Source organism: Leopardus geoffroyi, chromosome A1 (assembly GCF_018350155.1).
Source record: "Leopardus geoffroyi isolate Oge1 chromosome A1, O.geoffroyi_Oge1_pat1.0, whole genome shotgun sequence".
Classification (NCBI taxonomy): domain Eukaryota; kingdom Metazoa; phylum Chordata; class Mammalia; order Carnivora; family Felidae; genus Leopardus; species Leopardus geoffroyi.
The window spans coordinates 12,098,443-12,163,805 of record NC_059326.1 but is presented as its reverse complement, the minus strand read 5'-3'; the positions used below and the strand labels follow the sequence as shown (position 1 = coordinate 12,163,805).

General features: G+C 42.9%; 1 protein-coding gene and 1 long non-coding RNA gene across 3 annotated transcripts; one reads left to right on the top strand and one right to left on the bottom strand.

Moving 5' to 3' along the window:
* Nucleotides 1-5,558: 5,558 nt before the first annotated feature.
* Nucleotides 5,559-51,670, bottom strand: KL (klotho). Its single transcript, XM_045473640.1, has 5 exons — nt 50,846-51,670; nt 14,474-14,984; nt 13,462-13,730; nt 6,863-7,964; nt 5,559-6,286 (listed from the first exon to the last, which is right to left on the bottom strand). The coding sequence occupies exons 1-5, from the start codon at nt 51,668-51,670 to the stop codon at nt 5,949-5,951; spliced, it is 3,045 nt and encodes a 1,014-aa protein (XP_045329596.1). The 3' UTR covers nt 5,559-5,948.
* Nucleotides 44,288-48,930, top strand: LOC123595804. 2 transcript variants are annotated; one of them, XR_006711387.1, is made up of 3 exons: nt 44,288-45,400; nt 45,496-45,619; nt 47,968-48,930. It is a non-coding gene; the product is annotated as an uncharacterized LOC123595804 (long non-coding RNA). The 2 variants fall into 2 exon arrangements; XR_006711388.1 differs by having other exon boundaries at nt 45,496-45,638.
* Nucleotides 51,671-65,363: the final 13,693 nt, after the last annotated feature.

Below are 65,363 nucleotides of genomic sequence, written 5' to 3'. Positions count from 1 at the left end.
GTTATTAGGTCCAGGAGAAGGCACAGATAGAATCAGGATAATTTAGGATGGTACAGTTTGAAATAAAATCATGTTCATGTCTCATCTGTTATCTTTTACTAATGGAATATTTTCACCTGACCCGTCAATCTTTTTCAAATTGTATCTGTTTTGCTGCTCTGTGGCTTACGCTTACCACTCCTGCCCCTGTCTATTGATAATGCTACATTTTGAAGCCTTTGGGCTACTTACTGGAGACTCATAATACCCATAATTTAAAGTGGGGGGGGGGGAGTGATAAAACCTTCATGTCTTAAATGACACGGCCTTGAAACACTATAAAACTTGTAGTCTGATAACCTGGAACTAAATTAGCCAAAGCTTTGATTCGCATGCAGCTGGAGATCAAAACAGGTTGAAATGTCTTAAGCAATGTTTACGCTTAAGGTCATCATTAGACAATAACTACTTTAATAGTGAAAGGAACCCAAAATGTATAAGCTAATCAATTGAGATTTTAAACAGAAAAAAGGAAATCAGCATATTCTAGTGATTTATTAAGGAGCAATGTTTCCATTGCAAACAATTTATAAAAAATAAACAAGCTCATTAAAAGTTAATTCGTTTTTACCATAAAATAAGCATATGGAAAGATTATAAGCAAAATTAGAAACTCTACCAAGGATTTTTGAATCACATAAAAATTTAGCTAATGGGTCTTCAATTATTCAATAACAATATACAAATTTCCGGGTTTCATCTGTGTCATTAGATTGTTTCCAAAGAGCAGATGGCGGAACACACTGATATAGAAGCATCTTCTGCCAAAGTATGTTCAGGATTCTATCAATTCAACATTCGTAAAATTCACAGCCAAGAAAGTAATCTGCTATTATTAAGTAACTGTGGGGATTCGTATTTTTAGTCTGGTTTCACCCATGGGCATCCTAGGAAGATGTGTATTCAAAGTCACAAATGAAATAACGAAGGGACTTCAGGGTGAATTGTATTAACTGTAACAGTCCCTGGTCTTACTTAGGTCTTACTTACTGAGCTCTGAATATCTGATTAACAAAAAATCATACACACATTAAAAATAAGTGGAATCAATCCTGAAAAACATGTCTGGTGGAGGTGCTTTATTTATTGAATTAGTTAGTATGCTCAGCACTTTGCTATTATAGACATTATTCTCATTTCAAAGATGAAGAAATTGAGGCTCAGTGACATTTTGAAGGCAGGTCTACTGACTCTTTTCTGTCTGCCTTTCTGCCTCGATTAATAGGTAGGTTGATTTTTTTCCTTCTCTCATCTGTTTTCTTCTCTAATCTATTTCTCAAACTGAGGCTGGAATATCAGTCACCAAGCCTTTTCTGGTATGTAGCAATTACATCACAAAATAAATTTCATTTGTAGGCGTCCTATCACAGGCAGTAGAGTATTTCCACCATTTACTCAAGGTTCCTTGTGGTTTTTCTTGACCTCTTTCTCCTTGATATCAAACAACAGGTATTTACCACAAATGTATGAAACAAAAATGTCCCAGGAAATGCACTGCCACAAACAAAACTCTAACAATACTTAATGGTTATACAAATGGAAAAATATAACAGATCTGAGAAAAAAGCAACATATTCTTAGAAATTGTATTTCAAGATGACATAAAGGAGTTCCTGCTAGAAGAGGAGTTCCCTGGTACTTATTTGCATATAAAGAACTTAACCTATAACAGTACTTGCAAATAGAATACTGATTGGCTAAGGGACAATGTGAATAAGAAAGAAAACAAGTTATAATCCTCTCACTCTGTGATTGGTCTAGGGGTGATGACTTAGGAAAGCCGTGTTACTGCCTTGTTACCTAGAAAGGCTATCAAAGGTTATCAGATGGAAACTTGTGTTCCTTCCTCTGGATACACAGAACTGATGCTGTGTGGCATCTAACACATGGCAATTTCAGATTCTTGACAGTCTTTATTAAATATGTCTCTGGACAAAGGTGATGTCAGGGAGCTAATTCTGTTAATTCCTGTATTCCGTCATTCATTCATACATTTATTCAACTAATCAACATTTACTGAACAATATTTTATAGGAGGCTCCGGGCTAAATACTAAAAATCAAAACAAAACAAGAAGACATGGCCTCTGATTTCCCTCTAGAACCAAGGCTTTCTGTCAAGGTTGGTCCATGTCATCTAAATTAACATTCTCCTTCCCAGACAGAAATTTTGAGCAGCATTGCTCAATATTAAATATTCATTGGAGATGCTACAAGACAATATAACTGCTCTATTCATTTGGAAAAAGGCAATTTGAATGAGAGAAAAAATGGAGTTGTAGATTTATGTAGAAACAAGAGCAGTTGAATTCCACCACCTGAAATACTGCGAGATTCAGAACTAGTTACAGAATTCTCCCTTCCCTGAAGATGTTTAAAAATATTTGTCTTAATCAATAGTTTAGCTTAATTGTAAACTTACTTGCCAATTTATTTCCATGGACCGTAGAGCTGGAAGACTCTTGAAGAGTTTATTCTTCTAGTTTGTTAAATATTTGGGGTATCTTAATTACGCTAGTAATTGACTTGGCAGAGCAAGCCTTTCTTTCCAGACCCGCACTGTCCAGTGGAGTGGCCATTAGGCCACACGTGGCTATTGAGCACTTACAGTCTGGCTAATCCAAATTGAGCACGGGATGTGCCATCCTTGTAAAACACACACCAGATTTCTAAGACTTAGTAAAAAAAAAAAAAAGTATGTAAAAATCTTAATCATTTTTATATTGATTACCTGTTGAAGTTAATATTTTGATGATGTTGGAAACATAATGTATACCATTAACCTTTATTTTTTTCCACATTTTTAATTTTTTAATGTGACTACTAGAAAATTTAAAATATGCAGCTTGCATTATCTCTGTGTTGGACCGCATTTGGTATAAACAGTATAAAGGAAAAGCTTCCTTTTAATAGATTTAATAGATTTAATAGATTCTAATTCTTGTCTGTGGAAGATGAAAATAAAATGAAAAGTGTCCGTATTGAATCTGAAAAACCGTCCATGCAAACCCAGGCAAAAGGAACTGGGCATAAGTGCAAAGGGCACACCGGGGTCCAAGAGAGGAACTGCGAAGGCAGAGCAAATACAAGTGTGGCAGAAATTAGCCCAAAGGCCTCAGAAAACCACAGTACCACCTAATGCCCTTGCAGAGTTGGCCCCACAACCTAATGAGAGGTGTAGGAGTTCCAGGGGAAGAGTCTCTACCTTCAAGAAAATATGCCAAGTGGTGAAGTACCCAGCCCTAGTGAGTAAAATATTAGAACTGATGCGGAAGGAGGGCAGTGGACAGGAAGTCCTGCCCCTGGCCCCGCCCCCTCCTCCCCTCCCCCTCCCCCTCCTCCCTCCCCCTCCCCCCTCCCGCGGTCTGGGCGGACCCTCGCTCCTTTCCCGCTGTAGGGAGCCACTGACCTCCTCCTGAGGTCAGTGAGGACTCAATGTTAATATGCTGCTCTCACTATGGATGGTTTTGAGATGTCATTTCTCCTTGAGGCTTTGGCATGTCTGTTTGGCCTCTTTCGGCTCTTCCTCTATTTTGCTTTCTCAGTGTCTGAAAGTCGCCGCTGAACCACAGGGATGAGCACGAGGCACCCTCCACCCCCTTCCACCTTCCACCCTGGCTGTCCACCCGTTTCTTCACTGCTCATAGCCTATGTAATTCAGTCAACTCAAAAAACTGTTTTTTAAAGAAATTCATCCAGCAGCCAGTCAAATGATTACGAAAGCAGTAAAGTTGCAGGCAGATTTATTACAATACTTCATCAAGGGACATAATTGCTTCTGTCTACACTCAAGGGAATGAAAATTAATATGGTAGAAAGAAAACTTTTAAACAACATTATTTAACAGTAATTTACAATAAGAAACTAGTTCAACTGATAGGAATGGTTAAATAACTTGTGATAAGTTTGTATAGTGGAATTACTCTACAACTATTAGAAATCATGTTTTTGAAGACTAATGACAAAGGAAACACACAATAAAAATTAATAAAGATACACAACTATTTACAATATGATCTGACTCTAATTATGTAAAATAAAATACACAGGCTACGGTAATAGTGACTACCTGGGTGCGATGACAGGTAATTTTTTCTCTTTACGTATAGTTTCTGTGTTTTTAAAATTTTTTTACAATGAATATATATTACTCTTATAATCAGAAAAATATATATACATAAGAGAAACTATTGTTCTCTAGTTTCTAATTTTAATAATAAGTCCAATTTTTAAAAGAATACCAACAAAAGCTTATCTTTCACGGAAAAAAATCACACCACCTCTAAAGATGATACATAATACAGTACAACATTTTATTATACACTATAACCCTGTGTCGGCAAGATTAGTTATGCCTGATACGATAGTGGTTTACCTTGCCTGATACGATACTGGCTTATCTATAAAACAAACATCATGATCGTCCACAACGCCAGTGTCATAGAAAGACCCCTGTCTGAAAATCAGCAAAACTTGTTTAAGGGGCATTAAAAGATAAGACCTCATTAGCCCTTTCTGGAAATCAGTAGCATGTTTCAGTGTGAAAGTTCAAAGCAAAACTACTTCAAAGCTAGTTCCACAGAAGGTGCAGCAAAAATAGAAAATAAACCTCAGCGATCACAGAAATAAATCTTCCAGTGTCATCAGACCAAATGCGAACCTAGTAAGAATTTTTTTTTTTTAATTTTTATTTAAAATTTTTTTTCAACGTTTATTTATTTTTGGGACAGAGAGAGACAGAGCATGAACGGGGGAAGGGCAGAGAGAGAGGGAGACACAGAATCGGAAACAGTCTCCAGGCTCTGAGCCATCAGCCCAGAGCCCGACGCGGGGCTCGAACTTACGGACAGCGAGATCGTGACCTGGCTGAAGTCGGACGCTTAACCGACTGCGCCACCCAGGCGCCCCTAGTAAGAATTTTTAAAAACTCGATTCAAAGAAATCAGGGCACTTTCTAAAGAACAGCGAGTGAAGTCACTCTTCATAGGATGAGTGATTATTTCGTTCTTATTCACTCAGGAAAGGTCACATCATTCATTGAAAGGAGTGCTCTAAAATCAAAGGGTTTCTAATCAAATTAATCATACTGTTGCTCATAATATGCACTTTTTCCTCCTTTCCTCCTCGCCACGCAGCATAATGCGTTGCACGATCGGTTTATGCTTCCTGAAGAGTCCAACATCTCATGATTCATATTTATTTTTCTGCAAACATTTAAAGCCCTCTGTGTACAGACCCTTGACAAGGCCCCAGTGACACAAAGCCCTCAAGGACCCCAGAGCCTGAAAAGCGCCTTGAAAGTCACATAAAATAAAATTCTACAATTTGCTCTGCTAAGTACATCATTAACCAGATATGTAAATTAATATTAGCAGCATTTGATAGAAACACTGCTTTTAAAAGGAACGTTCTAGCGTAGTGCCCTCTGTCATGTCTCTAATATTCTACCATTTCTTTTTCAAGGGAAACTGGGTCCAACAGAGAGAGACCATTAGGCATATCATGGAAGTTTAGAGATGGTTATTTGGGACTTAACTTTTTATTTCCACATTTGTTTTACTTCAAGATAATTTAGGAACGGGCACTGATCTTGCTATTCAATTTCTATAAAAATGTTCCAGAATGGGTCCCACTTCCCATACATTTGTTACAGAATGTGTTGCAGAGATGATGGCCCCTAACCGTCTTTGATCATCCTCCAAGAAAGAACAAATCCAGGCACTATTCACATTATTCAGTATTTTACAATCACCTATGCTCACTTCCATACCTCTGTCATACGCCACAGATTTTTTTTCTAGAAGTCAGATAAGTGAAATCCAGTCTTACGACACTGAGAAGTGCAAATGGTGAACAGCTGATGTGTGTGCATAATCATTTCAAAGTAAATGAATAGGAAAAAGGTCAGGACTACTTGTAACTTCTTTTGCCTTTCTTAGAGTAGTAAAAAATCAGAGAAAGAGAAATAATAAAAGCAAAAAGTAGGAAAGCTATGAAAGCCAGTAAAGATTTGCGGGTGTGAAAAAAGCCGCATTCGGTGCACAGGGTGAATTCTTCTGGACAAAATCTCCCCAGAGTTTCAGGACCCGAGAAGCCATTGCTGTCAATCATTTTCCGATAATGTTTCATGGACGGTTTGGGCTCAAACTGATTTGCAGCGTAATGATAGAAGCCAAACTTTGGAGCTGTGCGATCATTGAATGAATAAGCAAAGTATCCACAAAGATTGACACCATCCAATATGTAGGCTAGAAAAACAAAAGGACAGAATAGTTATTAAAATTTTTTGCACGCAGCACTTCACTTTTACACAGCCTTGGTGCATCGGAGAAAATTTCAATACTATTTAATAAAACTAAATTAGGTTTGATCACAACAGGCTTCCTTCATGCGAGGACAAACATTGAGCTACAGTTAACGTAGAAGGTTTTACATAATTAAACCTACTATGATGTACTTGGGTTAAATCTTCATGCACAACGAAGGAGGTAAGACTGCTGTGAAGCCGCCTGAAATGGGGGACAAGAAAGTCCATGCTTTTATAGGCCCCAGCAGGTGCTAGGCATTCCCGCCCCCCCCTCCCTTCCCCCCCCCTTCCCCCCCCTCTTCCCCCCCGGCTAGGGTCTTCGACTTTTAGCTAAACTCCATTATCCTGAGGGGAAAATACTAACTCTCTCTTGGACTTTTTCAGTGTGGCAAGGAATGGATAGCAAGCACTTTGCTTCCCAGGAGACAGTGGGTGTATTCGTTTGAGGGTGCCTATGGAGTACCACGCCCTCGCGTGACATACGCTTCGAGGGGCTGCTGTTTCCGGGGCTCCTTACCTTTCAGAGCTTCATTTACATAATTTTGCATGTAATACACCCTCAGCTTGTCTTGGGCTGCCTGCGGATCATCGTCTATGCCGTTGGATATTATATACATGGGGAGGTCTCCATACTTCAACTTCAGCCAGTTGAGAATTTTGCGTAAGCCCCAGGGCACTACTGCCACCTGACTGGGGGAGTTGAGCCACGTGATGTCGGTCATTTCCTGCACCTCCAGGTAATCGTTGTATTTCATTGGATCTTCTTTTTCCCAGTCGACGAGGATGGTGGTGTAATGGCTTACGGCCAGAAAGTCGAAGGAACCCCGGATTAGCTTTTTTTCATCCTCAGTGAAATAAGGTAGAAGGAAATTGTTTCTCTGCGTGAGCCAGTCCCTCATCACACGCGGGTAATCCCCAGAGCCGAAAATGGGCTCGGCCAGCCAGCCAATGTCAAATTCCAAAACTCTCTCTGCCACTTCTTTGTCCTTTTGGGAGAAAGGGCAGGCCGGCTCTATCCAGTCGGCCTGCAGGGCTATGGATATTTTCCCCTTCTGAGAGCCCCGAAAGTTTTCATCGTACACGCGCCAGGCCAACGCGTGAGCCTTCAGAAGATTGTGCCCCGCGCTGTAGGTCATGTTCCGTGTGTACGGCTCGCCCATCGTGATCCAGAACTTGACGTGGTGGCCGAGATCCTTGAAGCACAGCCGGGCGTACTCTGCAAAAGCCGAGGCGGTGTGGGGGTTCTCCCAGGCTCCGTGCTTGGCCAGGGGCCGCGGCAGCCCTTGGTGCGGGGCCGCGGGTCGCCAGAGCGCCACCACCGGGGTGATGTTGGCGCGCACGAGCTCACTGACCACGCAGCGGTAGTAGTCGAGGACCGTGTGGTTCACCTGGGACTGGTTGCCCAGCGGCAGGATCAGGGCCCAGTCCAGGGAGAAGTGAAAGTGGGAAACGTGCATCTCCTGGAGTAAGGCTATCTGGGGCCGGATGGCAGCAAAGTCCACGCAGTAGGACTTCCGCTTCTTGGTCACAACCCCGTCCACCTTAATTAGCCTCTTACTGTGGTGGACGTCCCACAGGTAAACGTTCGGGTCGGTAAACTGAGACAGAGTGGTGTCCACCTGCCAGCAGAGGAGTAAGCGTTAGCTTCACGAAATTCCACGCAACGCCTTCCGCGAAGCTAACAAGCAAGAGGGGCAAAAATAGAGCCTCCCTACCCATTTCAACCATTCCTCCCAAGTCGTTAAGTTCCTGGGGAAAAAAAAAAAACAAAAACATTCCACTCTTTGATGCCTATTTGTTTTACCCCTAGCTCTAACTCTTGATCATTTCAGATGACAATGTTTCTCACACACCTCTGGTCTGTGTTAAGCAAGCATGTTTGAAGGATTGCATTTTAATATAAAAAAATTACTAATATTATGAGACTCCCAAATTTAAAAAAAAAAAAAATAGATGAAAAGAGAAAGCCTAAAACCTGAGTTAGAATCAGAAAATGCAGAATGGTATGTAAAAACTTAAATCATGGGGGCGCCTGGGTGGCTCAGTGGGTTAAGCGTGGGACTCCTGGTTTCGGGTCAGGTCATGATCTCACGTTTCCTGAGTTCGAGCCCCGTGAGAGGCCCTGCGCTGAGAGCGCAGAGCCTGCTTAGGATCCCCTGTCTCTTCCTCTCTCTGCCCCTCCCCCCCTTCTCTCTCTCTCTCTCTCTCTCTCCCTCAAAATAAACTTTAAAAAGTATATTTAAAAAAATTTTTAAAAATTAAACTAAATTGTACTTCTTAAAATCGTGTTCCAAACTGAAGTTTGCTGTAGATAGAGACCATGCTAAAAACCAGTGACTGTTGCTTTTTATTGCCTTTCGTGTCAAAGACCAGATTTAACCAATTCAATCTGATGGTAAAAGTGATAGAGAATGTGGTAATGAGGAACGATGTTGTCATTTCCACATATCGGGCTATTTTAACATAGTTTTTAGATTTTTCTACATTATTTTTCTGTGATGATCATGACAATAATGGTTGTCAATCATCTGATCCATAAGCCTCCAAAATGGAAATAAGTATTTAGGAAGAGCAGACACGTTGTAAAACTGAAATCATAAAATCCTCCCTCCACGTGTAAACCATGGAGGAAAATGCAAGCTGAAAGTTCATCCCAAGGAACCACTTGATGGAACCAGTTTTCTCCTCAGAAACAATCCTGTTCAAACAGGCCCCTTGGTTTGACCCTCTGTATGCAAGCTGGGGTCTAACTCCGTTTAGGGACCTCTAGCAGAAGTTTTGTTGCATTTTGCGGGCCTGAGTTGCTGTTCCTCTGGAGGGGTCAGTGCTGTGTTTATAAAGGAAAAGTAATAAAAACCCAGCGTGTCAGAGGGAAATTGCTTTCTCTGGAGAACCGTCTCTTGTAGATCACCCACGCATGCGTGTCCCCTAGTACGGTGGGAATGCTGTGAGAAGTATTTTTCCACTGTGATGCACCCACAAATCTTGTTTCCTCAGCTTTGCAAGAGAAAATATTTGCATGCTCTTTTGAAGTGAAAGTGTTCATAGCTTGAAGGAATCCTTTGGCTTATTTTTATAGAGCTCTGAGTTGACTAAATTTATACATTTTCTACCACAATTTTTCCAAAACAGCAAGTTTTATTCAGTCCATGTGCAAATAAATATGAGAGGCTAAGGTACAATTTCTGGGGGGAGGGGGGAGGCGGGAATCTGTTTCTTGAAACTACAGGACGCTTCGAAATAAGTACTTAGGCACAATTCTATCTAACCTCTATTAATTTGTCAACTTTTCTTAATAAAAAAATGAAAAAATTAAGGGCAGCCTTTCAGAAATGGATATAAAGTATATATTTAGTTTATCGTGGAAGAAACCTTCTCTTATTAGTGGCCAATGTTAAACAGGCTTTATGTCCCCAGCATGTGGCAGGTTCTGTACCTATATTTAACTATGAGCATTAGTGGTTGTCCAGGGACAGTGACCCTGGGAGTCACTGAAATACCAGCCAGGAGGGAAAAGATAACTTTCAATGGTTTAAAAATTACTTCTCAGGACTTTAATTCAATGTACGAAAAGTATAGAGAACAGCTTGTAAATGTAAACATAGGCACACACTCCTCAGAACTGCCCTAATTTTACTTTGTCGGTTAGGAAGTTCCCTCGGGAAGGGCCCTGCCAAAATGATGCCAAGCTCAAGGTGAAAAGCAGAACAAAACAGCAGTGGCAACCTTTTCCCACTAGAGAGCTTCAGGAGAAGTTCACCCACCGAGGGTCTGAGAGTGAGTTGTTTTGTGTTTGGCTGGTTCGGTGTGGGAGAGACTGGGGAGCTCCAGTGGGTGGAGGAACAGAGACCCCCCCCTCCAACCACCACGACCACCACGACCCCGGAAGTGATGAGGTAAAATGGCAATGCAGCCTCAGGGGAAGGGTCCAGGCCTAATGTCTTGTTGGCATCAGATCAAATTTTAAAACAACGGCCCCGGAGGGGTAGAAAAAGCAATTCTCTCCCCATCTGCCTTCCTCCTCACTGCCATACCTGTTGCATCTGCCTAGAGTTTCTCTGCTCTCTTGAGGAAATAGGTGGTCCTCTTAAAACCTTCGCACTACTTCCCGGTTCCCAAGGCAAACACAGTCCTGGGGTGGGGAGCAGAGCAGGAGGGAAGGAGTTCCCTCCAATGTCCAGTCCCTCCCAAGTTCACACTGCCTGCACAGAGATGCTGGCGGAAAACTGAAGCGGGAACTACCTGCCCTGCTATTAGACATCAGGGTGGAGCATGAGCCCTCAGTGACCAAGGGCACAGAGCCTGGCAGGGAGTGGGGCCTGGCACAAGGTCATGACAGAGAACAAAGACCAGGGACTAACCCGTCCAGAGCACAAATACAGGGGAGGGAGGAAGGATGGGGAGCCCATCTCACCAGCCACTTCTGCACCTCCAGACCCTATTTGAAGCCCACTGTGGTTCCCACTTGCAGGAGAGAAATTAGGAAAAGGAGGTAGGAGCAGAGGCTGAAGGAGGAGAGAGAAGGAGGGCAGAAAACCCCAAACCCAACAGGGCAGAGCTACGCTCAGACATCCTGGCTAATACATGTCCCTCAGTCGCCTTTTAAATGTAAGAAGGGATTTAAGACTGAGACTTAAAACTAAGTTTTTTCTTAAATGTTTGTTTATTTTGGGGGGAGGGGGCATGCACAATCAGGGGAGGGGCAGAGAGAGAGAGGGAGACACAGAAACTGAAGCAGGTTCCAGACTCTGAGCTGTCAGCACAGAGACTGACACGGGGCTCGAACCCATGAGATCATGACCTGAGCCGAAGTTGGAAACTTAACTGACTGAGCCACCCAGGTGCCTTAAACCTAAGTCTTTTAAACGGAGGTCTTCAAAAGACCTAAGAATACAACCCAGCAAAAAATGTATGAAGGAATGTGTTATTTATTTCCTTATAAAGGACTGCCATTTGATGTTTACAAGAAAACAGCAACCCAGCTCAACTAAAAGACCCTCCCTCAGATCCAACCATTCTTCCAAATACTTGTTTTGAACTGAAGGGTAACAGAATATGCCACCCCAAAATATGACCGTAGTTCAGGGCCTGCCACCCCAAAATATGCCCCTCTGGTATACTATTTTGAGCTGTAGGCACTCAAATAATAACATGCAGGGAAAGGCTTTCTCTGAACTCCCCTTACCTGCCTAAAGACAGATGCTCCAGAAGGAACTCTGTTCTCATCAATCCCTCCCAGGAGTTTCATCACCCAGGGAAGATCGAGTCACGTCACAGGAGACCAGAGGCCACCATAAGACCCAGACAGACTTTATCAGAAACTCCTGTGGCTCCCATCTATCCTTCTAAGGGCCCATCCATCTTTCCTAAAAATTGCTTATTCTTCCCTAAGAGACATATATCCTACCTCTGCTTCCAGCTTTTTCTATTAAGCTGGTATTTAAGCCTAAATTCTAAGTAACCTCAAGGACTTAACTCATTTTTGTCTGAGTATCTCTCATGTATATATCAGGTACACATGTTAATATACTCCTGCTTGTGTTTCTCTTTTTAGGCTGTTTTTAATTTTGCCTATAATTAAAGAACTCAGAAGGTAGAGGGAAAGTGATTTTCCTCTCCTACTGCACCAGTGAGTTGGCTAGAAGCATCCGACAGCATGCTAAGTGCCAAATGCCTTTGCTTGTCTATGGATACCACACTTTGCCTCTGTCTCTTATTTTAATATTTATTTATTTTGAGAGAGAAGGAGTGTGTGTGTGTGTGTGTGTGCAAGTGGTGGAAGGGCAGAGAGAGAGAGAGTTCCAAGCAGGCTCGTGCTGTCAGCATGGAGCCCAACACAGGCTTGAACTCACGAACTGTGAGATCATGACCTGAGTGATCATGACCTGAACCAAAATCAAGATTCGGATGCTTAACCAGCTGAGCGGCCCAGGCGCCCATGTCTCTGTCTTGATTTCTATTTTCACACTCAGACTTTTCAACAACACCCCACCAGCACCTGCTCACTTAACACCATGCTCCATGCACTCTATTATATTATTTGTACATCAATCATTTTCCCTCAGTAGACCTCTATGAGGTTTTTTGTTTGTTGGTTGGTTTTTTTTTTTTTTTTTTTTGGTTTTGAGACAGGGTGCAAATAAGCGAGGGCAGAGAGAGAGGGAGAGAGAGAGAATCCCATGAGGTGCAGAGAGAGAGAGAGGAGAGGGGCTCACCCGAAGCAGGGCTTGTGTTCACCTGAAGTGGGGCTCAAGCATACCCTATGTGGGACTCTAAATCACGAGCTGTGAGATCATGACCTGAAGCAAAGTCAGATGCTTAACCAACTGAGCCACCCAGGCGCCCAGCAGTAGACATCTTTGAAATCAGGGGTCAATCTTACCCATGTCAGTGTGCACTCCCCTCAACGGAGCATCCCCGGCAATGAACACAGGGCTTTGTGCATGCTAAGCATCCAATAAGTGCCTCCTAAAATAGTCCATCAAGCTCCAGAAAACAAATTCCTTTAAAATTGGGAAGTTAAAAATATACTGAGGATTAACTAAACAGTAAGTGCTCAATAAATATTGGTTGACCATTTTGAAGAACTTCCTTACCCTTTCAATAGCTAGTTCTAGAAATGAAACTTCAAGCAGTGAACCATTGGAACAAGAGTTTTCACCGCTTGAGATGTTTCTGCAACAGGGTGCAGCTAAGCCCCGGCAGGGCTCTGCCTAATGTTCCTGCCTCAGACTCAGCAGCTCCACTGAGATCTCAGAAAATTTGAAGTTGTTTGTCCTATCTTGTTTATGGAAGAACTCAACTGCTTTAAAAAGCATCCAAAACCACTGTATTAAAAGGGAGTATTTTTATCTTTTTACTATCTTTTCAGGTATTAAATATTCATATATTTTAAATCTGTTCCTCCTTTGGGACTGATTTAAAGTGCAAGATGAAGCTAGGAAGATTTGTGGAGAGAAGGGTGCAATGTTCCAAATTGTGCCCTTAATGTTCTCATTAAGGAATCACGTCTGGCCCAAAGAATGGACAATGTGTCATGACAACCTAATAAGGAAGCACTACTTACTAGCGATAGGGCTTGGTGAGACTGCTGATTGGTTTTGTCAGCTGACTTACTTGAATGTAGTTGTCAACAATTCCCCAAGCAAAGTCACAGGGAAATGTCCCTTCTAGAGGTTGATTTTCAGGTAAAGGAGGGAAGCCATTTTTCTCTATCAGCTTTTGGTAGAACAAGGCTGAAGATTTCGGCAACAGTTTCTTATCCTGGCTTAGAAAGTCAACATAGAAGAGTCCACGCCTGATGCTGTAACCTCTGTGCCATTCGAAGCCATCCATAAGGGACCAGGCCGTGTACCCAATGACGTCCACCCCATCCAGCCTAATGGCTGCAAAGAGAAGAGAGGACAAGAACAATGTGACCCCTAGCCAGGCACTGGCCTCATGTGTCAAGAGCATTTGAGGGGTTTACTACTTACGGAAATAAGTTGCGTATAATGGTCACTGATTGGTAAACCAATGACCTTTCTTACTAATAAAAGGCTGTCACACTTGGGTAATTCTGCAAACAAATGTCTTCACCAACATGCTTATCTCCAGTATGCTTTTACTTGGAATATTTTTATTTCCAGTAGGTGTTCTTTGGGCCTGAGATGATGGTCTTGCTCCATTTTCTATCCTAGCATTGTGCTTGCCACAATAAGTGAACACAATCTTTAAAAGAATAAACTACTTAATATTTTCTTCAGAAAGGGTTGATATTCTTTTTTCTTTAAAAATTGTTTTATTCAGTGCAAATAATAAGAACCCAAAAACATGTACAGAGATCTAGATGTCCTGGGATTCACTTAATCCTTAATATAATCTAAAATTCTAGAGTACTAACTCTGAAAGTCAAGTGTTTTCACACATTATAACCCAGTTTCTCATTTTCAAAATGAGTTTAAAAATGAATTTAAGTTCCTCAAGTCCCCAAATGAGAAAGGTGTTACATAAGTGCATTTCTACTATTGCCAAAATGAATTTCTTCATTACAATTAAAATCTATAAATTCACATAGTTTATTACAGATCATCTGAAAGATTTTCCTGTTGCTTTCGGCAAGAAATTAGAATTTTGTCCCCAATCCTACCTTTTAAGGTTTCCATTACGAATTTTTTGAGGTAATACATATATTTGGCGTCATCTCTCTTGGTGGTCCCTGAGACAAACCAACCATTTTCCACAATAAATATTTGAGGGTGGTTATATTCAAGGTCAATCCAAGAAAGGAGTTGCCTCAGGCTGGGAGATTCTAACTGGCGGAACTTCATGTGGGGGTCCAATAGTTGAAAACTCAAGGTTGGTCCAAAAGAAAGAGCAAAAAAGTCAGCTGTTCCCTTAATGAACTTTTTCTCAGCTTCAGTAAAATCAGGCAGAAGACGTGAAAGATTATTCTTCATGCTCTCAGGATAGTCACCATCAATAAATATGGGTTTGGCAAACCAGCCTAGTACAAAGTCAAGAGACTTTTGACATTCTTTGATGCTGTGGTCGGTCATTCTTCGAGGATTGATCCAGTGGGAGCTTAGGGCGATGGAGACCTGGCCTCCCTGAGTTGGACGGAAAGAAGTATTGTAGAGATGCCAGATTTTGGCATGAGCCTATAAAAGAAAAGCCATGGTGAATTTATCTCTGATAGCGAGAAGAAATATGTAATACATTTCTGAATCCTCAACTCTGTTGGTGTCTGTTTCACATCAAGCCTAACTTAATGAATCACCCCACAATGTAAAAGTCACCTGGAAACAATAAATTATTTCAGGGGTAGGTCAGCCCACAGTGAGCTGCTACCACGACTGGAATTATTTCTATTGTTTTTCAGTAGCCAGTGGAAAATGTGAATTTCTTGTCTTGAAGTCATTATTCATACTTTGAGAAGTTAATGAAATAAGAATTTGTTATAATATCTTACTACTTAATTGACTTTGGATTATGTAATTTTTAATTAATAGGCTTCGTGAAAAGAACCAATCCTGCATTATGATCACACCAGGAATTTCTAAATAGGATTATATATTTTTTATCCTAAGAGACTGGGAGTTTTCGAGGTGACTCAAGTTGTTGGAGTCAATTTGATATTTTGTATTCATCTCTCACGGCTAAAATTCTAACACGTGTCCCTTTATTCTTAATTTTTATTTTTCCCCAAGAAGAATCAGCACAATAAAGTAAAGGGCCAACTCCAATATCTAGCCTCGGCCCACCCTCTGGAACACTGGGACAGTGTTGGTTCGCACAGGACCCAGAAGTGCGAGGGTACGAGCCAAGAGCAAGAATCACCCAAACTTGGCTTTGAGGAGATCAGCTGTCCATAGTTAGTCAGCACTCAGCTGGGAGTTTCCTACAGCAATGAAATGGGCTTTGCTTAAGATTAACTTTATACTCCCATAAAATCTTAACTGACTTCTGATATCTCATTTTCGCTTGTTTTCTTTGTATTTATGAAGACCAGTGAGGATTACAGGGTTTTTCCTCCCTTATTTGAATTTTCTCTTTACTTTTGAATTCCTTGATTTACTCTCCATATTTTTCTACAAACACAAGGGCTGTTTATTGGCCTTTTACTCCCCTAATATATCCTCCTTGAAAACCTCATTCCAGTTCTCTGTTTGACTCATATTCTCCAAAATGATCATGCCAATTTCATCCCGCTCCCTGGGCCTGAAGAAGCTCTTTCAGTATGCCAAATATGCTCTTCATTTTCCCTAAATATTCTTCTCGTGGTTCATTTCAGTGCAGGTGTCCAAGAATGATCTTATCACTGTTCTTATGAGTTCAGCCAAATATTTCAGTGGAATAAAATAGTTTATTGTCTAACTTTCATTTTTAGTTTCTTAGTAAATATCTACTATGTTTCATTCCACTGAATATATTTTTTCATGACCTGAAGCATCTACCCATATGCTAAGAAGAAAAGGGAGAATAAAAGATTGATCAGAAGAATAGTAGCATTCACCCATGTGGTTCAAGGCAGGGGGGGGGGCTCAGTCGTGCTACGCTGCTGGTCTTGTGGTGTCTCCCATCTTTATCTTCCTCCCCTCCACCACCCGATATCTCTCTTCCCCATTGTCAAGACATCTCGTCATGTCGCTTAACAGTTAAATAGAAAAGAAAAGGAACATCTCAGGCTAGTCCTCAGAATGTCAGATCAGGGCACTTTCCTAACTTGGCCCAACTGAGGCCCACAGGCACTCGTGTTCTAAGTCTAACAGACACACCTCGACAGACCAGCTGCTGTGATAAAAATGAGAGGCCAGGCAAGAGTGAGAGCAACCCAAGAACTTCCTAATCTGGGTCAGTTTTGCAGGTAGCAGAAGTAGGAGTCCTACCATAGAATAGCCTACACTAATGGGCCACTCCTCTAACCTTGGATACTTTGACACGGTGCAGAAGAAGTCTGGCTAGGAAACCAATGCCCTGGGCCACACAGAAATGTACACGTGATCTCTAATGTCAGATAAACTTCCTGCCCTGTCACATTTTCGGGTGCCTTTAACCACACTACCTAACCTGGCAGGTGAGACTAACTTCCTTGTGTCTTTCACAGAGATGTTATGACAATTAAATAATTTACATAAAACACCTAACACAGAGTCTGCATTCAATAAGGTCTCCATGAATGCTTACTCCTTCTCTCCTTAAAGGATGAACAGAAAAAAAAAAAAAAGGAAAGCATAGCAGGTCCAGGGAATATCACCTGCTAAGGAATTCAGCCCAAGAGCACCCAAGTGAGGTACTGATGCCACCTGGGGTTTGGATTAGAAGAGGCTTAGGGCTTAGGTTGGGATCCCATCTCCCCCATCCATTACCAGTGTGAGCCTCAGGTACTTCTCTGTATCAATGGGGACAGCATCTATTCTTCTGCAAGGACACGATGGGGATCATGTGATATGATGCAAGTAAAAATGTCTACTAAGTAGTTTATTATTTTACAGAAGTATATATTTGCAGCATTGGGAAGTTGATGGTTAATTTTATATGTCAATTTGACTGGCCTTAGGGCCCCCCAGATAGCTGGTAAAATGCTTGTCAAGGGTTTAGCTAAACTATGCCATGGTAATGCTGCCTCAGCAGCCATTTTGTTTGGCCATGCAGCCTTGAGGGACCTTGACCTGACATCAGCCCCTCCTGCAAGTGCATGCCCTAGACAGCAGCCTGCAGGGTCACAATCAAATTTAAGGTCCTGACATGACCTCCCTAACCGCCCTTGTGATCCAGAATCTCCCCTTGCTCCCAGCCCCTGTATGCCTTATGGGCCCTTTAGATAGACCACCATGGAGCTTACTAAAATCCTCTTTCTGGTTTGAATTGACCAATCTGGTCCTTGCCTAAGAACCCTAATCAAGCCATGTATTTGGGTTCTGCCTCTCTCTTTGTCTGTACTCTGCCTTGACCTCCCCATGTGGCCCCTTAAGGCCGAGTACTTCCTCCAGGACCTGTGAGTAACAGACTTCTCTATTTCAAGTTCTCTTGTGCTCTGTTGTTGAACTGGGGCTCACCATACAGCACTATGCTCCACTTAACAAATGTTAATTTAACAAAACCATAACAACATTATTTCTGGGTGTGTCTATGAGGGTATTTCTGGAAGAGATTAGCATTTGAATCAGAAGGCTGAGTAAAGGAGACCACCCTCCCCAATGTGGACTGGCATCAACCCATGCATTGAGGGGCTGAAGAGAACCAAAAAGGGAAGGAAAGGTGAACTGTTTTTCTGGAGATTGCAAACAAATATAGAAAGCATCTTGGATGTCACTTGTCTTAACCATTCACCCTACTCCCCAAACCCCTACTTGATCTGTTATTTGACTGCTCTCCACCACAGCCCAACTTGGTGGTCATCCCACTCATGGAGGCCCCCCACCCTCACCTCCACCCAACCTGCCACACTGGGCTGCATGTCCCTCCTCTGGGTGCTCTCTGAGTCTCAGGCATACCTCTCTCTTGCATCTACTGCAGGTAATGATGCCTTCCTCCCCAGACTGAGCTCCCTGGCTTTCCTCATCCCGTTCCATTGCCTGTTAAACTGAACTGAACCCTGCTTCATTCACCTTCATTCCATTTTCTGATGGTAGATTTGAGTAGTCGACTACTATAAGGCAAGGTGTGGGACGGTCACTACTTAAGGTGTGGCAACAACTAAGGACAATTAAGAGGGACACATGGTTATGTTTGGTTTTGCATTGCTTTCTAATTATTCCAGGTACGTTAATCTTACAAACTTGTTATTTTAAGATTGACATTTAATAAAGCTATTGACATAGACTCAGGGAAGTAATTAAGGGTGTATGTAAGAATGTTTATCTATGAACTATTTCCAATAGCAAAATATTGAAACAATTGAAATGTCCAATATTCAAATACATTCACACCCACAGGAGCTGGATGGCTGGCCCTGCTGAACTGTCCATGATAGTAATTTGAAAGCCGTGATCTCAATAACCCCTGCCTAATTTTTCTTTGTTGTGCCTTATGGTCTCTGCCTCAAGTCCTGAATCCCGGGTGCATGGAACCCTCCACGAAGGTCTGAAATCGCTAGGCTCCCATGCCTTCATGGGTGCATCTCTCTCAAGTTTTCCTATCCCCAGTCCTCCAGTTCCACCCCGCTTCAAAACTCAGCTCAGACATCACCCTTCTGGGAAGTCTTCCCTGACATCTTCCCTCTCTCTGCCCTGAAGTGTCCACTTCATGAGTCTCCACAGCTGCCCTCTATCAAAGACCTTCACCATATTGGGTTGCAATCATTCAAGTGTCTAGATTGTAGGTGTTTCCAAGTCTTTGACTAGGTCTTTTATGTGTCTATTCCCAGATTCTAGCAAAGTGTCTGGGGCAGAATACGTATAACAAACAGATATGGAGGAATGAAGGCTGGCAGTGAAAACCTGACCAAAGAGTGCCGACACAAGCGAACATTTTTCTGAGCCAGAACAGGAAAACTCTCATCACATACCCTGGTTGTATTTTATTTCTGAGACCTTGAAAGACAGAAAACTTTCAGGTGCACACCATCACAAAAATAAATTAGAATGGATTTGGCATAGTAGGCTCTTAAGAATAATACTGCATAGTCCCAAGATGTGCTAATAATCTAATGTGGGGCATATGACACGGTGTATAATGTCCTCTCCACTTCCTTCTTAGCCTCATTGTTGATTTTGCAATCTACGTTCTGAAAAATCTAAGAAAAAAAATTAATCTTATATTTCTTTCTGCCAATCAGCTAGTATCACCACATTTTAGAAGTCAACTGAAATATTCTGAATTCCATACACATATAAACATTTTCTCTCTGGTTAAATGACTCCTTGTCATTTACCTATTTGTACCCTTCACAGAGCTCAATGAAAACTTTCACACATACTGGGTATTTAAAAAATAGTGAGGGACGGGAAACATGGGAGATGAACCCCACGTCCACTCCAGCATTCTACCGCGGTTCGGTTTCCAGACTTGGATGAGGGAAATGAAGCCCAAGCAACACACAGCAGCACTGCTGAGCTGAGAAGGCAGAGCTCAGTGATACGGGCTGCTGAAGATCCACATGTTGAAGAGAAGGGCACAGAGGGAGGGCCCAGATTTCTGCATGAGGATTTCCCGGCAGTCCTTGGCTAACTATGAAGAAGATGAGATTCTGCAGGGCTTCACAAAGAGCAGACGCCACAGGTCTGAGAGCTGAACACAAAAGGCTGTACCTAGAGAGCCACAATAGAGAAACATGGCTGAATACTTCAGACATTCAACCGAAATTCATAAAGATCATACGTGAGGAATAAGGACAAAACTAAGACACACCAGCTCTAACAAAGACTACATCCAAGCCTAGTGGGCTCAAGAGAATCCTTGGTAAAGTAATTGCCTGGCAGAGCAAAGCCACACCCTTTAAAGGAAGTGGCATAAGCCAGACTTCCTATCATGTGTTATTTATATTGTCCAGGCATAATAAAAAAAATTACTAGACATTGAAAAAGCAAGAAAATAAAAATCTTTTTAAAAAAAAATCAAAAGGACAGAAACCAAAGCCAAGATGACCCAAAAGAATTTTAAGATAGCTATTACAAGTGTGTTCGAAGATTTCAAGAAAAAGATAGATATAAAAAGTGAGCGAATGTGGAATAACAGCATATAACAACAGAGAAATGGAAACTCAAAGAAAGCATGACAATTCTAGAACTGAAAAGTAAAATATATAGAATGAAAATTTTGTCAAAGGGGATTAATAATATTAATTCTACATAGACTATATAATTAGGGTGAATAATCTCTATTTTAAAATTTTTTCATGTTTCTTTATTTTTGAGAGAGAGAGAGAGAGACAGAGCGCGAGCAGAGAGAGAAGGAGACACAGAATCCGAAGCAGACTCCAGGCTCTGAGTGTCAGCACAGAGCTCAGAGCAGGGCTCGAACTCATGAACTGTGAGATCATGACCTGAGCCAAAGTCGGAGGCTTAACCGACTAAGCCACCCAGGTGCCCCAGGATGAATAATCTTTAAAGAAACCACAAAAATATATTAAATGTTTACTTTAAAAGCCAGTAGGATAACAAAAATGAAATACTAGAAAATATTTGATTCACCTAGAAGAATGCTTAAAGAAAGATACAAACAAAAACCAATGAAATAAACAGAAAGCAAACAGCAAAATGGTAAACACAAACCCAATCGTATCAATAATTACTCAAATGAAAATAGACTAAATGCTCCAAGTAAAAGACAGATAGTGTCTGCTGCTGACAGCACAGAGCCTGCTTAGGATTCTCTCTCTCTCTCTCTCTCTCTCTCTCCCTCCCTCTCTCTCTGCCCCTCCCCACTGAAGCTCATGTGCATGTGCCCTCTCTCTTTCTCTCTCTCAAAATAAATAAGTAAACTTAAAAAAAAAAACACAAACTCTAACCCCAGGTAATTTCACTAGTGAGTTCTATCAAAGACTTAAGGAAAAAATATACCAATTCCACAAGAATTCATTTAGAAAATAGAAGAGAGGTCGTTCTCAATTCAACTTGTGAAGTTAGTATAACAGTGATGTAAAAATCTGCCAAAAAATTTAAGAAACGAAAATTAGAAACCAAACATCCCTGGAATAGATATGCAAAAAGTAACTGGAGGTCAAACACAACAATATTTTTTAAAATGTACCAAAAGAGGGGTGCCTGGGTGGCTCAGTTAGTTGAACACCCAGTGTTGGCTCAGGTCATGATCTCACGGCTCATGAGTTCAAGCCTCATGTGGGGATCTGTGCTGACAGCACAGCCTGCTTCAGATTCTGTGTCTCCCTCTCTCTGCCCCTCCCCTGCTCATACTCTGCCTCTCTCTCTGTCCCTCTCTCAAATAAATAAACATTAAAAAAAAGGTTTTTTTTAACGTACCAAAAGAGAAATGGCATGGCATTACTAACATGAGACAAAATATAGTTTAAGTCAAAAATTGTTACAAGAGACTTGGGGCGCCTGGGTTGCTCAGCTGGTTAAGCGTCTGATTTCAGCTCAGGTCATGATCTTGCAGTTTGTGGGTTCGAGCCCCGTGTCAGGCTCTGTGCTGACAGCTCGGACCCTGGAGGCTGCTCCGGATTCTGTCTCCCTTTCTCTCTGCAGCACCCCCCACCCCCCGCTCACACACCCTGTCTCTCTCAAAAATAAATAAACATTTAAAAAATTTAAAATAAATAAATAAATAAATTGTTACAAGAGACAAAAAACATTACATATGGGTAAGAGGGTCAATCCTTCAAGAATATGTAACAGCTACAAACATTTGCACACGAAGAAGAAAAGAAAATTAATGAAACAAAAATTGATAGAATTGAAGAGAGAAATATATCATTTGGTAATACCTGTTGCAGACTTCAATACTCCACCTTCAGTAGTGGACAGAAACTCTAGACGGAAGGTCAACAAGTAAACAGAGGTCTCGGACATTACTAGAAGTCAATCCGAGCTAAGAGACTCACAGAACATCCCACCCAACGAGAACAGATACACATTTTTCTCAAGTGCACATGAGACATTCCCAAGAATTGACCATATGTGAGGACTCAAAGCAATCCTTAATAAATTTTAAAAGATTGAGATCATACAAAGTATCTTCTCTGACCACAGTGAAGTGAAACAAGAAATCAAAAACATTCATAAATATGTGGAAATTAAAGAACACACTCCTAAAAATCAACAGTCAAAGAAGAAATCACAAGGAACATTAGGAAACACTTATGAATAAAAACAAAAGCTGAATAAAAACAAAACCACAATGTACCAAGACTTAGAAGACGCAGCAAAAGCAGTACTCAGAGATAACTTTATACCTGTAAATCACTACATTAAAAAAGAAAGACCTCAAAGCAAGAACTTAACCTTCCACCTTAAGGAAAAAGAAAAAGAAGAGCAAACTAAACCCACAGCTGGCAGAATAAAAGGAATAATGAAGATTAGAGTAGATAGAAACAAGACAGAGAAGAGTGTCTAGACAATTATCTGATAAATTATCTAGACTGACTAAGAAAAACAGAGAGAAGACTCAAATTACTAAAATCAGAAACAAAAGTGGGGACACTATTACTGATCATTTCTGTATATCTATTTCCATAATAAAAGGATTATAAGGGAAGATGGTAAAAATTGTATGCCAACAAATGAGATAACCTAGATGAAATGAACAAATTCCTAGAAATACACAAAGTACTAACAACGGCTCAAGAAGATATAGAAAAAGGAGAAGGATATCACTTTCTTTAAATTTTATTTTATTTTTTTAGTTCTGCCTTTCGGTGTATGATTTCCTTATTGTTTAGGCTCAGACCTCTGGTACAAGGTTGGATGGGGGAGATACCATGTTTACTCACTGGAAGACTCAACACTGAAACTTATCCATCCTCCCCAAACTGCTCTCTAGATTCTGCACAATCCCATACAAAATTCCAATACATTTTTTTGTAGACATTAATGAGTTGTTTCTAAAATGTATGTGATTATTCAAAGGACATAGATAAATTAAAATAAATTGCAAGAGGGAGAACAAAGTTGAAGCATTCACAGGACCTGATTTCAAAACTTACTATAAAGCTATAATATTCAATATGGTGTGATATTGGCATAAGAATAGACAAATAGATCAAAGGAGAAGAATAAAGAATTCAAAAATAGACCTAATGCAAATTGATTTTGAACAAACCCTTAGATGGTAAAAAAAAAAAAAGCCTTTTCAACAAACTCTCTTGCAACAATTGGGAAACCATTATGGGGAAAAATGAACCCAACCTTACACCTTGCATAAAAATTCATCAAGATAGACCACAGGCCCAAGTGTAAAATATAAAACTATAAACTCACAGAATAAAACATAGCCTCTGGATCTCACAGTAAGGATTTCTTAGAATTCAGAAAGCACTAATCATAAAAGAAAAAACAGATGAAGTGGACTACATCAAAATTAAAATCTTCTCATCAAAAAAGTTAACAAAAAAGACAAAGCACTGAGGAGAAATATGTATATGTATAAAATATATATATATATATATATATATATATATATATATATATATACATCTGACAAAAGAGTTGTATTCAAAATAAATACAAGAATCCTATCAATTCATAACAAAAAAGAAATCAACCATATCGCCACCATGAACAACAGATCTGAGCAGACATTTTCACAACAGCATCTACACCAATGATCAATCAGCACATGGAAAGGTACTCAACACCAACATTATCAGGGAAATCAGGGAAATTATCAGCATATCAGGGAAATGCATTTAATGCATATTAAAACCACAGTGAGCTATCATATGCACAGGAATGCCACAGCTGAAGACTGACAGCAAATTCTGACAAGGATGAAAAGCAGCTGGAACTTTCATACATTGCTGCTTGCCAGCTGCTTGGAGTGTAATTAGTACCACCACTCTGGAAAATAATTCGTCAGTTTCTTATAAAGTTAAACATGGGCTTTCTCTATAACCCAGAAATTCCACATCTAGGTATTTACCCAAAAGAAATGACAAAATAGGTCCACAAAAAGACACAATGTCAAGATAAAAACAAGAGTGAACGGTTCAAGGATGCTTACAATAGCATTATTCACAATAGCAAAAAACTGAAAATAACACAGATGTCCATCAACAGGAGTATGTATAAATCCTGTCTGTTTTTACAATGCAATGCTACTCAGCAATAAAAAGAATGAACTGCTGTTAAATGCAACAATAGGGATTGGCCTCAAAAATATTATATTTAGCAAAAGAACCAAGACACAAAGAATACAAGCCTATGGTTGCGTGATTCCATTCACATAAAATTCAAAAATTAGCCTGCTGTGATAGAAATCAGAACAGTGGTTGCCTATGGTGGGTGAAAAATGATTAGAGAGAGTCACAAAGGGGGCTCCTGGGTCGCTCAGTAGGGTAAGCGTCTGACTTCAGCTCAGGTCATGATCTCACAGTTCGTGGGTTCAAGCCCTGCATCGGGCTCTGTGCTGACAGCTCAGAGCCTGGAGCCTGCTTTGGACTTTGTGTCTCCCTCTCTCTCTGCCCCTCCCTTGCTCACACTCCGTCTGTCAATCTCTCTCTCTCAAAAATAAATAAACATTAACAAATGAAAGAAGAAAAAAAGAGTCACAAGGAAACTCTGGGGTGATGGGAATGTTCTGATCTTCATTGGAATGTTGGTTACACAAGTGTATGCAGTTGCCAAAATTTAGCAAAGTATACATTAAAATATGTGCGTCAATTTTAAAGATCTATAGAGAAAGAAAGAAAACCTTAGTCACAGGCGAAGCTATTTTGGGGACAGAAATAGAGTTATCTAAGATTTACATGGCAAGAGAAAACTGATTTTCTCTGAAACACTAATTTATTTCTGAAACTATAGTAGTAATTTGTTGCTTAAAAAAATTTTGCAGTTGGGGTGCCTGGGTGGCTCAGTTGGTTAAGCGTCCGACTGCAGCTCAGGTCATGATCTCATGGCTTGTGAGTTCGAGTCCTGTGTCAGGCCCTGTGCTGACAGTTCACAGCCTGGAGCCCGCTTCAGATTCTGTGTCTCCCTCTTTCTCTCTGCCCCTCCCCTGCTCATACTCTGTCTCTCAAAAATAAACATTAAAAAAATTTTTTTAAATTTGTATTTAGCTTTTAATTAAGGGGATCAATACTCATTTATTCACTCACTCATTTATTCATTCAACAAATGTCCTAGGCACTTGTCTATGTTTCTAGAAATCAATAGGATTCAAAATAAGATTCTGATCTCATGCAGCTTACATTCTAGGGAGGAAGAGAGGTCCTTGAAATAAAGCTGAGTAAGAGAATCGGAGGTGGCAGGGGTCAGGATGGGGGAGTACAGTATGAAAGCCTTCTTTGAGCAGGGATGTTTGAGGAGAGGTCTATCAATAACATGACAAATGAAGGCTGCTAAAGGAGCCCTGGAGGGGAAAAGCATTCTGGGTAGAGGATGGGGCCAGTGTAGAGATCTGTGGGTCCTGCGGGCATGTGGCAGGTTGGAGGTAAACCGTACAGAAGGCAAAGGGAGAATCTCCTCAAAGAGAACATCAGACAAGACACTGAGCCCCCACTCCTCCTACCTCCAAGCCGAGTGGCTGTTGGAAATGACAGACAGGTGTGGGAGTTCAAAAGTCCACCTGAAAGGCAACTGTGGGATACAACTTACAGTCCAGAGGTCCCGCAAGGGATCAAGCTGAGATGGCAACATAGCTTGTCTTTTCCCTTTCCCTGTTCTGCTCTCATGCCCTCACTGACTTCTCTTGCAAGCACTTCTTGACTCAAGATCTGCTTCTTGGGGAGCCAGACCTGCGTCAGGCTGGGACACGGTTGGCTCAGCCTCATAGGGCGCAGTGAAGAGTTTGATTTTACTCCATTTTTTTTCTTTTCAAGTTTTTATTTAAATTCTAGCTAGGTAACATATATGGTAAAATTGGTTTCAGGTGTAGAATTTAGTGATTCATCCTTTACATAAAACACCCAGTGCTCATCACAAATGTCCATTGCCCATGTAGCCCATCTCCCACCCACCTCCCCTCCAGAAACCCTCAGTTTATTCTCTATAGTTAAGAGTCTCTTATAGTTGACTTCCTTCTCTTTTTTTTTTCCTTCCCCCATGTTCATCTGTTTTGTTTCTTAAATTCCACATATGAGTGAAATCATATGGTATTTGTCTTTCTCTGACAGGCTTATTTTACTTAGCATAATACACTTGAGCTCCATCCATGTCATTGCAAATGGCAAGATTTCCTTCTTTTTTTTTTTTTTTTTTTGATGGCTGAGTTGTATTCCATTACACACACACACACACACACACACACACACACACTCATACCACATCTTCTTTATCCATCCATCAGTTGGACATTTGGGCTGTTTCCATTGTTTGGCTATTGTTGATAACATGCTGCTATAAACATCAGGATGCATGTGCCCCTTTGAATCTATATTTTTGTATCGTTTGGGTAAATACCTATTAGTACAGTGAAATTGCTGTTACATAGGGTAGATTTCATTCTAAGTTAGGTGAAATTCACTAGATAGTTAAGCTTAGTGATTAAGAACATGGGCTAGGTCAGACTGTTCTAAATCTGTACCCTTATTAGCTGTGTGACCTTAGACATATAATCTAACCCTCTGTGCCTCTGTTTCCTCATCTGTAAAGTAAGAACAAGTATAGCACCTTACGTTCATATCCTTACGGGGATTAAATAAGTCAATATATGAAAAAACTTATGATTGTGACCCATCGGGTAAGTTTACGATTCAGTGTGGCAGTAATGGAATTTAATTTATGATTTTTAAGAGATCACTGACTGCTATGTGGCAAACAGACTCCAGGAGGGCAACATAGGAACAAGGAAAGCAGTTAGGCAGCTATTGCTGTGGTCCCAGTAAAAGATGATGTTGGTTTGGACCAAAGGAGGTAGATAGAAGTGGCCAGATTTCAGCTATCACTGAAGGTGGAATCAATCAGTAGAACTAGCCGATGAATTACACGTGACTTGTGAGGCAGGGAAAGAATCAAGGACAACAGAGAAAGCAACAAGTAAGGGACTTGGGAAGGAAAGTGATCAAGTTCTGTTTGGACCATGGGTCTGATATTTGGGTGAAGATGCCTGGTTGATGGCTGGGTGTATGCGTCAAAAGTTGGAGAAGACATGGGTGGTATTAACAATCATTCAAATACATTTCAGAGGTAACACTGACAGGGTCACTTTTGGCTATCATTCCTCAGATATATTTTTTAAAAAATGAAATGGAATAATTCTTAACAGATTAACTTAATCCTACAAATAATCATAATTAAATTGACTGAGACCAGTGGCTAAAGAACTGAAATGCAGCCCATAAGCAAAAAATAATTCAAGCAGCTAATTTCTGTCTACTTTCCACCCAAGAAGAGACCTCGAGGTGTTGTGTAGTTCTAAATTAGAGGTACATTCTTTTAAGAAAGGTCAAAGGACTAGACAAATTTTGGAGAGCCCCAGAGATTTGCTATTTTCTCCTTTTGGCATCCTTTTACTACAAGAACAATATCACGATCACATGTCTAAGGACTTTCCTAAAAGTCACTGCCACCCTGTGCTGTTACACAAGTATGCCAGCTATCCAGTGTTCGTGTTTGTAGACCAAATTAACCCTTTTGTTTCTATGAGCACAGTTCTGTGGATTATAAACTGTTGTTACTACAGATGGAATTTCAAGCAGCCTCCACAAAACAACAATTTAAGAGAGCACAAAAATAATTTCCAAACATAACCTGCTAAAATGTTTAGCCACAAAAATATCAGGACCGGTAGTCTCTGTGTGTGGTTCCTCAAATGTTGCCCAGGACCTGACTCTACCATCCGAGTCCCAACCTGTGCCCAGGGCCTCAGCTCCACCTTCCCTGACACCCCGTGAGATACATGTATGGTAATAAGCAGCCGCTGGCCTTTCTTGCCTTCACTTTGGACTTCCGAGGAAGTAGAATTTCTAGCTTGAGCACCAAGCCTCATGGCCTCTCACAAGTTAAGAAGTAGGACTAGTACAGTTTCATTTCCATACAAGTTTCATATCTCATCCCTTCCCGACCAGCTCTTTTACGACAGACAAGTCAATTTCTCGATACGCCTCACCCAGGGCTCTACCTTGGATGACAGCCTATCAATCCTGAAATGGCATTCTACTTTTCCTCTGTTATCTGTGGCCCTCCCTGCCTCCTGTTTTGAATTTGTTTCTTCTAAGAAGAGTTCATAATTAACCCTGCTTACTCTTAGTGACATTTTCCCCAGTTACTCTCTGTAAAAGTCCACTCCTTCCAAATTCAGCTCAATTCTCCTCTCCTCTGTGAAGACTTGTTTGGCGTCCTGGATGCATTTAGACGTTCCTTTCCCACCGCACCCTGAACATATGTAGCTGGAGTAGAACCATGCTTCTTCATAGTTCTTCATAAATTAGTGGCTCTTCAGCAAGGCTCTACACTCCTCATCAACAGGAGTTGAATTGAAACAGCCTGAACATCTAACAATATGAGATTATTTATTTATCCTTTTAGTCAAATATTTATTGAGTAGCTACTATGTGCCAGACATAGTTCTTAGATTAGGTGAAACAATCTAAAGGGAAAACAATAAGGATTAGTTGAAATAATCCAGGACTGAGGGATTAAATGGAACAAATTATTTGTTAGCAAATAATCAAATGATCATCAAAAAACAAATGATCATCGTAATTTTCATAAATTATAGTTAGCTACAGATAAAGCAGGTGTAGTATTACCTAGTTTATGGACTCATCTGTACTTATATGAAATAAATAGACATAAGAGAGGATTTAGTTTCAACTTCAAGGTGAATGACCCAAGGCAGACCAATGAGAGATTCTCCCTGAGATTTTTCTGCTGTAGTGGAGACAAGGCTCTCCCCTCCTTCTGGAGTAAATCTGGGGTTGTTGGTATCGGAAAAGACCCTCTGCAGTGAGATGTAAAGAAGCCAAGCAAACCCAAGTGCAAGACAGAGAGAGGGAGGGAGGGAGAGAGAGATTGCCACCCTCAGCACCCCCCCAACATGGTAATAATTACCTGAAAGTCCAATTCCTAAAGTCCCTGGAGCTTTTCTCCAATTCTGTGAATTATCCCAGTGTCTTTCTATTAAAATCTCTTTTCTTCCTTAATCTAGTTTTAGTTGGGGTTGGTCATTTGCAAATATAGAATCCCTAAATACACATGTAACCAAATTTGAGATTCTATAAGACCTCACTCAGGTAAAGGTGTGCTTTTAAACTAGTCAAGACAAAAGCCGAGGTAGATTTTTTAAATCATGGCATGATTTTGGAGTTTTGTTACCTATAAGCATTTTGTCTGGATTTTTCCAAAGCAGGTTACATAAAAGGCCTTATTCATTTGTTTTTAAGCATAAACTTCCTTCAAATGAAGTAAAAGGCATTTCATAATTCATTTTGAATAAACACATCAATAAATCAGAGATCAAGTTTCTTGCCTCATTTATCTGTACAGAACTAATCAACATCAGTTAATTCATTCTACTTAATACTAAATCATGCTGCTATAAAAATCCTTCCAAATCACTGATGCCAGGTTGTTAACAAAATATCTGGCTTGTGACCAAAACCCACCTAGTCCACTAATCACCATGTTAGCGGAGACATAGAGGAGTTCCAATCCCTGGATTTTGTATCTCTGTTTTCCTAATAGCAACAAAATGAGAAGGGTGAAGGAACAGGTAGGGAGACATAAGGCTAGATGAGAAAAAGGGACAAGAAGATAAAGAACTCATATAAGGGATGTTTATCACACAGTCAGCAAAAGCATCCTGTGGTTCATCCATCAGCCAGAATCTTTTCAGTAAACATCCATTACTAAAATCACCAACGTAAATCTATAATACCCTCATGACACAGCTGCTCTCCAATTTCCACAAAACCGAGAAAAGTATTTTCCTCGTAATAGTCAGCTTTACTTTCTAAATGGTTTACCTCTGCCTCTTCTCCTAATTCTCCTGCTCTGAATTATCAACAGCAGATGCCAACTAAGTGACTCTCTCTGAGACTTTAAGATCATTTATCAGTTCACAGACTCATTTACGGCTCTTTGCTTTCAAAATAACTCAATTCCCCTCGCAGGTAGAGAACACTTTCCACCCAAAGAAAAAGTGACATGTAAGCGTGTGAGGGTTTCTGTGTTGTCAGATGGGGTAAGATTATGGAAATATAAAATATGATTTGTGGAGTAGCCAGTAGAAGGTAACTACCCCCCCATTTCCGCCCTCTTTCCCATTTACCTCATGTGGTGGCAATTTCTACCACAGTTCCTTGTCGTTTTTTCACGGCAGAGTCCAGTCGTGACATCCAGTTATGAGGAGCTACAGCAATTTGGAAAACCTAGACTAGGACTCATTAGAAATTATCAGAGTGTGCCGTGTATAGTAAGGGTAGGTAAGTGCTGCTTCGTGAAAGTTCCGTTTCAGTTGTGAATATGTCAATTTTTTACCATGGGTCAAGTTCCAAGCACTTGAAAATCACTGGTCTAAGTTAAGGGATGTTCTCATTGTGCAAGTAATTTTGAGCTGCCTGTATATTTATTTATTATATAATATGTATTATATACTAAGCATTTATTTACCTGCCTGGTTCAGTTCTAGCATTTGGGGAGGCAACAGCAAACAAATTGGGCAAAAATTTCTGCCCTTATGGAGCTTCTATTTTAGCAGAAGAGATAACAAAGGGCAAACATAATAAACATGACTATAAAGAATGTTAGAAGGTGGTAAGTGGTACAGAAAATTCGGAACAAAATAAGGGTGGTCTGGGCGCCAAGGAGAGGAGATGCATTTTCTTGGTGGTGCGTGCAACAATCTTTCATTTTTTTTCCCCCATTAAATATGTTGTGGTGTTAGTCTCCTTTGACATCTCTATAGGGCAAAATCCATATGTGTTCTTATTGGGTAAGAATCATCTTCATTAACATTTACCCTCACAGAACTTAAAGTACCCCTAATCCATAGTGAATAACAAATCAAGCAAAGGCACACCAGGAAATAAGGATCAGAGAATGGGATTGACCCGGGGAAGGCCAGCTCCAGGCCTCAACTCAGGAGATGCCCAGTCATTCGGCCCCATTCCCATATCTAGGAAAATTTTTCTGTGATCTTAAATAATCCTCAAAGATTATTCTTTAAAAAAATTTTTAATGTGTTTTATTTATTTTTGAGAGGTAGTGGGGGGGAGGGGCAGAGAGAGAGGGAGACACAGAATCCAAAGCAGGCTCCAGGCTCCGAGCTGTCAGCACAGAGCCCGATGCGAGGCTCGAACTTGTGAACCATGAGATCATGACCTGAGCCAAAGTCAGACGTTTAACCGACTGAGCCACAGGCGCACCCCTCAAAAAGTATTCTTTATCCGCCACTGCCCCTCCCCAAACTGCTCTCCTTGGGCTTTGGTAGGATTCATTTATGATCTAGAGACCTTCCAATAATCTTCAAGGGGTATTAATTAGTATGTATATGACACTTGAGCAACTATTAGACCTGGAGCTTCTGAGGATTGCATAAGAAATGGAAGATTGCATTTTCAATAGCCGCTATTATGCCAGAGGGATTTTGTTGGTTTGCTTGCTTTGTTTTTTAATAGCTCTTATAGGGTCTTCTATTCTGAAGCTACAAGCCAAGCCCCCCAAATTCTTCTTCACACATTTCATTTGCAGTACCTACACATTTGGCGGACGCCCCTCTACACAAGCCTCCCGGGATGTCCTTCTTGAGCCAGGAAGTCGGTCTCTCTAGTTCCTTCACCGGCCAGGCCTCTCTGGGAGAAGCAGTTTTGGACGGGGCGGTCAGGCTGTGCCTCACTCGAGAACGTGGCTTCTGAGCATAGGCTTAAAACAGGTGAGGAAGCTGATTCTGTGGCTTTGGGGGTCAGGTGGGATGGGAGAAACATTCCCAAGGCATAATAGCAAGACCTTCGGCAGGACTGGAGGGCAGTGAGTGAGGGGCAGGAGTTAGAGTTGAGGCCAAATGTGTCAGTGCCTGCAAGAGTGTTTCCAGAATGGGGAAATGCCTGATCTAGCCCCGCTCTGTGACGAAAGGGAAAATTTAAAGGGGATTAAACATGAGACGAAAAGAAGCTTTTTAATCAAATTGTAAATGGCATGGTTTTTACCCCCACCCCGCCACCCCTTGTTTCTCACAGATTAGCAATAAACACAGGGAGGCAGCCTTAGGCAGTTTCTGCTGTAACTCCTGAGAGATTGCTTCCTTCCAATGTTTCTGAAATTAGAATTGCAAAGGAAAATCAAACAAGACCTCTGAATTGAAACACACTTTTTTCACAACTATTATATGTGTTATCGTGTAATCATTATTTCACCAAGCAAACATTTAAGCAACAGGCAATTTGTGCAGGGCAGATAGTGTGGGATCAAAGCCCACGTACACAAAATGATTGTGACATAAGATGGAAAATTAAAGGGCCCGGGTCCCCGGGTGGCTCAGTCAGTTAGGTTAAACATCCGACTCTTGATTTCGGCTCAGGTCATGATCTCACAGTCGTGGGATCGAGCCCCAGGTGGGGCTCCACACTGGGTATGGAGTCTGCTTAAGATTCTCTTTCTCCCTCTCCCTCTGTACTGCCCCCACTTGCGCTCGCTCTCTCTCGCTCTCTCTCTCTCAGATAAATAAGGTCTTCAAAAAAAAAAAAAGAAAATGAAAGGGCCATAAGAAGGATTGAAAAAAAAATACAATGGAGCTTCAGAGAAAAGGAAGACTCCTTCCTGTGGAGAGGTCTTCATGTAGGAGGTAATTTCCAAACCATATATTGAAAGATGTGTAGGTCCTGGGGAGATGGAAAAAGACATTTCAGACAGATCACTGGGAGCTGGAAAGCCTGTGATGTGTGGCAACTCATATTTTTCAAAGACAGAACATCCCCCACGATCCAGTACACCGTGACCTTGCCACTCCTCCCCCTGAGGGGTCTGTGTTCCCCCTCCCCCTGACTCCGGGGGTTGTGACTGATCTGACAGAAGTGAAGCTACATGACACCACTTCCTTCTAGTTGGTTCTCTTGGGGTGCTTGCTAAGCTGAAGCTAGCTTCCACATAAGAAATGTGACTGACTTGAGGCTCACAAACTGTGCACTAACTGCCCATCATGCGAGAGAGCCCAGCCCGGTCGAAGTGACATGACTGCAGAGAAAACTTCCCTAATCCCAACCCACCATGTGGAATCCAGTAAGTCCTGGGGAATGACGTAGCAATAATTAGTGGAACTGATGTATATGGTTTAGAGTTTTTTTAAATATTAGTAATGGTGAGTCTCTAGATATTTAATGAAGGTAAAAAACACTGGTGGCAAGTTAGGGCTCACATTCGCCTCCATTTCAGAGTGCTAATATGTGGACAAGAAGGGAACTTTCTCTCAGTCTAGACATTCACTAGCACACCCCCAAATGAAACTGTGCTCAGGCAGCCTGGATTAATGGAATGCGTGCTGGGAACCGGTTCAGGAAAGCTGGGTTCTGATCCCAGTTGGCAGCCACGGGAAAGTCAGCTAGACTCTGAGCCTCTCAACTAATTTACCTGCCCCCCCCAATATACACAAAAACACTTCAAGTTCTATAAAGCATTATTCAGTGGTACAGGTTTTTAAAAATTATTCTAATTACATAAATCCATTCATGTAGCTTGAAATCAAATAGTACCAAAGGCCAACCATGAAAAACGGTGTTTTCCACACCCCCTTGAACTCCCTCTCCTGCTCCCTGTAGGCAGCCACATTTACCTTGTAGCCGGTTTCCTCCAGCAATTACCATCATGGTCCTAAATGACCTGCTTATTCCAAAATTTAATACAGCACCATGGTAAGGAAGAGATGGCACTTTTACATTCCCCAACTTTCTTCCTTTATTCTCCCAAATGTCTGTTGTCATTTAAATCATTAATCGGTTCAAGGTTTCTATATAAATATTGGTCATTGCAAAGCCAAATAGGACACTAACAATATCCCCCTGCCCCCCACCGCCTTTTTAGGACAGTTTTTTATTTTCCCCTGAAAAAAACAATCACCTCATTATTAAACCTGCAAAATATTCCGTGCGCTGAAATGCTTTCGTGATTCTCCATCCTAGTCACTGCCATACCACGTGTTCCACTGAGTACATTTCCACCTGCTCTGCTAGACCTTTCCATCTTCCTGGTTTTATCTGGACTAGATGCTGCCTAGAGCTGTGCTTGTCCTAGGACTTTTCTCTGTTTCTCATGGATTGGAGCCATACTCTTCTGGATCCAGTTTCTTCTTCTTATTTGCTCTGTAATTTTGCTGGTGCATACCTTCCATTAGAGTCTTAGAACAGATTACATTGAAGATAAGCTTTCGAAATCCCTCTACAACTGTGCATTCATTGTTCTAGGATCTCAGTTTAAAGCAGAAGGCTCACATTCAGTTTTGGGGCATTTTCTTATGTTATTTCTCTAGTAATTTCCTGCCCTCTATTCCATATTCTCTTTTTTGAAACTCCCGTTAGTCTGATGTTGGACTTTTGTACTTGATCTTTTCAATCTTTTCCCCTTGTCTCTAACATTTCCATTTCGTCGTTTTGCACTACTCTGGGGGCATTTCTTTTACTTTACTCTCCAAACTTTTTACTAAACAATCACGTTGTGGAGGTCCAAGAATTTTTTTTAATATTCTCTGTTCGTTTTTCAGTTTGTGTGTATTTAATTTCCTGCACAATTTGCTTCTCTTGGTTTGCTTTTCTGTTTATTTATTTTATTCTGTTTCATGTTGAGCACTTTCTTCAAATACTTTTTGATGCTTGGCTGTCCATTCATATTTGAGAGAAAAGTACTTAAAAACTAGTCAGAAATGAATTTATATGATAGTATTGTTGCTTCTTGAATAATTGATGCTTGAAAGCTATATTTTAAGACTATTCATTGATGAAGCAAAAATTTACTGGTTGCTTACTGTCTAACACTGACAGGTGTTTGCAACACTAATTAATAGGAGCTGTCCCACTGAGGCAAGGTCACTAACAACAAGTAAACAGAGTTTACTCACAGTCCTATTTCTTTTCAACATTTTTATCATCAAAAGGATGAAAATTCACAAAGCATTAATCTGGAAATTTGGAAATTCTGCAAAGCTCAATTCAAAAAGTGTTCTACAGACCAAAATGTGACAAATAAGCACTATAACTAACAAAATTAAGGTTTTTAAAAATTTATTTTTTAGAGACAGTGGGGAAGACAGGTAGGGGGAGAGAGAGAGAGAGAGAGAGAGAGAGAGAGAATCTTAAACAGGCTCTGCTTAAGAGTCTGAGCACGGAGCCCAGTGCAAGGCTTGACCTGGGGCTCAATGTGGGGCTCAATCTCACAACCATGAGATCATGACCTCAGCCAAACTCAAGAGTTGGACCCTAAACTGAGTGAGCCACCCAGGCACCCCACAAAATTAAGTTTTAAAGTGATGATAAAAATTTCGGGGCGCCTGGGTGGCTCAGTTGGTTAAGCGACCGACTTCGGATCAGGTCATGATTTCACAGTTTGTGGGCTCGAGCCTTGTGTCAGGCTCTGTACCGACAGCTCAGAGCTTGGAGCCTATTTCAGATTCTGTGTCTCCCTCTCTCTCTGTCCCTCTCCTGCTCACAATCTGACTGCCTCTCAAAAACAAACATTTAAAAAAAATTTTTTTAAGTGATGATAATTTTTTTTTTAATTTTTATGCAACTTGTAACAATAATTGCAGTTCTGCCTACTCTCCACCCCCCTACAATCTCCCCAGGTCCCCTTGGCAGAAGTTAATACCTTTGACTCTTACATCTTTTGAAATTTACACACTTTGATACTTCCACACTTCAGGCAGTATCCACGGACTTCCTGTTACGGTAGGCGAGGACTTAGCTATACAGCAGAGTCTGGTTTAAAAAACTAATGTTCCATAACTGACATTACTCTGCTAATGTGACTATTACTCACAGCTGGGCTTTATAACATGGTAATTAAGACTGTTTTCTTTCTTATTTTTGTGTTCCTTAAAGTTACTAATTGCATTGCTTTTTCATTTCCTTGGTTTTCTTTGTGCTCGTGTCTAATTCTTCCCACACTTTCCAACAGCCCGTCAGCATAAGTTTCTACAAGTTCACATCAGCCTCCAATATTTTTCTTGGAGACACACTTCTAGAATCTTCTCCCCTTCTGGACTGGTTGCTCTTCGTTCTGCTGCACAGTTGACTTCCTGGGTCTACAATTCACCGTCATGTTCCTGGATCAGATTTACTGTTCTGTCTTCTTCCTTCTTCCTTCTTGTCTCCATCGTGCTCCTGATGGAGGGTGCATGGAAGATTCAGTGTTTGAGACTTTGAGGAGTTTGAAATCTCATTATTTTACCTTCATAAATGATTGATCGTTTAAATAAATATCAAAATCTGGTTGGAAATATATATTAGAAAAATTCTGGTTGGAAATTCCCCTCTTGGGAGTGGCATTCCTCACTGGTGTTTGGAGTGTTTGTAGTAGCCATGAAAATGCACTGCTCAGTTTCCTGTTCTGAGAAGCATAACTGACCCATAGCACCAGTTGCTACCCCTTGGGACCCACTGCTTCATGGGCCCTGAGGTCATGCTTCTCACAGGCTACTCCCTTGTGACTGAACATAGCAGGGGTACTAATGTAGACCCATTCTTGCAGGATGGGGACCCTTCTAATAGGCAATGTTGACTGGCCTGGCTGTATCTTTCTTAGATCTGTATTGCCATCTGAGACTCTTCCCACCTAAACCTGCTTCTTGCCCACTCTCTTTCACAGATGTTAGACAAGTCATGGTCTAAAGGCTCTGCCTTCTGTGCTCCTTCCTCTTTGTCCTTCATAGTTGTTTACTCCAATAAATGTTTTACATATCTAATCCTGTTCTGACATTTGCATCTCAGAAGACCTAAACAAACACAAGTCAGGTTTCACTTCCTAGAGGGGAAAGAAAGTGCCATTCTGGGTAATATTAAGGGGGCAGATAGTTTCCTGGCACAAGACGGTGTTCCAATTGCCAAATATTTCACCAGTGGAACCTGGGGGAATGTCATGGTGAAGGGGAATGCATCGTAGGTGCAATGATCCAGGCATTCCAATGCCCACAAGGAGGGGCGAACTGACTGGTTCTTATCATACTGTACTGAGTCTCCGCAGAGAGATCATGAGAAACCAAGGGCCTTTAAGAAGCAAAGACTCAATATAAGAGCCAGAGGGTTTCACTAGTAGCTTATCTCCTGAAGTGGAAGTATACACACAGCTTAGCCTCAGTCCTAGGACCTGGTAGAGATACAGAGCTGCAGAGATGTTTAAATGCTCAGTTAAGGTGGGTCTGTCATGCCAAGGTCAGAGCCCTGGTTGGGAAAACCTAGGACTCTGGAACATGGGCCATAGTTGCTGGGATCTTCAGAACCCTTAGAACCCTTGGGGATTACAGAGGTGGCCGGCCCTTGCCTAATTAGAGATAGCACTTCCCTATGCTGAAGAGGCCTCACCCTTAAAAGACAGCAGGTGCCTCCCTCAGAAGTTGACAGGCCACTAAGTAGGGTTAAATCCCAGGTTTAAAACCTGGAGGCAGCTGGGCCTACAGAGGAGGCAAGACATTATATGCCAAAGTAGCTTCAAGATTTAGAATGTAGTGGGGCACCTAGGTGGCTCAGTCGGTTAAGCGTCCGACTTCGGTTCAGGTCATGATCTCACGGTTCAGGAGTCCAAGCCCCGCGTCAGGGCTCCGTGCTGACAGAGCAGAACCTGCTTGGGGTTCTCTCTCTCCGCCCCCCTCTCTGCCCACTCCTCCACTTGTGCTTTCTCTGTCAAATAAATAAACTTAAAAAAAAAAAAAAAAAAAAAAAGATTTAGAATGTAGTGGCAAGAACCCAAGGAGTACTACCGGGATTGAATTTGGAGGGCCCTGGATTCCAGAACTGGAATGTAAGACAAGACAACACAGAATTTGTTGACTAGGGAGCACTCTCTTCAGAAATGTGTGTTAATGCTCTGGCCAGGACCTCGGGACACAGGGCAAACTTGCTGCTTGAATGGCTCTGAGAAGCCTAGAAAAAGTGATGGCCAACGCTGAGTGGGCAGAAATGCTTGAGTTTCCCTGACAGCTGAGAAAGGAAGGAATACAAGAAGCCGAGAGACGTAGGCGTACTGGAATGAGGATATTATGTAAGGCCAAACAACCCACTAGCGTTTGGCGTTTCATTTGAGCGCCAGAGGGAGAGACACCATGCACCAAGTCCATTGGGAATATGCCAGTGAGGGCGCACAAGCATCACTGGTGTGGTGGCAGTTCTCTGCAGGTCAAGGCTGATGGTTGGAGAGGCCATCACAGAGCTGGACTTGTTATCATCCATGGAGGCCATGACACCCTGAAGTAACAGAGACCAGGCAGTGGGTGGTGCTTAAAGCCAGAAGCCAGGAGGCCACAACTGCCATAACATGGTATTGGCATGGCTGGGCAGACTGCCACGCTTCACAGGGAGCTGTGAAGATGTTTAATAGAACATGGCAAAATAAAAAGCCATGATCCCTTGCTCATGGACCCATTGGCCCTGCTGTACCACAGCAGCTTTGTTCTATAATGACTCCCCAAGTACCTCACGTTCAGTATGGGAATTCACACCTTCCAGTTCTAGGAAATATCTTGGAATTACTTCATCATTTGCCTTCTTTTTCTATCAGTTATCTATTGCTATAAAACAAACCACCCCGGTCAGGGGATTGAAATAACAAGGATTTATGATTTCTCTGGTCTCTGCGGGTTAACGGGGCTTACCTGGACAGTTCTTCTGCTCCATGTGATGTAGCAGAGGTCACGCATATAGCTGCACTCATCTGGGATCTCACCGGTGGCGAGAACATCCAGGGTGATCTTTGATCTTCCAAAGTCTGTCTTCACCTTTCAGCAAACCAGCCCACGTGCTGACACCGGTTCTCATGACGGAGCAATCCAGAAAGACTTCCAATGTGAATGCACTTTAATGAAACTTTTGGTTGCTTCACATTCACTATGTTCCATGGAACAAAACACATCTGCTGTCAAGCCCACAATCCGGGAAGGGGGAGGCACAGATCATGGATACTGGCCAGCATGGTTCATTGAGGGCCACAGCCTAACACCCTACTGCACCCCTGCTTTCTCCTTCTGGAACTCTCATTATTTGAATGTTATACATTTATCTCCCACCTCTTTGACTTTTTTTCCATTCATCTCTCTGTCTTCTTGCTACATTATTAGGTTTCATGCCTCACCTTTATGTTCCAACTTTTCTATTAAAGTTTTCATTTCTGTTATAACGTATTTCATTTCCAAGTGTTCCCCCCCCCCCATCTTGTTATATTGTCCTTTTTCTTATATCCTGTATTCAGTATCTTCTCTTATCTCAGACTCCCATTGGGGGTTTTAACATTTGTTTTTCTTTATTGAGCTATAACCAACATATAACATTATGTTAGTTTCAGGTATACAACACTGTGACTTAATATGTGTATATACTATAAGTGATCACCACAATAAGTCTCATTAACATCCGTCACCACACAGAGTTGCAGTTTTCTTCTGTTAAGAACTTTTAAGATCTGTTCTCTTAGCAATTTTCAAATATACAATAATATGTTATGAGCTATAGTCACCATGCTGAATATTACATTCCATGACTTATTTGATAACTGGAAGTTTGTATGTTTTGACTGAGGGTTTGGTAGGGGGGTTTGAGCATTTTCTCCCTGCATATTCTTGGTTTCTCCAAGTTTCCTTCAAAATTAGTTGATCGTTCTGTTGTTGTTTCTTTATTTGTGTGGGTCTCAATCTTTCATGTTAGAGGCTTTCCTCAGATGTCTGTTGATCTTTGACTGTCTATTCATATTTAAGAAGGACAAACAAAAAACCTGACTGGAAGGTCTGAGCTACAGTGTAGGTGGGGTTTGCTGACTTTGAGTTTCACTGTAGAGGGATCTGTCTCATTTAATTGTTGTGGAAAACATTAGGATCAGTATCTGAGGTCTTTCCACATGAACTCATCAGATTCCCTGGAGAAGATTCTTCCAGTCTCTACCTGGAGAGTAGGCCACACTGTCAGCCTTCTGAGACCCTGGCAGGGAAGATGGAGGGCGGGGTGGGGGGGAGGCTGGGGGTGTCTCAGCTGTCAGCTGCATATGTTCACTTACTCCTTATTTTCAGTATAGGACTCATGCCCTCAAATGTGCCTGATGTCCCTAAGCCCAGACACTTCCCATTTTTTACTCTCTAGAAAGTTAACCTCTAGTTTTCCCCTGAGAGGAGAAGGGGCAGATGCCCAGCAGTGAGGAGAAGGGGGTGATCTAGGAATCTGGTTCTTTCTTAAATAACTTTCAGCCGGTTCTCCTCATGTGAGCACTTAACTCCCTTCTCCTCCAGATCCAGAATATTTGGTCTTGCTACTCTCGGAGCCTCCTGGGGATTCTGCAATCCTAGGATTTGTTTTTGGCCTCTCCTACTGCCAACAGTCTACCTTCTTAGGCCTGCTCAGTCAATAACACTCATACATCTGCTTTTCAGCTTCCAAAGCTTTGCTGCTACTCTGCTGTCTCCACTGTGTGGGTCTTTGTCTCCACCCCTTTCCCTCCTTCTCTCCTGCCCTCACTCCTCCCCCACCTTCATTCTTTAGCAGTTTCTTTACTACAGTTTCATGGGGTTTCAAGGAAGAGAAAAAAATTTTAGTGGGTAAATTCAATCTGCCATCTTTTTCCAGAAATACTACTATTTCTCTATCATAAAAGTAATACATTTTGCTTATAGAAAAATTAGAAAATCCAGATAACCAGAAAGAAAAAAAAATCATCTGGGGGTGCCCAGGTGGCTCAGGTGGTTAAGCATCCGACTTGGGCTCAGGTCATGATCTCTCAGTTCGTGGGTTCGAACCCCACGTGGGGCTCTGTGCTGACAGCTGGAGCCTGCCTCAGATTCTGTCTCCCTCTCTCTCTGCCCCTCCCCGCTCACGCTCTATCTCTCTCAAAAATACAAATTTTTTAAAGTCTTCTGTAATCCCACCATCCAGAAATAACCCACTGTTAACTTTTTTCCTTTCCCCGTTCTTGGAGGGGGTGTATTCTCTCATTCCTGCAACAAACATCTGCATGCTCCCTTGCATGCCTCCCTTGTGAGGCTCCAGGTGTAAAACAGGAATATAAACATGGTTCCTGGCATCTCAAAGCTGAGGTCTGTCGAGGGAAGACAAGCAAACAAATCACTTCAGTAAAATGGGTCAAGTGTGGTTAGAGAAGTCATACAGGATTTTATGGAAGCACCAAGCAGGAATGCCAAATCTAGTTTTGGTTATGTCAGGAAGGGGCTAGAGAGAGCCCCGCACAGCCCAAGAACTGTAAAGTGCTCACTACTTAGTCACATGTCGTTATCAGCAGAGCTATGTAAGAAGCATAATACAACTGGCATTTTTCTCTTAACAACATGCCATGTGGAACTTTTTAATCACCATATATCAACTTTTTAATACCCAAATACTATTCCACTGTATGCACGTCCCGCTATTCCTTTAACTGAATTATCCATCGGTGGTAACTGCCTTTGTTGCCCAGTGAAGATGAGATTTACTAAGATTAAAAGTTCAAAAATAAGCAACAAAAGATTTCAGGAGAGGTCTGGCTTAACGGCAACTTACACAGGGAAACACTAAAAAGCCCGAGAGGCTTTAACTGACTAGAAACTAAGCCAGTCCACGGGGAGGTGACAGCCAAAACGGTTAATGCAGTCTTGGACAGCATTATCCTCAGTCAGCGTCCAGGAAAAGAAATGCGCCCTAAACATCTGGGGCAGCTACAATTGGTTCTGCACCTCAAATTCTAAGAGAGGACTTGAAAAATTCTAGGTTTGCTTTTCCAGCTTCTTTCCCTCCTTTCCCCCTGATGCTTCAGCCCTTCCAACGACTGATCCTGTGGGGCGAATTGCCACCTACCCCAACCTCATGCCGCTCTCCCGGACCATCACAAGCCCTTCTTATGCTGGGTGCCTGCACACCAGCCCCAGCAATAGGAGCCCACAGCTATTTTTGTAAACGAACTGTGCCCATTCATTTACACGTTGCTTATGGCCACCCTCTAACACAAGCGAGTGCTTGCGACAGACACTGCATGACCCACAAAGCCTAAGACCTGGCCCTCTGCAGAAGTGCTTGCCAGCCCCTGATCTCACCAGCATAGTTTTCCCCGACTACCCCCAAAACTCTTACCCATCCCTCCTTTGTTGGCACCCACGCTATCCCTGGTACTTACTTCTATGAAGGCACTTACACATTTCAATGTAATTATTTGACAACCATATCTCCCCTACTAATCTCTAAGGGACATGAGGGCAGGGGTCTTACCTTATCCTTCTTTTTGTGGAAATGTGAGAGCCTTTCCCTTAAGCCCTTAAACCACCATCACTCCCCCCAGCCACAGCCTCTTGTATATCTGGATCAGACCTGCAGACTCAGAGAGAAGTTTTTGTCCTTTGTGGGTCCAGGGAGGCTGTGACATGTAACCCTGACCAGGAAGGGTGGAAAGGGCCAAGCGATTGGTTCAAGGTAAACTCAGCCCACATTTAGTAAACAAGAGGAAGCTGAATCTCTCACGTAGCCCAAAGAGTGTACTTTGAAAATATCTGTGCTATGACTTCCGTTTGGTTTCAGATCACTTCAGGGAAGATGTACCTGATCCCAGAACGAAAGACCCTGCCACCTTTCCCTCCCCCTGCCTCTGCCAAGCCCCACCAGAAAGGCCTGACATTGAGTAAAGAGAAGCCAGCACCAGGAGAGAAGTAATGTCACTGATAGGGGAAGGGGCTGGAGGGAAAAGACCAAATGAGGAGGAATCCAGAGAGAAGGGGGTGTCAGACAGGAAGGAGGAGGAGCACCCCCCCAAAGATTTGCAGGCGCCTGGAGATAACATACATTCCCTACCACCCCTCACCTCCCCTGTGGCTTTGGAGCCATCCCCTGGTCCCTCACAAAAAGAACGTGTAAATACAGCCAGAGGTCCCTATTCTCTGCAGGATCCGGAGTCTGGAAACCTCCGGCCCCTTACATCTACACCTATCTCCAGCCCCTTGTTAAGGATGGTGGGACACACGCAGGTCTGACAACCAACCCTGGAGGGCTCTGCTCCTTGAAGACCATGCCCCTCTTCCCACCTTGGAGAAACAGGAAGGTCAACTTTTCCACCTCCCACTCGACCTTATCCTCAAGTGTGAGAAGATACAGAGGCCTCTCTAGGGTCATATTTGCATTCTCAGAATTCAACAACATGCCTGCCTGCCACATGGCAGGCTCCCAAGAAGGGGGCCTTGGCTAAATGTCCGGCTTCCTCTAATTCTCCTTGAGGCAGACTTCAGCATGAAGAGAAAATACTTAGGAAGAACAAAGTGGCCTTTTCAGATATTTGAAAGGCTGTCTCGTCAAAAAGCAGTTCGTTTTATTCTTTGAGATTTGGAAAGGCCAAGAGCCAACTGGGGTAAGTTCTGTACTGAAGTCCTAAAATGAAGAGACAGGCTTCCCACTCAATATAAGAGATGAGAATGAGTGGATTACTTGGGAGGAACTGAGTTCCTGTTCCTGCAAATAGTCGAGCAGAAGCTAGAGGACCCCAGGAGAGTCACTGTGAGTGGTTTGTCCTGAGAAGAAATGTGACCTGGGATTTCCCCAGCCCCTTGTATTTCTTTCCTTTTTTCTAATTTTTTTAATGTTTATTTATGTTTGAGAGAGAGAGAGAGAGCACAAGCAGGGGAGGGGCAGAGAGAGAGGAGACACAGAATCCAAAACAGGCTTGAGGCTCCCAGCTGTCAACCCAGAGCCCGACGCAGGGCTCAAACTTGAGAATGGCGAGATCATGACCTGAGCCAAAGCCACCCGGGCGCCCCTATATTTCTAACCTTCTAACCATCAAATAAAGATGCACTACAGGCATGGAAATAGTATTTGCTTAACCACTGTATTTCACTTAACGTACGTCACAACTTTTAGTTTATTTTGAGTATTTCATCAAACCACAAAGATAATGGTTCATGGATGATGTTCTGACATCTATACTTTAAACAATAATGTTATCAATAAAAAATCTACTCAGACTGAGACCACAAAAGTTCACGAAATAGTTATCTTTAGTTTGGTCAACATATCAAATTATAGCAGTTGTAAACTTGAGTATATTTCTTTCAAACACCAAACTGGGTCCAAACAAAGGTAGTTGGTAATGTGTTTTGGGTAAAATAGATCATTCCAAAAATGATTTGAATAATCTTTGGTCAAACGCTATTGCAAGAACTGTGAAAATTTTGTTCCATTGAGTGCTCTAAGTTGCATGTGAAGAAGTTAAGTAGGGCAACAATTTCTAAAGTATTTGTCTAATTCCTCTCTCCTAAATGCTCGTGGCTTTGCTTTTTTTATTATTATGATTGACAATAAATTCATACCTCACCTCTGTAGAGTTCTTTCCATTTTTCAAAACATGTTGACATTTATGATTTTGTTTTCCTTCTCACAATATACCTGGGAGATAGGCGGTGTGGCAGAGATCCCTGGTTGCCTGAAAGATCTGGTTCCACCTGGTTTCAACACAACTAGAATTATCTGCTGAGCTCCTGGCTATGCAGCGGGACAATAAGTCCCAGGCTCCTTACACCACGTGACTGAATTCTGCCAACGCGATATGAGTAGAAAGGACGGTACAGCCTCCAGGTGGGGCACTTACACAGCCACATTCTTCCCCTTCCCCTCTTTCTTTGTCACTGGATGAAATGCGGGTATTATTTGCCCCGGAAATGCACAAAGGTCATACACCTATCTGGGCAGGAATTTTTTCCCTGTTCTTCCTCACGGTTTTAAACTCCTCCCCAGACACTGTGTGAGAAAACAGACTTTAAGTATTCAATTGAGAAGAGAGAAAAAAAGGACATATATACTGAAATAAGTAGAGATGATTTTACATCTACATTTATTCCTTCATTAAAAATTATATCGATCGTATTCTTCTGTGAGGTAAGCACTAAAAATTGAAAAATAAATATGATCTTACAGTCTGGGACCTCAAGGAGTCACAGATGAGTAAAACAATCCACTCTTCCTGTTGTTAGCACGTAATGGAAATATCAGCGTGGAGTCTTTGAAGGCTAAATAACAGTTTATCCCAAGATGCAGCGGCAAAAATGTAGAGTGATCCTTCAGACTGACTTTGTACCAAGACGGAGCATACAGAAGGTAGACGATGCTTCTCTGTGTAAGTACGAGTGACAAGTGTAATTCGGTAGTTTCTGAGGAGGTGTGGACCCTGGAGGACTCACTGACACTGTGTATTTTTACTCATCCACTCTTTGTTTCTTGTCCTCCCATTAAGCATGTATTCTATTCTCCTCCTACACCTAAACTTTCCCTGGTGCCTTGAAAAGATGACATTCATGGAAAGAAAGGCACATTTTGTACAAGTTAATTATAATAAAATTCTGGCTTAGAGCAACCATATTGTCTGAACACTTAATAGAACTCATAAGACTTCTATATGCCAAAGTCATGACTAACTACACAGCCAGGTACACAGTTGAACATTCATTCACTTTGTACTTAAGAAGGACACGTGGACATTATTTGAAGGTTGAGTAGTTTGTACTTTTCCTCTTTTTTATTAACACTGTGAAACATTGCTACCATTTTGAAATTATTTGAAATTGTTTGAAATTATTATAGCCCTTTTTCTACTCTTAAAATTCTTCTTGGACTTGACTGTAACCTTTAAAAAAAACACCGTGTTCAGTCAGCTATTCAAAGAAGAGTGAGTCAAGCTCTTTGGGAGATATTTTTAACTATTTATGATTAAACACACTAAGGAATTCAGCAGTATTCTATAAAATACTTTAACGTTCAACCCAGTTGATTATTCCATCTATGCACCAAATATACTTCAGTGAGAGGAAAATTGGTAAAGTGCCTCCCAAAAGTACGTGGCATATATAATTTGAGCATGTATCTGCCAGATAAATTGCCTCCACTATTACTTGGGAAATGAAAACTCAACTAGATAACAAAGCTACTTCAACACACTACTAAAGCCAGCCAGGAGATTTCCCCCACCTCCAATTCTGGAAACTTCTTCGTAATATGGCATAGGGACTATAGTTTTTAATTGTTTGGTAATCTTTTTTTTTTTTTTTTTAATTTGTTTTTCAACGTTTATTTATTTTTGGGACAGAGAGAGACAGAGCATGAATGGGGGAGGGGCAGAGAGAGAGGGAGACACAGAATCGGAAACAGGCTCCAGGCTCTGAGCCATCAGCCCAGAGCCCGACGCGGGGGCTCGAACTCACGGACCGCGAGATCGTGACCTGGCTGAAGTCGGACGCTTAACCGACTGCGCCACCCAGGCGCCCCGTTAATCTTTACAACGGAATCATAAATCTGATGAACCTTAAATTTTTACTGAAAATGTCACGTTCTGCCCCATTATGCTTGCTGATCTTCTACACAGTTAGGATTTGGCACTCCTCGTCCCATTGGAGAGTGGCTAGAAAGACTGACAAAGAAAGAAAACCCTAGGAGCATCAGATTATAAAGGCAAAGTCAGGCTATTAAATGGCCAGGAGCACTCACTGAGCACCTACCAAGGACAAGATGGGACTTTAGGAGAGATCAAGTGAATATGACTTCCTTACTTAAGGAATTGCCCAACCAGTGGGGCAGTGAAAGGAGGAAATGGTCACATGAAGGAGGCGTGTGGTAGAAGGCATCAGAAACGAGGCACAGTGGGGTTCCAGGGAAGGAAGATACGGCATTCGGGTGTGGAACCAAAGGGAAGACCAGTTCAAATGTGAACTGGTTCTTCAAGGAAAGGTGGGATTTTAATAAATGAGGGACTTTGTCTTGCTCACACAGGACGATATCCTTGAGAATGTCCATCATGAAACACCACAGGGCGCAAAGGCATAAGCAAGGGCATCAGCTACGAGTCTATTCCAATTATCCAGGCAGAATCTGACAGGGACTTGGATCTGTAGCTCCAGATAGAAGGAGAAGTGGTTGGATTCTGGGTACGTTTTGAAGGTAGGTAGGGCAGTAGGATTTGTTGATAGATTGCAAGTAAGATGTGAGAGAAAGGGAAGAATTAAGGCTTGGGGCCCGACCAACTGAAAGTTCAGAGTTGCCATAATGGGTATGGGAAGCACAGGACCGTCTGGAGCTCAGAGCACAAGTTCTGGCTGGAGACTCCAAACTTGGAGTCATCAGGATCTAGAGCATTCAAAGAGTTCACCTGGAGTGAATCTAGAGAAAAGGTGCCATGATGGAGCCCTGGGCCCTCCAATATCTAGAGGCAAGGTGAGGAGGACACGGAAATCTCCAGTGAGCTGAGAGGGGAAGCACGAGAGTCAAGTTGAGGAAGTGTGTCAAGAAAGAGAACAGTGTCTAGACAAATGCTGCAGACAGATCGGCTAAGATGTGAGCTTTGATGTTAATGCATAGCCTGCTCGATGCCAATCATGTCTGTACCACCCATTAGCATCCAAAGTATTTTCGCCTAGTCCCACGTCCTAAGTGAAGGAAAGTGTCTTTTTCCACAGGTTCCCTGTACAAACATTTGCAAGACTCCCACATGGGAAGCCCACGCGTACCTTCAGCTCGGTCCTGGCCCTCTCAGAAACCCATGGGCAGAATAAAAACTCAGAGGCACTGCTGGGGCCAGAACCCCAACTACAGGCCTCAATGCTAGTTTTTCAGGGGACATCAGGAGCTGCGAAGGTATAGCAGTCTCTCTACAAGTCACAGAGAAAAGGTGTGTCCTCTTTCTGGGTTATACTCAGATGAGCAAAACAACCCGGGGTCCTAGAGCTCTCTGGGGAAAACCTTTTAGTTCTGTTTCTCCCAGTCTCTGACTCTGGCACTCTTTTAAACACACACACACACACACATACACACACACACACACATTTTTTCAAGGTTTATCTCAGTACCAGGAACCCAAAAGAATATGGAGACTTCCATTTTGAGCAGAACCCTCCATTATTCAACCTGCTGTTTGTTTGACCTGCCTCCCGTCCTCCAGGCTATCAGACAACGATTCTTGAACTCGGGGTTAGCGCAGGGGTGAGGGTGGGCGGCTAGGAGAGAAGGTTGGTTCAAATCCCCAGTCTCCCCGGGGGGGGGGTCTCTTTAGTCTGCAAATTAGTGGAAGCACACAATGGGGCAGGGAAGGGGTGCTGGCCACTTTGCTCCTTCACCAGCATCAGATCCCCAAATGCAAAAGAATATGCTAGGGGCTTAGTGGCCTTAAGAGCAATATCTAAGCCCTGGCTGAAATGTTCTATTACCCATATATGCACAATATGTCTTACCTTTTCAAATAAGGTCCAAACTTCCCTACCTTCCTGTCCCTAACACAGCCACCAAGAAAGAACATTGAAAACACAATGAAAATATTTCATATGAAAAAATTAAGCTATTGTTTTTGATAACGACAAGTTACCTCTTCACAGTATGTAAGAATGGCTACATTCCAAACCAAAGAAATTTGAAAGCAAAATTAATATTTTACAGCTACTAGCATTTTGTTTGCAGCCTCAGCAAAACCAAACGTCCACCTGTTAACTAATTTCTTATGAATACAAAGTCCACTGTGTTTCTGGGAAGGATGGTTAGTGTTTGTCAAGTTTGTGTCAAGACACAAAACTATAACTGAAAAGTTAATCAGAGGGCCAAGAGTGGGAACAAGGATCAAAAAAAAGCATGTTTACCATTTCAAATACCACTCTACTAGAAAGCTCCTTCAGTCCCCAGTCCTGATTTTATACGTGAAAGGATCATGTAAGTCACTGCAATAAAAACCGATGACTTTTTGTATACATACAGAGTTTAATACATGCACTCTAAAAATAGAACTTGTATGATTTAAATCTAAAGTAGTGATTTTGCAGGAATGGTCTATCAGATCCTCCGGCTGGTCTACAAACTTCTTGTTTGTTTCTGGTATGAACTAAAATTTGCTCATGCTCTCTTCAAAAGAGGGACCATTTCTTCCCATACCTTTTCTATCACCAGCAATGAACAGGTGGTGTTTAAGGTATTTTGGTTCCTTAAAGAATTGACAGACTGATAAAGTTTCTTACTATTGCCCTAAAGTATCTTAACGAGAAGAATATGTATCAATCTGAAACCACAATTTTGTTGTCAAACAAATCCAACATTCTTCTATGCCCCATGGTAGCACACAGGAGCTGACATACAATCTTATTTAGCCATTATTCCAACATTACCAGGAGCTCAGAGTGCTTAGTCTCGTCAACAACCCAGTCCTGTTCTGCCTCAGTGGCTTCCATGAAAAGTGTGTAGAAGTGGTTTTCATCTTGAATTTGTTCAAAATCTGTGGCTTAATTCTCAATTTAAAATAGGTCTTCCGTAAGCCCACTAGTCACCCAAATAGAGTACGAGAAGTCAGACATGTAAACACTTTTATTAAAATGTTTGCACATATACAGAAAAAAAACTCTTTCTCTCATGGTATAAAACTCTGTACAAAATGTGCCAACGACTGACATTATCATAAAGGAACCCTCAAATCAGTGGGACCTAATCTTGAGCACTGAGTGAAGAACTAGGAAGAAGAACTGAGAGACAACCTGATCGTGGCATATCAAGAACTCCTGCCGTCAGGATGTACTAAGCCTTCTGCACAAGGGTGTCAAAATCAATTGCGTCAGGCTAATGATCATCTCATCACCAAGGAGTCCTCTGAACTGGAGAAAGGATCTTGGGAATACTGTTGTTGTAGGGCACAATCTAGATCATCCTGTAGTTGCTTCTGTATTTTTACGGCTACAGCCCTGTTTAAGATTGTCCAAGGGGTCTTCACTGCCCTGATGATTAGTATGGTTGATGGGCGCAGTTCTGCCTGCCATAGAAAGAACTTCCAAAGACAGTTTAAGCTCAGTTCTCCAGGAGATGCCATTTTGAGACCTTTGCATCTGCTGCACTGTGAACATGGGTCTCTCTCTCTCTCTCTCTCTCTCTCTCTCTGTCACACACACACACACACACACCACAGATCTTACTGGAGTAACACTGAACCCATGACATCTCCACAAACTCTAGCAGAGGCTAATGTCACCTGCTCATCTTCCTAACAAACGTGTTTCTTTCATCCACCCTCCTCACTCTCCCCTTAGCTACTATTGGGAAATCGTCCCCTCCTTACCTCTAGGGATTCCCATACACCCAGAGAAAGGAACTTTCCTTTTTCTCTCCCCCTTCTCAAATGCCTGGCTTCCCAGGAAAGCCCCAGCTGCTCAGCTACCCCCCCCCCCCCCAAGATGCCAACCCTAGGTGACTTCAGGAATGTGTTCAAATGGAACTTCCTCTAGGCTGAAGGCTCGGCCCCCCACTCGCCCCTGGCATCTCCAGAGGCCCTCTCCCCGCGTGGCCCTCTGCCCGGCCCCTCGAACTCACCAGGAGGAGGTTGTGCGCCACCAGGTACCCGAGCCGCGCGCTGCCCCGCACGCCAGGGGCCAGGCGCCCGGTGGCATAGCCGTGCCAGGCCACCACGTAGGGGTTGTCGATGGTGATCCAGTACTTGACCTGGCCGCCGAAGTGGCGGAAGCAGAGCTCGGCGTAATCCCTGAAGTGGTCGGCCAGGGCGCGATTGGCCCAGCCGCCGTAGGCGTCCTGCAGGCGCTGGGGCAGGTCCCAGTGGTACAGGGTGACCACGGGCTGCACGCCCAGCTCCCGCAGCCGCTCCAGCAGGCGCCGGTAGTAGCGCAGCCCCTCGCGGTTGGGGGCGCCCGCGCTGCCATTGGGGAGCACCCGCGCCCACGAGATGGAGAAGCGGTAGTGGGTGACCCCGAGCTCGCGCAGCCCCTCCGTGTCGCGGAAGACGTTGTTGTAGCCGTCGCTGGCCACGTCCCCGGTAGCGGGCGGGGACGGCGACGGGGCGCCCGACGGCGGGCGGGCTACCGGGGGGGCGCCGGGGGGCGCCGGGGGGTGGTGGGTGAACGTGTCCCAGATGGACGCACCCTTGCCGTGCTGCCGCCAGCCGCCCTCCGTCTGGTAGGCGGCGCTGCCCACGGCCCAGAGGAAGCCGTCGGGGAAGGTGTCGTGGAGGAGGCCGGCGGCCTCGGGGGCCGGAGGCTGCGCGAAGCGGGCCCAGGTCTGCGCCCCGTCGCCGGGCTCGGCGCGCAGGCGGCGGGCGCCCAGGCCCAGCAGCAGCAGCAGCAGCAGCGAAAGCGGCAGAGGCGGCGGCGGCCGCGGGCGGCGCGGCGGGGCGCGGGCGGGCATGCTTCGCGGGAGCCGGGCGCTGGGGCGCCGCACCGCGCCGCGCCCCTTTATGCCCGCGCCCCGCCGCGCCGCCCGCCCCTGCCGGCGCGCCCACCCCCGCTTCCCCGCCGGGCCCCGCTGGTAATAATTACCTGCGAGCCGGAGCCTCCCCGCTCCCGGGAATGGGGAGGGCGCGGGGCGCAGAGGGCGAGCGCGTGCCGCGGAGGGGGCGCGGCAGCGAGCGAGGTGCAGCGGTCGCCTCTCGGGGACGTCGGAGAAAAGGCACCTGTCCTTCGCTGCTCCCAGGAGCGCGGGGGGATGTTTGGCGACGCAAGCGGCCTCCCGGCCACCTTCTCTTTCCCCTGGGAGAAGCCACGGAGCGGGTGTTCGTCGAGGAGGGAAGGCGGCCCACCAACTTTCCCCGAGCTCAGCGCGGGCTCTTTGCCTGCCCTCCCGGAGCCCGGCGGTGGGGGAGCACCTGCTTTCTCGTGGCCTCCACTTGAAGGCCGGGAACAGCTTTAGGCCGACATTATTAGAGCCGTTTGCCTGAAACCGATTGGGAGGGTAAGGTGGGGAAAGCCAGGTGGGAACTCGGAATGCCTTGAGACAGCGACTGGTGGCGGACTTTCTTAGAGTCTTTAGGGAGAGCAGGGACGCGCAGGGACGGAGGGTCGGTCCCCAGGGACCAGTGTAGAAAGCCTTCAAGGAAGACGAAGGAGACGCGTGGGTTGCATTGACACCTTGCTTTACTCTCCCTCATACGGTTATCTTGTAACCATTTCAAACCAGCACCGGTTGTTGAGTTAGACGTTGCAGAATTACTTGCCCACGGCCCAAAGGAAGGGAAAGGTGGCGAGTTCCTGTCACGACAGTTTTGATTGTTCTTATTACACATTTTTGTTTTTTAAGAAAAAACGACGTACCAAGGTTTCAACTTTGAGTAACTGTTATTTACCTATTTAAAAAAAAAATCCTTTTATGAATAATCACGGTTTAGCTTTCAGCTCTGACTTAGCAAGTCACTTACCTGTGTAAAGTTTTGTGCGCAGCTCTGCTGGAGCCCAGGGTCCCAGGGTCCCACCAATGCCTCCTGAACGGAGAAGGGAAAGGGGAGGAGGGATTTAGCCCAAGCAACCACTCCCACCCACTACAACAAAAGAGATTGGTGACTTCAACCCAGTTGAGAGAGAGCCCTTTTGACAGGTTGTGGGGACACAGTGTCCATTTGAAGATGTGTATACATGACCTACGAATAACTGATGTCCATCTGGTGGCGAGTGGACGACCTGGGCTCCACCTCTGTGATCTTGGAACAATCTCTTCTCCAAGGCTTAAGATTCTCATATGTAAAATGCAGGTGTCTGTGTCTGCTCTGCCACCTTTGAGGCCTGTGAAATGCAAACGTAAAAATGTGCACACAGATGACTCCATCACAGAAAACACAGACAAATGTAAGATCCTGCAAATATCTACCTCCCCCTCCAGTACCGTGGGACTCACTCCCAGCACACCTGTGCCTGTGCTGAATGACTAAGATCTCCGCCGAGGCATGAGTGCGTCTGTTCTTGTGGGATGATCATCCCTGTGCTGTTTCTTACACATTTAAAATTGGTAAAGTTTTGAACATTGCAAATGCAGGTGCTTTTATCAATTTCCTTTAAATATTAGCACAATAAATTTTTTCCAATATTTTATTAAATATTCCCAACTCCAGCTAGCATATATTATCGTGATTAGTACGATTAAGCCATCGGACTGGAACAAGACACACTGCTATTCTTTTACATGTGGCATTTACGTTTTTCAATACACGTGAAATAACAAACAGTGACACTTAAGCAATTAAAAAAATTATACCACACAACTGCGCAGGCACACTCGCTCCCCGCTAAATCAAAAAGCATTTATGTCTGTGTGCAGGACCACATTTCCCTTCTAGAGCTGACGACTGGAGCATTTGCTGGATCGTGGCTTGTTAAGTTTCAATTAGAAATGCATCATGGGTCTCATGGAAAAGTAGCTTAGGCTAAGTGTTCACTTATTGATGTATGGTCTGTTCAGGGCAGATTGTATTTATTGCTACTTTTATTTAACCAACAGTTTAAAAAAAGAGAGAGAAGTGGGTTTTTTGTTGTTTGTTTGTTTTGTTTTGTTTTGTTTTGTTTTTGGAGCCATGGTTAAAAAGAATGACCAAGTTGATTAATGCTCACATTTGAAGTTCATCTCTCCTAAGTTGGACATCAAAGGCTTCCGCATTTGCAGAGATATTCCCAGGTGAGAGTTAATTTAACTCGACGATGAACATTCATGATAATTAAGGTTTATTTCCAGAACTTGCTGTTTATCAAGTTTCTGTTTGTGGTTATTGACCGGCGGGTTCCTGAAGCGTGAGTAACTGCTCGCATTGCCCCTCACTTGTTCAGTTTTATTTTGGTTCTCGTCTTTCACAGCCACCTTCGAATTCTAAAATGTGGGTTTCATTTAGTGCTTTGTTCTCTGGCAAACAAGAGATTAATTACTTGCTGTGCTTTGAATATGAAGGTGAAGTTATTGATGCATCCAAGGAAGGGAAATTTTAAAATCTACTTCCTGAGATCTGTCACGGTGATGATTTTCAACAACCACAAGGTGGTTCTCAAGCCACCCATCACCACATTCCTTCACCCTTCAGTCCCTTCTGGTAAGTCCTTCTCTGTGTGCTCTGTGAGCCCATGCCAGGCAAGAGAGCAGAAGGAAGTCCACTGACCTCCATGGGCCCAAACACAACCCCAATCTCACAAGCTCTCAGCTCCTCAGCCACAACATTCAGCCTCTATGGGGAGGAATGGATATCGTCACCAACAATCTCTCTGAGTAGCAACCAAGGGCAAAGCAACCGTGAGGAGCTGAAGACTTCAAATCGTAGCTGACCCCTCACCCTGCCTTCAAAGACAATACTGCATTGGAGAAACAGGATAAAGAATGTTGACAATATGTTGTTGAGTGTTCACAAATGACACACGTGATACCCGTTCCAGGAATTCAGAGGAAAGAGAAATTATCCTATTTTGAATTGGATGGAAAAGTTTCCTAAGAGGGGCACCTGGGTGGCTCAGTGAGTTAAGTGCCAGACTTCAGCTTAGGTCATGATCTCACAGTTTGTGAGTTCGAGCCCCACGTCGGGCTCTGTGTTGACAGCTCAGAGCCTGGAGCCTTCTTCGGATTCTGTGTCTCCCTCTCTCTCTCTGCCCCTCCCCCACTCACAGTCTGTCTCTCTCTCTCAAAAATAAACATTAAAAATTTTTTTTTGTTTAATTTCATAAGAAATGTGACAATATTTGGGGTTTATAGAATAAAATTTACAAGGAGATCTGGAGGCAAGGATAGTAGAAAAGCAAAACATGAAGAAAAGAGGGCTCACAGTGTATTTGTAGTAAAAACACCTATTTGTGCAGGGAAATAGACTAAAAAGGCAGATACGGCCTGGAGATTTGGACCAGACATTCTGATGCTGGGATGGCAGATAAGATAAGGGTGTTCCGAAAGAAACAACCAAAAGCCAAGGGCTGACTGTTGGTAAGGGTATCCATCTATGAGGAGAGGTGGTGGCGTAAGAAAGGAGAAGGAAAGAAAACAAAACCCACAGGGGAGTGCCAGAGGTCCCAGGATAATGTGCGCTTCAAGCTAAGGAGAGGAGCACTTCCAAAAGGAGAGATGATCAAACTTGCTGAGAAAAGACAACTAAAGAGGGCTCAAGCCGGACTGCGGTGTGAAGCATCAGAGAGTGTGGGAGCCAAGGAGATAAAGCCGCCTGTACCTCCTCGTCTGAGGAGTTGGCCAGTGGAAGGAGTGCAAGAAGATGGTCACTTGGGGGGTTCACAGAGTCCAGAGAAACTTTTTCAAGGTGAGGAGCTCTGCACCTGTTTGTGCATAGAGGAGGAAAGGTCAAGGAGAAGGAGAATTGGGAGTCCGGGAGTTCATCTTTTCGAGGAAGCAAAATACTGTGCAGCACCAGCTGTGATCTAAAGTAGATGATTCTAGACTTTTAAGGTCCCAGCAAAATAAACAGGGAGACCGTAAAAAGACTACAGAAACAAGAGCATGCAGCTGGAAAGCTCAAAAGATGGAGAAGGCAGCCTATGCAAGCGCCCCAGGGCAGTGGACCAAAAGCTACTACGAAGGTGACAAAGAGAACTCTATGAAGGCTTCAAGACGCCAGCAAATGGGTTCCTGGGAAGCTGAAGCCCTGCCAAACTCTCTAGAGCTGAAGTACCTCATGGAGACACTAGATTGGGCTCTGGCTGCTTCTGTAGCCTGTGGAAACTGAGCATTTCTGGATGGTTCCATCTCTTCTGAGCAGAGCAGGGAGCCTGAGGGCTTGAATCCTGCACCTCCTCCCCCTCCCCACCGTGTCCTTCTAAGTGACACTGCTGCCTCCATAGTCTGGAACTAATTTACACCCCAATGAAACATGTTCTGACAAAAGGCTTATGTCTAGAAGCAAGAGGCATGGCACCAGGGGCTGAGGGCAGTGAGTTGCTGGAGTCAAGATGTCTTTATTCCCTGGGGTCCCTGGGTGGCTCAGCTGGTAAAGCTCCAAACTCTTGTCTTCGGCTCAGGTCATGGGCTCACGGTTCGTGGGATGGAGCCCCATGTCGGGCTCTGTGCTGATAGTGGGGAGCCAGCTTGGGATTCTCTCTTCCTCTCTCTGCCCCTCCTGCACTCATGCTATCTCTCTCTCTCTCTCTCTCTCTCAAAATAAATAAACATTAAAAAAAAAAAAAAAAAGATACCTTGCTCCCTTTCTCTCAAAACTACCCTCAATATGAAGAGGATAAAAGGCATATCTGCTTTCACTGAAATTGAGCGAGGTATATGGAATGGAAAGGAAAATGAAGGACTGGTCTGTGAAATTAGCTGAGGAGGATATGTATGAGAAACAAGATGATTCGCCTGGCATCGCTCCAGAAAGGCTCAAGGTCTGAGATACTATGAAAGGAACAGGCAGCTGGAGGCCTGAAAACGGGATCAATTATTCCAATTTTCCACTCTTAACACAGTCTGGCACCACCCATTCTCTAGCCCTACAGGGAACTTATTCTCTCTGAGGAAATGGATCCAAGGAGGCAGCAGCTTTGGGGACAGCACATTTGGAGAAGAGCACGGGTGGGGCAACTAGGAAAGTAGATCAAATTCTGCATAGCAAGAGTGGGACCCGCAACCCTTTTCGCCAAGCTGGCCCCAGGACTCCATCAGAGCAGCTGTCAGTAAAGCTCTCTCTGCCACAAGCCCTGCCTCTGCACATAAAGCTTCCAGACAGCTTTATAGTGACTCATTCTTGAATATAAAAGAACAGCCAAGAAACACCAGATATATAAAGGAAAACTCCTCATGCAAGAGTCAAAAGTGTCTTTAATATTTTCAAGTAAGATAAGATTTTGCATCTATGGCACAAGAACAGGATAAGAATAAATAGGAACAATAGAGATCCAAAACAGAACTCTTGGAAGTTAAAAATATGCCAAATAAAAATAAGATTTTAAATTTGGTAAAAGTATTGGAAAATAAGAAAATACCTTTAAAACTAGTAAGAAAAATAAAGCATTAGAAAATAGGAGATCTTTTTTTAATTAAAAAAAAAAAGTTTATTTATTTATTTTGAGAGAGAGAGAGGGAGGGAGGGAGGGAGGGAGGGAGGATAAGCAGGGGAGGGGCAGAGAGAAGGAGAGACAGAATCCCAGGCAAGCTCTGCACCATCAGCACAGAGCCCAAAGCAGGACTTGAACTCACAAACTGTGAAATCATGACCTGAGCCGAGATCAAGAGCTGGGTGCTTAACCCATTGCACCACCCAGGCGCCCCTAAAGATTGTTTAAAAGATGCTTTCAATGTATCTTTTTTCCCAAGCTATGAAAATATGTGCTCCACTAACACAAGGAAGTAAGCCAAAAAAGGAGAAAACGTGAGTTGCATGAAACAGAGGTAAGAAGGCAGATAAAACATGAAGGGAATTTGTAAGACTGTAGCAAAAGGAAGCTTCAGGACTTAGCCAATTTAGAGCTCAAGCATTCCAGACGGAAGCGGGAGAACAGAGGGCTTCAAGGGGGATGTCTCCAGGAAACAAACACATGCACCAAAGGTAGATATCTTATAAACTTTGTTGAGAGAGATTTCATAGGGTTTTCGGAGTAAATATGAAAGCTTAGCAAGAAATTCAAAGTGAAGGATTTCAGGTTTCTAGGCTGACATGTAAAAAGCTTAGAAGTCAGGACTCCCATTCTCACAACAAGAAAAACCTTGAACAAATTGAAAATCAACAATTCTTCTTTGAGGCAGCAACCTTTAAGCTGTAATTGATAGCTGAAGATTCAGTGTGAACAAGCTTGGGAGTTTAAAACTCTGAAGGGGCCCCCCACGCTTCTGTGAAATTTACCTCCACAGGCCCTGCAAGATTCTCACTGTGAAGACAGGAGAAAGGGCCTCTCCTGCTTCTGACAGGAGGAGGGAAAAGTAACAATTCTAAAACAGCTCATACCTCTCAGTTCTCCTTAATAAGACCTGCTCTCAAACTGCTTTACCAGAGCTAACCAACTCGGGGGTTACCAATGCCTAACCATCCTAGGAGGCAGGAAATACCCAACTTCAGCTCCCACTAGCTTTTGACATGGAGGAAGAGATATATCCAAATCAGGTTCAGTAACAGATGGAGACCCAGTCATAGGACTACAGAATGATTCCCCTTCCCCCCACACCTTACCGCCACATCAAAGGACTCCTGTATAATAACAGGGGATTATAAGCAACAGTACTGTGAGCCTCAGACTCTAAGAAGTTTCTATGGGCGCCTGGGTGGCTCAGTTGGTTGAGCGTCCAGCTTCAGCTCAGGTCATGATCTCCCGGTTCATGATTTCGAGCCCCATGTCGGGCTCTGTGCTGACAGCTCAGAGCCTGGGGTCTGCTTCGGATTCTGTGTCTCCCTCTCTCTCTGCCCCTCCCCAGCTCACATTCTGTCTCTCTTTCTCTCAAAAATAAATAAACATTAAAAAAAATTTAAAACAAAAGAAGTTTCTAGAAAAAAATGAAAGATGATAAGAGAGACAAATAACAAAGACTCTGGAAGAAATTTTAGCTTCTGATACCACAGCTACGGCAAACGGAAAACACAGCCTGACTCCTAGCCAGAGTAACGTAAAACCTCACAATCAAACCTCTTGGTTCCTTTGACCACATAGATCATGCCCGGTGTTCAACAAAACATTACAAAATTACATGCTAGAAGGCGAAAACAACCAAACACAATCTAAGGAGACAAAACAAGCATCAGAACCACACTCAAAGAAAAAAAAATGAGGTAATCCCTTCCTTAGGAAAAAAAAAAAATTAAAAGTTGTATGATGAAGGAAAAGTTATAGTACACTACTTGGCTCCACTGTGAATGACTTTTACTTATTTATACTTTATATGAATGTAATAGAGAATTATGATTATAACTGTATTGGGCAATTGTATCAATGCCTCAAGAGAAAGGGGGTACATACACATCATTTTTAACTGTGTGGTGAAATACCAAGAAAAAACAACTGGAAGAGTTGAAAGGGGCAAAATCAGGAGGTTTGGTGATTTCACAATAAAACCGTTCAACATTATCTGACATTTAAATTTGTATGCAAATTGGAGGAAATATCAAGTCAATACATTTTGGTCCAAAGTGAGGAAGGACTATTTCTTCTTGAGAGAAGAAAAGAAGAAAGGTAGGTACAGCTACAGACAGAGTTGGAGGCAGAAACGAAGGCGTACACATATATTTTGAGGTGACAGGCTGATGGCGGTGGGCAGGGGAATGCCATGAAACTTAACACTAATGGTTTCTGTCTTCTAGTACAATAGAAGGCTAGGGCAGCTGCCAAGAGGGAGCAAGCTAGAGGACTATGAAAAAAAGTAAAAGCCACCACAGTGAACTTCGTGAAGAGTCAACAAAAGGTGATTAAAATATTGCTGACCAGCAAGATTAAGGCTCCACAGCATGCATTTTTAAAGTAACTATCTAAACCACATTTATCTCAAATATTTGATATAGTACTTCAGGTTGTCTAAATGCCTGTGTTTAAATTCACAATATTATGACCTGTTTCTCACTGAGATGTATAGCTGTACTTCTCATACATTACGAAATGGAATTTGCTGTTTCTTTGCATATGGCCAGTCTCTGTTGTTGGCTAGGACCAAGGGCAATGGTTCAGACTTGGATGGGCCCAATTAGCATCCTTTGGTCTACTCAATGATTGTCCCTCTGCCCCTGGCCACAGGCTTGAATTGATGTCCTGAGTCACCAGGGGAATTGGTTGAAGCAGAAAGTGAATTAATTAGTTGGAATATATCACCAGCATGGAAAAATGGCAGAAAATATATCACTCTTTAGTGTAACTAATACGATTTGGATGTAGGGTCTGAGCCCTTGACCGAGTGACAGCTGAGTTGCCTACAAATCCTCAGCCAACAGTGCTGATGTTGAACCCACACTATTTGGGCCATCTCCCTCTAAACGGAGAACCTGAAAGTCTTATTTTTTTTCAACAAGAAACTCTATGTATCCTGGGCATTTTGATCTTTATAATTTCTTTTCTATGGTGTGACTTTTGTGATCCTCACTTGGCACCTCTCCTCTTATTTACCATCCCCATCTCCTAGTCCTTGGCCCTCCATCCATCTCTCTCCCAACATCCTTCTTCTGAGAGCTCATCTATTACTTGGTTGCAGTTGTGAGGGTGATTCACAAATTGGAATCTCTGCCGTGATCTGCCTCTGCTCCCACTCCATACCTACAGTGCCTGCCCTGCATTTCAACCAGGAAATTTCAAGCTCCCATCTCAAACTCAACATGCTTAAATCGGCAAAGCACACAAAGAACAGACAGGAGAAAAAATCAGATATATTATAAACATAAAAAATATTCAGTGTCAGAGAAGAAATGTAAATTGTGCAAAAGCAGTCAAAAATTGTGAAAGGAAGAATAAGGAAGAATTTTCACTACTATAAGGGAAGCAATGTATTACTGGGATAGTGAAAAAAATAGTAAAACAGGGGCACCTAGGTGTCTCAGTCAGTTAAACATCTGTCTTTGGCTCAGGTCATGATCCCACGGTTCATGGGTTTGAGCCCCGTGTTGGGCTCTGTGCTGAGAGCTCAGAGCCCGGAGCCTGCTTCAGATTCTGTCTCTCTCTCTCTCTTTCTCTTTCTCTCTGCCCCTCCCTTGCTTGTGCTCTGTGTCTGTCTCTCAAAAAATAAATAAGCACTTACAAAAATAGTAAAACATACTGGAATATATAAAACAGCTCTGGATGGATAGATAGATCCATAGATATAATAATTTTACAATAGTTTAACACAAGCTAAAATGGAGGGGGTGATTTTTTTAAACTGGTCAAAATGACCATTCATTTGAAAAAATAATAATAAAGTTAGATTCCAAATTTACACCATAATAACAAAATATTCCTAAGCGACTAGTTAACAAAGTGAAATAATGTGTAAAAATACTAGAAAAATGCAAGAGACCTTGTTTACAATGTCGTAGTGAAGAAAGCCTTTTCCAGCATGAAACAAAACCCAGACAACATAAAGGAAAAGACTGACAATGTTCACCGAGTGATCAAAGACACTACTTAGAATTAGAGACAAATGACATTTCTGGAAGAAAATATCTGCAGAGTTAATAGCTGTAATCCATAGAGTCTCTGTAAATGAATACGTAAATAAGGCAATCGACTCAATGTGAAAATCATCAAAAAATGTGAATAGGCATGTCATAAAGGAAAAAATTAAAATTCCCAATAAACATAAGCAAATAAGAATGGTCAAACTAATAGACAACAAAAGAAAATTGTTAAAAGAGATAACCATTTTTCACCTAAAAGCAGGGGGGAAAAAATCAAATTTAGTGTTAGAAAATGTGTACATTCATATACTACTGATAAAAGTGTAAATATTGCAACTTTGGAGGAGGGTAATTTGTCATTATCTATAAAAAATACACGTGCCCACACCTTCTAATTCAGAAATGCCACTTCAAGGACTCTATCCTACAGCCATAGAGCAACAAATGGATGAAGATACATGTGAACAAATGCCTGGTAACACTGTGTGTGACCAAAGACAATAGGAAAATCCCCAATGCCCTTCAATAGGGGAAATTTACATAAATTATGTTACAAATTTAGAGTTCTTTTTTTAATCTCCTGGCTGAAGATATGCCAAATGCGTCCCACCTCTGAGGCATGGAATTGAAGGAGGGGATTTTTTTTTTTCCTTTTATTTTTCCTTTGTAAATACTTTCTGCCCATCCCTCACCTCTGAGGAAGAAAAAAAAAAAAAAAAAAAAGGAAACAAAGGAAAAGGTGGCTAAATCATCACCTAAGGATTAACTCAGTAGTGTAGTACCAGTGGGTAAAGTGATGCTGTATGAATGGAAACAAGCACTAATCTCCCTACCTCTTCTTTTCAATTCTTTTTATGTCCCAGAGAAAAGAGAGGGAATATAAAGAGAAATTCTGAACACGGAACTCGTATTCTTAGGAAAGCAATATCAAAAAAGAAAGAAAGAACAAACACAGAGTTGAGGAATGGATGCAAGCGGCACAGAAGGGAAGGAAGGAGGGAGCGAAGGAAGGGGAGAGGGGAGAGGGGAATCTCAGAGATCATTTCCAGCGGGCATCCACTCCATCTGGGTGACGACTCTTGGCGGCAACAGGAGTGGGAGTGGTTTCCTGTTCCCTGAAGCTCAGCCTCCATTGTGCTTTGAAATGTATCCCATTCTGTGAGTGACTTAATGTCCTTGCAAGTCCAAATCCCTTCTCTGCTTAAACCAGCCAGGGTGGGTTCCATCCTTTGCAGCTGATAGTGACCCATGTACTAATCATGTGTCTTTATCAGCCTGGTACCCCAACCTAATCAGAAAGAGAATCTTAGACTTGGAAGGAAGCTTGGGGTCATAGGACCACAAGTCCCACCAGGTATGGAGTCTTCTCTGCCTCCCTCCTTCCTGCCCGTTGCCTGAACATTTCTTCTGACCTGGAAATCACCACCTGGTGAAGAGTCCGCAGTGTCAAACCAAATCTTACTTGTTCCATAGAGTCTGCCTCCTTGTACCTTCTACCAGAGGGTCTTGGTTCTGTCCCCAAGAGCCACATAGAGCCTCTAGCTTAGAGTCACCCTCTTTATGGTTCGGAGGAAGCATTCGCTAATCTCTCACTCAAATCTGTGCTCCTGCAGCATCTGATCCACAGTGAACTTCTCAAGGGCAGAGCGTGGTGCCCTCATGCCCTGCAGAGCGCTCAGTAAACACTGGTGGAGTGAATAAACATCTCTGCTTGGGTGCTGCAGTGACTCTAACACGATTGAGCTTGTGACCACTCACTCTTATAAAACCCATTCCTCCAAATTAGGGTCATCAAAGTGCCAACAGTCGGTCCTGCTCCCCGAAGTAGGGGAGGGAGAGGCTTCCCCACACCTTTCAGGAAGTGTGACCTGTGGATGGTGTTAGAGGAGACGATGAGAAGTGCTGAGAGGCAATATTGTGGCACAGGCGACAAGATATTTTGAGAATCGAGAGGCCTAAAAAGCAGAAGTAGGGAATGAGGTGACTGCTGTTATCAGCTCACACTTTACAGCGAGCTGACTTAAGCTCTGTGGATGGACAGCTGGCAAGGAAGAGTTTCAGAGAGCTGTCCTGGAGCTGTGTCACCAGACCAGGGCAAGGGGGGAACTTCCACAGCCAAAGTCCCCTGGGAACAATTAGCCACTAGAATGCCAGAGGCGAGGACAGTCTGGCCTGAAATAGAATTAAATGTACAGCAACCAGACCAAACCCAGAAATGTATTTCATATTCACAAGGCTTTATTCACTCATTTAACAAATATTCACTGATCACCTGCTGTGATAGGCAGTTATGTGGTGCCCACAAAAATGCCCATGTTCTAATCCCTGGAACCTATGAATATGAAAAGGACTTACACGGTAACAGGGACTTTGCCAATGTCCTTAAGGATCTTGAGAGAGAGATTATCTTGGATTATCTGGGTGCTATGAACTGAATTGTATCCCCTCAAAATCCATACATTGAAGCCCTAATCTTTAACGTGGTAGTGTTTAGAGATGAGACCTTTGGGTGATAATTAGGTTTAGATGTGGTCACGAGGGTGGGGAATCTCAGGATGGGATTAGTACCCTCAGGAGAAACACTGACACACTCGGGTGGGTCCAGTGAAATCCCTTATACTGGAAGTAGGAGGGCAGGAAAGCCAGAGTCCAAGAAGGAGGTAAGGTGATTCCGGCAGAGCTGGTGGTGATGTGGGACCACGAGCCAGGGAATGGCCTCAGCCTTTAGAGGTGGAAAGAGCAAGGAGACACATTTTTCCCCTGGAACCTCCAGCAGGAGCATAACCCTGCCAACACTCTGAGTTCAGAACTGTAAGTTAATGAACTTGTGTTGTCTAAAGCCGCTAAGTTTGGGGTAATTTGCTACATCAGCAATAGGAAACAAATATGCTTACTACATGCCAGGTATTGTACTATGCATTTGGCATCGAGCAGTGAACAAAATAAACAAATTCCCTACCCTCGTGTCATTTATATTCTAGTGAAGACAGAAAATAAACAATAAGCGTATTAAGTAAACTGTTCAGTACATAGCACATTAGGAGGTGATGTGTGCTATAGGGAGGTAAATATGTAGTCAAGAAAGAGAACAGGACTGCCCTGTTGATGGGGAGTGGCTGCAGTTAACAGGGTCAGGATGAGCTTCGCTGAGGGGTAGAATTTCAGCAGAGACCTGAAGGAGGTGAGAAAATGAGCCACGGGTATAGCTGGACAAAGAATAAATGACACTGAGAAAAGCCAGGGCAAAGGGCTGGGCTCAGGGTGGACCTGGTCACTCAGGGCCAACAAGGAGGCCATTGGGGCAGGAACAGAGAACGTTGTTTCTCACTGAGTAGAGAAGCCGGCTTCTCACTGGGAAGCCGCTGGAGGGTTCTCGGTGATGAGGGTTCACCTGATGTGAACTCGGATGGCTTCTAAAGGATCACTCTGCCTGCTCCTTCAGGAAAAGATGGGAAGTAAGCAGGCTGGAAGTGAGGCAGTAGCAGTAGAAGTGGCTAGAAGTAGTCAGATTCTGGATCTATTCGGAAAGTAGAGCCAAGGATTTCCTGGCAGATTAGATGTGCAGTTGAGAGAGAGGAGGAAAGGCTAACTCCAAGTTAAATTAGGAGCATAGGGTTCAACCAGGAAGCAAACCATGTTACTGCTTGTTAAAATCCCAATTAATAAGTTCAGCATAATTCCATAACCATTAGCCATGTAAACAAAAACAGGTACAATTTTCTGGCCACTAAAGAAACATTAAAAGGGAGAATACTCTTGGCCTTAAATTTGCAAAGTGTTAGCCAGGGTTTAGGCTGAGACATACTCTTAGGTGCTGTGTATATGACTTTGGGGCCAGCTAAGCTGGTATAACAACAACAGTACGGGGGCTTAAACAATATAGAAGTTTGTTTCTCACTCACTTGAGAGTCCAGGGGGAGACAATCCAGGGTTTGAGCTGGTTCTGCCATCCTCGGCCCACATGTCCAAGATGGCCGCCGTCATCGCCATTTCTCAGCCACCAACCAGGGAACTGACAAGAGAATGTCCAGAGTAAGCATCTCTACAGGAAGGAGCCACGAGTTGCACTCATCCTTTCCT

Coding starts and splice junctions, on each gene's coding strand:
- KL (XM_045473640.1), bottom strand. CDS start 51,670: ATGCCCGCCCGCGCCCCGCCGCGCCGCCCGCGGCCGCCGCCGCCTCTG. Junction 14,985..50,845: donor TGGCGCACAACCTCCTCCTG/GTGAGTTCGAGG, acceptor TTTCTTTTATAG/GCTCATGCCAAAATCTGGCA. Junction 6,287..6,862: donor TGTAAATGAAGCTCTGAAAG/GTAAGGAGCCCC, acceptor TTGTTTTTCTAG/CCTACATATTGGATGGTGTC.